General features: G+C 37.9%; 1 long non-coding RNA gene across 2 annotated transcripts; it reads right to left on the bottom strand.

The window, feature by feature from the left end:
- Positions 1-11,757: 11,757 nt before the first annotated feature.
- LOC107498964 lies at positions 11,758-70,688 on the bottom strand. Of its 2 annotated transcripts, none has more exons than XR_001594167.2 (3): positions 70,588-70,688; positions 15,079-15,129; positions 11,758-12,043 (listed from the first exon to the last, which is right to left on the bottom strand). It is a non-coding gene; the product is annotated as an uncharacterized LOC107498964 (long non-coding RNA). The 2 variants fall into 2 exon arrangements; XR_004955408.1 differs by lacking the exon at positions 70,588-70,688 and adding an exon at positions 16,135-16,864.
- Between the last annotated feature and the right edge of the window lie 1,401 nt (positions 70,689-72,089).

The following is a 72,089-nucleotide window of genomic DNA, read 5'->3' as shown; positions in this document are numbered from 1 at the left end:
TAGAGAGGCAAAAAAAGTTAATTAAAAATACAAAGTAAATTTGGCAAAGTAGCTCTTCAAATACCTGCTGTATTGGTGATTAAATAATTATAAACTAGGAATATGTTTACAATAATTTAATAGAACAATAGAACAGTAATAGAATAATGCTACCTCCAGAATATGAATGATTTAACTTTTTTAAAATGATGAATGCATCTAATTCTCAATGGCAGGTGATCTGATTTCTTATGAAGTGTTTACATCAAGACAACCTAAAATGTAAGTTCATTTTTCTGAGTAGGCATCTATATTTTCCATATAGAAATTATATTTTGCTCATTTTTTTTTATTTTTTTAAAAAAATAAAATCAAAGTTCCACAATCATTGGGAACATTTAATCCAGGCTTTGTTCTTTTGAAAATTCAAGTGTGTTATTACAAAATGGTTTTGTGGAATTTATTCACTTCCTTAAAAATTGGTAACACTTTAATTAAGAAAATTCTTCCTTAAAAAAATCAGAAAAGTACTTCAGTGGAATTATTGTATTGTCTTGAAGTGAGACATACTTGGAGTCTATCAACTGCTAATTGCATGGCTTAAGACAAATTACTTCGACTTCCTGAGCATCAGTTTCTTCAATTAAAATAGACAATACCAGTCCTCCTTGTTAACTTTTTGTTTCGTTGTTACGAGTTAGATATAATGAATATCTGATGCACAAAATATGTCAGGTACTCAATCATTTTTATCATCTTAATTTACTACATAAAATAATTAAATGAATTTAGAGGTATGTATGTCTATATGTTTTTAATATAACTAGTTTTCTGCCTTTTTATTACAACCAGAGGTTATGGCTGCCCAAATTATAAGTGAGAATATTGTTGTGTTCCAGATAAGAATGAGTTGAGGCAGAAAAAGAATTAAGTGAAGCTCCTGTATGGCCACCAATTGACAGATTACTCCTGTTTCATGTATTTGAAGGTAACTGCTTCAATGCCTCACCGCTTTATTATTGCAACCACATTTATTCATGGAAGTCATCGACCAAGTAAAGCATAAGCAAGGTCTAGGAACTTTCACTGAGATAAAAAACTGGATGTGCAGGCCATATCATATCACATTTCGGAGTGAATAACTGGATATTCAGGCTGTACAACACCTCACTTCGGGAGCCATGCATCCAGTCCGCCTTGGGGACAGGCAGCACGTCATTCCCGTCGAGTGCGCCGAGTTAGGCCCAGAAGTGAACTGAACATCATCAGTCCCTAGCCAGAATCCTGCAGAACATCCAGATCTTTGTGTTTGCAGGAAAGCAAAATTTGCCACACTGAAATGTACTCTCTGGCATGATGATTTCGTTTTCAAAAAAACAAAAGACTCAGGAAGAATCTGCAACCTTCTGCCTCATCGCCTAAAAGAATTCAGATAGAGGGCCCATCCTAGGAAGGGGGCTATCGCCATATATCAGGACAGCGTAACCTGGACCAGCTGGGCAGGGAAAACTCAGGTGAGTCCCAGAGATCAGAGTCCCTTCTGTGGCCCTGATGTCTTCACATGGCCCAGCAAACACTTGTTTAGCAAACACTTGCTTTTCCATCTTCGTGTGAATTGCCTCCCTCCCCTATGAGTCCCAAACCATTATCCACTTCTCCTTAGTTCAACATGGACATAAGCCTCAACGACCCACCTTGTTTTTGAGCCACTTGTTCTTATGAAATCCATAAATATACATACAAACTGAATTGATTTTCTCCTGTTAAATCTGTCTCATGACAATTCGATCTCTGACCAGCCAGAAGAACCTAGAAGGGCAGAGTTAAAATTCTCCCTCTTCAACATTCTACACTTAATGACTGTCAGCTAAAAATTAATACTATTATGAATCTCACAACTTAATACCCCAAATGGACAGAACATGATAAAAACAAACAAATAAAAACTCATCATACTAAGAATCTGAACAACTTGAATGAGAAAACACAATCAAAGATACCAATATAACTCAGATGGAATTACTTGAGAAGATTGTTACAACAGAAGATAAGAAAGCTAATCAAAGGGAAATCTTAGAACTGAAAATAACTGAATTAAAAAAAAAACCTCACTATATAGGCTCAAATATAGAGATGACAGAGGAAAAAATTAGTGAACTCGATGACAGATAGAAATTACCCAATATGAAAAAACAGAAAACAAAATTAAAAAATGAATTCAGTCATCTGTGGGACAATAAGAAAAAACCTAATCTATGTATTATCAGAGTCTCAGAAAGAATACAAGAGTTAAAATATATATATACACATATATTTGAAGAAATACTGAGTGAAAGTTTGATATTAAACTATAGTTATATAAGATGTCACCACTGGGGTAAAAAATGCATAGGAATTTATGTTTTATTTATGCAAATTTCTTTGAGTACATAATTATCACTAAATAAAAGTCAAGAGAATCACAAGCTCATGGGTAGAACTCAGAATTTCAGATCTCCCTAGAATATGCCATATAACAGACATGATTTCAGTGTGTGAATGTGTGTGTGTGTGTGTAAATTGACAATCTAATTTTAATGTTACTTGTAAGTAAATGGGCTATAAATAAGAGCCAAGATGATTTTAAATAACAAGTGGGGCAGCTGCCCTACCCCATCCCAAGGCTGTTATAAAACCCTGCTGCATAAGACAGTGGAGAAGTTGGTGCAGGAATGAGCTGGAAACTGAACAGAGAACCAAGAGAAAGTTTAGAGCGTGTTTGAAATCTTGAGTGTCCTTCACATGCAACTGGGTAAAGACTGACTACTCAGAAAATGATGTGGAAACAATTAGCTGCATGTTTACATGATTTTTCACACAGAAAAAAAAAATCAAATTGGATCCATTAATTAAATCATATGTAAAAATATACTCTAGGATTAACCACGATTTAAAACTCTGATTACATTACAAATAAGAAATTTTATTCCACAAATGACACCCTAAAAGTGGAAAGAAAAAACAGCCACAAATGGAAAGAATATATATGTAGATGTGTGGATATATACACATGTAAATATTCACATAGCCTACTTGGTTTATTAAGCAAACTATTTTTTTTTTTTATCTAACCCAGGAAGAAAAAGAAGGTAAAATGGGCAATAGATGTGATTAGCCATTTCATAATGGAGCAAGCTAAATAGCTAATAAGCTTCTGAAAGGATATTAAAATGTATTATTAATCAGTCAAATGCAAATTATAGCCATAATAAAATAGCAGGTTACAGCCCCCACATTGGCCTAACTTAAGTGGCTAACAATATCCCTATACACTGCTGGCGGTACGTGAATTTGCACAGCTACTTAGGAAACACGATAATACACCTGATGCCCAGATAAGCTCTGGACAAACTCCTGACCGTGTGTACTGAGAAAGGGTAAGAATGCTCAGAGCAGCACTGGTTATATTAGGTACAACAACGAAAAGCCTAGAAACATGGAAAAATCCCACAAGTCTATCAACACTAGAATGGTGAAAATTGTGATCCATAGGACTATATGAAATATCATATGGTAACAAAAATGAAATAACACACTTCTACACGTTTGCTTTGCTAAGCTCCCTACACATAATCTTGGGGAAATGAGGGAATTTAGAACAATATGCCATGTTTCCACTGACATGAGTTTCGAAAGAGGTAAAATCAAATAATAACAGCATATAAATGCATGTGCTAAAATGACTTAAAAAATAAAATTCAGGAAGTGTTTATTTCCAGGTGGAAAGAGACTGATGAAAATTTCAAAAAGAATATTAAGAGTGATGTACTATTTCTTAGGTTACAGGTAAACAGAGTTGTTTTCCCTCGAGTTATGCGTGTGTAAATACTTTTGTGTGTCTGATACTGCATTAGTTTTCCAGTGTTGGTATAGCCATCAGGATGAAGGAGATGACGGCAGGTGTGAGATGGTTCATACATTCGAACTCTCGGTTTGAACAATGAGGAAGGTAGAAAACTGAATGAGAATAAGAAAAGACACAACAACACAGGAGCCCTGGTTCACTCTGAGGCCAGCAAGGAAGGCTACAAGTTCCCTTCTCCAGGAACACATACTTTAAGCCAGCAAGCTCTTAAGAGTGACCTCTGGGCAATGAGGTCACAGAGGCCACAGGACTGGGAGGCTGCAGCAGGTGTGGAGGTCCTGGGGTGGTTCCGGGACCTTTGTTTTGGTGGTGTTGGGTCACCATGTGTAAAGATTTTTGGTTGGTTTGTGGAGCACTGGATTAGCCTGTAGATTTTAGCTTCAGTATTTTGCATTCTTACATAATTTGGTTAAGAGAGTCTTCTTAGCACTATTTTCCTCCCTGGGATTGAGTCTGGGTTATTCTCAAGAAGCGTCAAACTAGAAGAACTAGTTTGACAAGGTAAAGATATGAAGAAAATGAGAAGATGGTTATTTAGAGTTAAGGAGAGACAGCAGAAATTTTTCAGATTTTGATCAGTTCAGTTAATTAGCAGGTATGGGAAAAAATTTCGGGGGTGCAACCACCTTTGAGCCCCCCTACTAGGGATCCTAAGCAAGCAAAATCCATTGCAGATGGGTGAGGAATTCTGTTGATCCATATAAATTGCTAACTGTATAAGAAAATTCATTAATAAATTACCCTTCTACTTCCTACGACTCAACGTGCTCCTGCAGTGGCATATTATTTTTAAAGCGTTAGCTGAAAAAAGATATTGTAGCACAAGTGTCATTTTTAAATCATTGCTAGAGTGGCTGAAATACTAAAGAGCATTGTTAATGATAAAACACCCACCTTTTGCCAGCTGAGCATTTGCGCATTACCTGGAGGACAAGAGAGCTGGAGGCTGAAGAAACAGCCTTTTAGCTCTGATTGATTATATCTCAGTCTCTTTTAAATGGCAGTTTACAATATTCAGGAGAAAACACAGAGAATGATGTCAAACTCAGCTCAGGTCACTTCATTGATGGAAAGAAATTGACGGCACTCATTTAGAAAACACTATAACTACTGGCTAGATGAGTTCATTACGTCGCCCCACAGGTTTGATATTATCGATATAGATTGAATCAAGCTTACCCAAAACGGAATTTTATTTTAAATGCTTTGCGATTGAAACAATTTGCAGAAAATATGTCTTGTTAAGTCAATATCTAGCAAATGCTACATGCAGACAATTTCTACAGCCATACATATATATAAATATATGTGTATATGTATGTATGTAGACATGCTTAGCAGAAATAATCCATTTATGTATTTCTGTTCTTCTGGGATTAGAAAGTACAAACAGAAATGTCAACTCGACCAGTAGCTTTCTAGCTTTCACGTTTTACTTTTTCCAAATATTCTATCAAACGGCCAAGGTTTCAAATCGTTGTAAACAAAATGAATAATTTTTCAATGACATTTATGTTTACCATCAATCATCACATTAATATTTATAGGAAGTTTGAGACTCTAACTTCAGGCTTTAAAATGGCAAAGATCTATGATTTCCATTTCACGAAAAAAAATTATCAAGTGTAAAAATACAATTTATTCTTGATCCTGCTTGCAAAATGCAGCATGCATTCCTAATTATAGAAGGAAACTAAAAAATAACGTGAAACTTTATTTTCCAAATCTGAAGATTGAAAAAAAAAAAAGTCTCCTGGTCAGTTCGAATATATGTACAGGTATGGATATAGATGTATTAATATAGTTATATAATTGTCTTACATAACATATTACACAAAACATTTTTATTTAAAACTGCAACATTGGTCTTCCTTTTCCAATTTGCAGTAAACAATATTATTCAGGCTCTTGACTTGCAGTATTGGCATCAGTCATCAGAGCCATTTTTTGCACCATCTAACACAGGTTTTTAGGGGACATTCTTTTTCATTTTATCTGCATATATATTTATATAGATAAATAGATTAGATAGATAGATGAATGAAATGTAATCCCAAACCACATGTATCAATTTCAGTAATATTAACATAGATATTCCCTCCCCAACACTTATGTTGGCTCTATATATTTCACATATACACACTGGTATGTAGCTTTTAAAGATGAAATTTTAGAGGCTTGTTTACAACTGCCATTGTAAAGAAAGGAATAACTACCAAATTCATGTTAAACATCTTTGTCTCATTTTATCATGTTTCCATGAGCTGAGTCTCCTAATCAGTGGTGTGTTGTGAGCATTAAAACAGGTACTCTGGCAATGAAGGGAGTGCACATCCTGATCTGCACCATTTTCTGATTTCCATGATGTGAAGACTCCTACTCTGGCCAATTTTAAGCTACCAATGTGGAATGGACTGTGTTGCAAACTTGCTGAAATTTTTACAAGGGGCTCTCCAGAGCCAGTGTGAGCCAGCTCCACACACCAACAAAGACCACATGCATCTTTGTACCAGTTTTTTTCCCACTTTCTACTCCCAAGCTCCTCTGTTTAGTTTCTGTTCCTTCCCTGTCTCCATAGTCATTGGCTCTTTTCCTCCAGTATAGGTTTGCCTAGAGTTATAAAATCTCACTCACTCCCAGCCCAAGCTTATTAAAAAAAAAAAAAAAAAAAGGGTTTTTTTGTTTTTTGTTTTTTTTTATAATAATCACATTGCCAGTATCTAACCTCATGTTAATCCCAACACTCAATGATAGGTTTGTCCTAAATGTTGTTTACATTGCTCTCAGTCCTTGATTAATATGGCTTTGATAATCTAAAGGTTAGTTTTCAGAGTTTATCCCAACTCATTTTATGAGGCCAGTATTATCCTAATACCAAAACCAAAGATGGTAGCCCAAACAACAGCACTATGCAAGGTTGACTTTAACAGTTGGAAATCAAACTTATCCACATCCCAACATGCTAACCAAGAAAAACATTTGAGAAATTTCAACACTCAACCATGATAAAAACGAATAAACTTTCAGAAAGTAAGGAATAGAGAGGAACTACCTTAACCTGATTGAGAACACCTATAAGAAAAGCAACCAAACCAAATAATAATAATAATTAAGGTTCCAGCTACTATAATAGGCAAGAAAAAAAGACAAACAGCATATAGACTGCAAAGAAAAAAATTCAACTCTCTCTTTGCAGGTGTGCATGATGATCTTTGTAGAACACCCCCAAGTAATTGACAAAATCACCAAACAACAAAAAGCAAAAAAAAGCCTTCTAGAAATAATTCAGTGAAGCCACATGATATAAGATGGACATGCAAAAATCAGTTTCATTTCTATGTACTGGCATAAAACAATAGAAAACGATTGTCTTTAGGTTTCAGATACTGCCATATTTACAAGTAAAATAAGTTCTCAGGTTCATTTCAAATTAATTTGGTGAAGATGACGAGGTAGGAGTCTACAGACAGCAAGACTGGTCATGGCTCGAGAATAATAGAAGGTGGGGAATGCACAGTTCTCTAGACTAACCTTTCTTTTCCTGTGGCTCTCAAAATGTGGCTCGCACTCCAGCAGCCCAGCAGCTCTGAGGGTCTTGTTACAAGCAAGGGTGAACGCGTGACTCCAGCCCATATGTATTAAATCGAAAACTTGACACCTGGCGCCCATTAGCCTGTGATTTAACAAGCCCTTCAGGTGATCTGATCCAGGTTGTTTCTGAACCACTACATGTCAATCGTTGTCACCTGAAGGTTGGTAGCCCACACCTGTTTGTATACACATTGCTTTTGTATACGTTTTAAATTATCTACGGTACAATGCGGAAACAAGAAAGTAGCTAGGTCAGACGTTTCACTAGCAAATTAGAATAATGCTTTAAGAAATAAAATCATAATCTTATACGAACACTTCCAGAGAACAGAATGAGGAACTCCGTCCCCCAACTCAGTATACAGGACTATAAAACTGTAGCCCTGGAGTTGAACAAAAATCTATGAGAAAAGAAAATATTAAAGCCACCCTCACTCATGAACACAAGATGCAACGATTTTAAGCACCAGTTACGGACAATGATCCAGCAGCTTACAGAAAATACACCATTACTAACTCGTGTTTATCCCAGGAGGGCGAAGTTGATTTAACATTAGAAAAACTAAATGGAAGGAAATATGAGAAGTGTTTGTGTTCTTAATAGATTCTGTTTCTTGCCCCAGACGTTGCTTACATAGGTTTGCCTGATTATAAAAAAATGTATTAAGATATATGCTTATGATATTTTTACTTCTCTGATTATAAGATAAAGATTTTTAAAATCTTTTAAATTTTTATTTATTCTCAAAATTCTTGTTCATCATAATGAATGATTCATAAAAAATTATAAACATAAGACACTATTACTGAAATATAATACATTGAAGAAAATAAAATAATAATTCGGTAAATTCTCCTCCAGATAACCTTGAGATACTTGCATCGATTTAAATTTAATTTTTTAAAAAATTCACTATTTTCTAAGACTAAGTAAGCAAAAATATAGTGATGATAAAAAAGCAATTTGGCCTTTTAAATATCATAACAAACTGCTCATCTTCTCAGTTAGAACACAAAACATTAACAGTGATTTGATTTTTTTAAATAAAAATGTAATAGCAAATATAAGAGAATAAAATCAGTCTTTGATACAATAAAACATAATCGAATTTTATTTTGCCTTTCAATATATCTTTGGGCTTAAAGTTAAAAATGATACAAAATGTCAAGCAAAAACTGATATTATTATTTTATTATGTAAAGATTTAATTGCATCATTGTTATTAAATGGAAAAATATTGTTTTATATAATTTATATTTTATTTAATTTGTATAGTATTAATAATTTATTTCTACAATTGAATAAATTATATGTAATTTAATAGTAGCCTAAAATTTAATAGTAGCCTAAAATACAAAAATACTCAAAATAATATAGTTATACCATATCTAAGAATAATTAAATTATTTTTAGTATTTTTGGAGGGTTGGTGGATTATATACTACTGTGGATGATGTTGAAATTTTAAAAAAATTGGAAAATCCTCATATAGTCTGTAGAAACATATCAATGCCTCATAAATAAGAATCACTGATATCTTTTATGAAATATAGAATGTTTGTAATTGCTCACATCATTTATAAAAAGCATTTTTATTTAAATATATTCTGATCATTTCTTTGATTACACTCATTATCATCAGTATTTAAAAGGAGGGGAAAATAAAAAAATCTAGGGAGATACTCAATTTATATATTTGACTTTTAGAATAATTTTGTCATCATATACTTGATTCTACTTTGATGTTTGTGTGATAAAATAGTTTTAAGATGTAACAGTCAAATAAATAGAATAATGACTAGGAATAGTAATATACATCCCTTAGTAAGTTATTTTTTCTTAACTAAACAAAATACCATTTTTAAAGGCTTTACACTTAACTATATACATGCAGACTTCATGAGAAAAATAAATACATTATCTAAAACTCCTTAAGTTCAGCCTCTGACTTTTCCTGCAGGGACTAATTACCTGTCTGCTGCTTCACATTTACATGTCCCATTATCTCAACTTTTACTGGGTGACCTCTGAACACTTACGACAATGCCAGAAAACATAATAGTGGATGTTCATTAATTTGTCATCTAAAAATAACCATTTACTTAATTAGAAAACTCAACTTGTATATATGTAAATATGTGTTTGTGTTTTCCCATTGAATTCTTATTTATGTTCACACAAAAGTTACAGAAAGGTGTGTGTGTGTGCGTGTGCGTGTGTGTGTGATAAGTTTATAGCAATTGCCACCGGCAAAATTACCATTTTTTATTTGCTCGTCTCCTTGGCTTCCTCTGAAACATATTTGAAAGAGAGAAGTAATTTGCCTAAAAGTTGGATGATGCATATATATTGGTGAATGCACTTACCAACTTGAAGAGAACTTTTACTATTTCTATTTTCATGTCCACAGGAAATAAACTCTAAATATCCTTTATATATATATATATATATATATATATATATATATATATATATATATATATATATTAAATAAATGGACTACGTGACAATATTTCAGACCCCACTTTTTCTACACTCCTGAAACCTACACAATATCACAAAGAGAGCATCCTTAAAAATGCTTACATCTCTGAAGGGATGAAAATAACTTGGTTGCCTTTTGGAATAGAGACTAGGAAACTAGGAAATTCCCCTTTTCATTCTTGATACTTTGTGAATGTTTCAAAATTAGATGATAAATAAATGGATAGATAGATAATGGATAGATGACAGATCAGTGTCTGTATATATATATAGAGAGAGAGTGTTTTAAAAACAACATTTTTTAAAATGGGTTTTTTCTTATCTTTCTTTGTAATTAAAAAAAAAGATAATTTACATTATAGAGTCAAAGGTATTACAACAAGTCCTCGAGTAACATTATGTCCTTCAACGCTGTTTCATCACTACTACAACGTTGATAAGAGAAAAACATGGACTCCTGGCCGGGCCACTGTCTGTGTGGGGTGCGCACCTTGCCCTCACGTCTGCGTGGGTGGTCTCTGGGGACTCCTTCCTCCCATATCCAAAAGATATGCACATGAAGTCAACTGGCCTCTTTTGTGTTTAAATTTAAGATCGCAGGCACTCAGTCATATTTTTATGAGCTAGAAGATGTAATTAACATAATGTTTACTAAAGCATGACATGGTACTAGGATGTGCATGTAGTAAGGTGCCTGACATGACTGCCACTAAGAACATGCTTTTTAAATAAATTATAAATTAATTGATGACTGTACTAATATTTAAGAAGAGTCAATATCAATAATGTTGCTGGTAAAACCAATTTTCTTTCTTCCTATATGGATTCGAGAAAAGATCCTTTGGGATGGCACTTATCGGCCACCCTTGATCCTTCCATAAAATAATGTCATCATTTCAGAAATGGTTTTATAGCATGTAACCTTAAATACGCAGCATGTCGATATAAGTTCACTCTTGTTATTAGACAGTGTCACATAAATTAAGACTTTTTAAAACTTTATAGGTTGAACTTCCAGAAGAAATTGTTCATGTTGCCACTGTTTAAAATAATCTATCTGATTAGCAGGCTGCCTTCTATTCTGCCATTCTCTACTAGACATTATGTTAAATAGTGATTATTTTCAGAGCCTACTTTAAAATTCAAATGCATGAATTTTAAGAACAATTAAATCATTATAACCATTTTGATTGCTTACCAATATGTGATATATGCGTGTGTATATATAAATAAAATACAATTGTATACTAAATTTAAACATATATATAATTCTCTTTTGTACTAACAACTCAGTAAATACATTAATAAAGAAAATGAAAGACTTCAGAATAAGAAGTGATTAGAAATCAATTTTTCTTCTCTAGACATTAATTTAATATGAGGTCAAGGGTCAGTGATGATGCCAGTTTCTCATGTAGTTCCGCATAATGGAAAATAAAATTTTGTTATCTAACATAGGATCTGTTAATGTGTTTACAAGGTGCTACACTCTTTAACTATTGTAATTACTTAATATTGAAAGAAACATTCATAAAAATATAATTTTCATTCAACCAAATAAAAGTGAATGCTGGCTCGAGGAACAACTTTAAAAATGCAACATTTCTCTAGTGAAAGGCACCATTATGCTTCTGGTGCCCCCGTCAATGACGTGCAAATAGGTCACTGACTTCAAAAATAAGAATGGCGTAATTGTGGCTTGTCATTTAGGCGTCGGTAACAGAACACTTGCCAAAATGTTGGATACTATTTTTTCCTGTGTTAGCCAGGTCCATGCAAGCGTGGACCTGGCTAACACAGGAAAAAATACACATCCACATTAGTTTTACGCAAGTAAACTCATCGTAGCCCTGTTTTTGCTGAGGCTTGTATTAATACACGGCATCTTTGAGCACGTAACAGAACTTAACGTGGACACCGAGTGATCATAAATGGCAAGAGGAAAAGTGAGAAAGGTTTTCAAAATACTCATCCATCTATCCTGAAACAATCCTCAGGAAAAAAAGTTATTAACTGAGCTCACCTGAGAACGGATGGCAGTCACACATGTTCGTTATCGAACGTCTGAGTGTTTCATCTCCAGACTAAAAAGTAAACAGCAACATAACAGCGATTAAAATATAGTGCTTATTTAACAAATTCCTGTGTTAATTACCTTTACAAAGAATCGCTCTGTCAAACTGACATGCATTGTGTATAATTTAATCTAAAGGAAGTATACAAACCTAGCAAGATTTATTTTATTTTTCTCAAAAAAGCATCAATCATAAATCGAGAGTATTAGCCTCAAGACTAACATTATTCTTGGGTTCTATTCAGGAGCCAGGGGACATGGATTCATTTTGATAAAATATTAATTGTCATATTTCATAGACTTTTAGACAAATCAGTCTTCTAGGCATAATTACATCAATAAAATCAATATTTCAAAAAGTAAAATTTAGAGGTTACAAAAGGATATAAACTCTACTTGAATACACATTTACTGTTCATTTCATCATTTTATCTCATCTATTACAGTGCATTTCATTTTTATTATTACCGTTTGAGCATGCAGAAATTAATCTCTAAACAGGAGACATTGTAGCGGAGGCATAACATTTTAGTTTTTAAAATTAATCACCGGTTGCATTAAGTAAGGTGCTGTAACAAACAAACCTCGATTATAATACAGCCCACACACAACAGAACTATGCCTTTCCAGTCATGATATGAATGTTCCCAAGAAGTAGGCTTCTTTCCTCCAAAGAGTGTTTTAGGAATTGCAATTGCCTTCGATCTCATCACTTGCTCATTTAAACATGTAACATTCATTGATTTTCATTTTGAAATGGAGGAACTTCTGAAGCCAGAAAATTTTAATTATTACATAATTGGAGTGCAGGCCCTTTGGCTGGCTTACAAATAAGGCCTTGGCTCTTCTAAGTAGAATAACGAGTGATAAGTAAGTGAAATATTGATCTTGTTGACCAGGCCAAGGCACAGAATTGGAGTGTGCAAAGATTTAAAGCTCTTCAAAGGGAGCCTGTACGTAAGTCAGTCACAAAGCATTCCATGAAGAAACGCACGTGGGACAGATGAGTAAACTATTACTCTGCTTCTCTCTTTGATCACTTTTTTTTTTAGCTCCCTTTTATTTCTGCCTTCTTTTTCAAATGCATGAATATTTAAAAGATAAGCTTGAAACTTCTTCTGGTGCATCAAACACTGTGCTAAGGGAGATAAAAGTGTAAAATTGGCACATCTCCTTCCCTCAGAAATACTATAATCCAGTGGAGGAAGCACGTGTTAAAAAAATATATTGAAATATCTGAGATGCAGTAGTAGAAGAATGCCCACAGCATTATAGAAGCCAAAAGGGATAACGAAATCTGCCCCGGTGAAAGTTAAAGAGATTTCCACTGAAGACTGAGTCTACATCAAAATATAAATAACTTTAATTCAGTAAACATTGATTAAATGTATGCCATAATGTATTTCATAAAACATAAAGTGAAAAAGACTCGGCCCTTAGTCTCAAGAGGCCACTAATCTAGGATGGAAGAGACACAATAAACGGACATGCCGAATGCATTAAGATGACCTGCACCTTAGGTTCTTTGGGACAGGACACAAGGGCAGGGGTGGAGCCGGGTTTGGCGGCCAACACACAAATCCAGGGCCCCGACTCATCAATCAGGACCCCAGGTCATTCGATGGCAGATGAGAGTCACCTTCAATCCCCACAGAAACATGATGAAGGAAACTTGCTGTCCACCCCTGACTCTAGGAGAGAAGCAAAGGAACATGCGTGTCCTCTGAGTACTGCCTCCCGCCAGCTTCCAATGGCTCTGAGTGGGAGCCGGAAATCACCCTGTGCCTGTGACCCATCGACACTGAAAGAGAAAACTTTAGAGAGGTCCCAAGCTACAGTTTCTCAGGCACCTGGCACAGTCAAAGGAAATCCTCAAAGACTTCCCCCGATACTATTTCAGGGACCAAAGGTTTACAATTAAAAATCATTAAAGAAACCACTAAACATGGCGCAGAGTCAGGGAAAATAATTAAAGACATACCTAGAAACTCTGTTCTGAAAACAATGTGATCATCAGATACAACATATATGAAGGCGTGTTAGATATGTTTAAAAATAAAGGGTGTTATTTTTTCAGGTTATTATCAAAACTGACCAGATAGTTTGAAGAAATGAAAATATTATTTAATTAAAATAGCGATGAATGGGATGTTAAACACAAGCAAGGAGAACTTATTTAACTGGAAAAGGATTTGAAAAAATATGTATACACAGGGCAGTATGCAGAAGTATAAGAAAATAAAATGTTTAACTATTTCATATACTTGAAGTCCAGACCATTTCTAATATGATGGATCTCCAGAGGGGAAGAATTGATAGGTGGGAAAATATTCAAAGAAGCAGTGGCTGAAATGTTTCCAAATTGGATAAAAGGCATCAATCTGGGCAGATAGAAAGGTTGAAATCCTTTATGGCGAGAGCTCTAAGGTTGGGATGACCCTTGAGAGTTGTACTGAGTGGAAGAAATGGCACCTGGCTTTGGCCTTCAGTATGGACCATGTATCTCTTATAGCTGCCCTTGGAGAAGGGGTGTGATCTTGGGAGAGGCAGCTTCTTGTGGCCAAAAGCAATGCCACAGAGAGACATAAGCCGCCTAAAGCTATCACCCAGCTACAGCTAACACTGTTGTGGCTGCAGAATGAGTACTTTGGTTCTGAGGGGACATGCAGTAGCATCCACTAAAGCTATGTGCTCCCGAACACGAATACTCAGGGAACAGAGCTGGAAGTCCTGATGTACCTGTTCCATGGCTGGAATCCCTCTGCCCCACGTGGGCTCGGCCGGAGATGCTGCTGCACCACCCAGACTTTTTACGACGCTGGAGAACAAACCATCTGTATTGATTCTCAAACTTAAAAACGGCTAGCTGGTACCATCTATGAAAGTCACTGTGCAGACTCAGTGTTTTCAGCTGTCGAGCTTTGATAAATATATGTGAAAATGTAACGAATGTCGTCCTCATCCCTCTTCCTCCCCCACTCCAGTGGGCCTGATTCCTGGTGCCATGGAGCTTTGGTTGGCGTGGGGACCAAAGGACTGACTTACCCTTTGAGGCTCGGCACTGTCAGTCTCCAGCGAAAGACGATCTCCGTGTTTCTAGAGACAGAATGAAGAAAGCAGAGAGAAATCAGGTGGCAGGAAATGGCGCAGAGCTTCTAACTATTTGGCCATCAAGTCTCGGGTTTCTAGGATCAAAGTGTTTTGAGTTAAAATGAAGAGAAAAGTGACCCGAGAAGTCCATGCTCGGGCAAGCACGGTCCTGTTCTACAGCCGGGTCGTTGGGCTCAGGGGGCCACATCGACCCCTCCTCGGCATCCACAGCACTTCCGAAGATATTTTTCATCCCATGGGCAGCAAATATCTGCGTGCTGAAAAGTAAAATAGTTTTTCATGCTCTAACAATCAAAAACAGAGAGAGAAAGGGCTTGGTTGTCTGAAGGCAGAGCAGGAAAGCGAGGAGAGAAAACAACGTTTTAAAAATTATTAAGACAACACTTGTCATAATCTCCCATTGATCTATTATGTGTAGAATCACTGATTCACGTTAGGTGCTGAAGGGAAGCTAGCTGTTCCGGCTACCTTCTGCTGAGTGATAAGCGATCCAAATTCTGCAGCTTAAAATGTCAGTTTACTGTTTATTGTGATTTCATATTTGGCTGGGATTCTTGTTTGTTTGCTTCACTCGGGCTCTCTCTGTGAGACATCCAGCGGACAGTTGTGCCGGGCTCGAAGTTCCCGATAACCTGGACACGTGTCTAGCAGTTTGTACCGGCCGTTGGGGTCCCTGACTCTCTGCCACGTGGCCTCCCTCTTCCAGCCAACTCGATCACCTTCGTACATGGTCGACCCAACCTGGGCACCTCAAGACCACTTAAGACCTAGCTCTCAGATCAACACACTGCCACCCCCACTTCCCTGTGTCGACCAAACCCAGCCACAAGGGGAGAGGAAGAGAAGGCAGCTCCTGTCAGGAGAAGGGAAGAAGTCACACAGCAAAAGAACACTGGAGTAACTGGAGAAGCTGTCTTGGAAACAATGGACCACAGTGATAAAGCATTAAGAGGAGATAAGACTTAGGAGGGACTTCTCATGGGTCCTCACCGCGAGGCCAGCACAGCCAGCAGGCAGATGAACATGGCTTTACAGTCTGACTCTTGCAAGTTTGACGGCAAAAGAGGAGATAAAAGTCCTTTTGTAGAGTGTATGTATTATCTCCAGCTATTGTCCTCTTCCAGATCTTGCAGTTTCCCAGGTGTGGACGGGCTGTGAAACTTCATCTCCCCTGGCATCTCGCAGGAATGTTCTCGAAGGAGCAGAGTCCTTGCAGCCGGTGTTGTGTGGCTGGGACACTGTAAAGGGGTACGCTCACTAAGCACTAGAATAATGAGGGGGGAACAGAGGTAGAAAAATAAAGATCCCTATGTCACTTTCTGAGCGCACATTTCTTTCTTCCCTGTCAAAACTGTTAGTACGTTGAGGTTCTAAACTTTTAAATGTCGGCATTTCAAAGACTCTGAGTTTTGGATCGAAGCATATCTAGATCTGAATTTCATTCCCGCCACTGAGAGCTACAGTTCTGCTATTTATTTTTTTAAGTTATTTTATACTTTTTTTTTTCCTTTGTAGTTTATAACATAAACTGAGCAATGCATGTTATAAGTTAGCGATGTAGACAATATATATTTCCTGTTCTGAAAGGGCCCCTCGTTCAGAGCAGGTTAACAGACAAGTCCGTAGATAAATACAGTGCATCTCACTATCAAGTGAATAAAAATATGTACCCGGAACGATGAGGCCACAATGTGGTAATAAGCAGTCATTTCCACGTGGAAACACTAATGGATTAAAAAAGGCTTGAGACGATGTGGTTCTTGACTAAATACTGAACTATATGTAAATATGTACTCACTTAGTAGTGGGGCAGAGAGGCTCGGCAGGCCGAAAAAGAGGCTTCCCAGAGGTGCAGGGATGAGAAGCCATCTCGCCTGCTCAGGAGATGGCCAGGGCTTATCACGGGGCTTATCACGGAGCTTACAGAGGAAGGAAATCCAGGAGGAGGAAGGCTTATGTTGCAAAGAATATTCTGAATGTCATTAGAATGAGTTCCAAATTCATTCTCTAGGTTAAGGACCCTATTCAAAGTATTTATCGAGGGAATAAAATGATCAGGTTTCAGTTTTTAGATGATCATTCCGGAGCAATGTGGGGAGTAGATTGTAGGAGTGAAAGACCAGAAGTAGCAGGTGAGGCCAGTTATCAGATAATGACAGGCGGGCATGTGAAAAAGGCTTAGATCTGAACTGTGACGGTAGTATAGAAAACAAAGCTACAGATGAAAAAGCAGTAAAATATTATCCAATTGTGATATCAATTAATGAATAACGTTTCATACCCACGTCCTATATGCCATATATTAATAGCTAATAATTAATTCACTCTTCCAAATAAATAACTGAATTACTGTTTCAAAACAAATGGTTCCTCTTAGTCAATTACTGGTCCTGAAATGCCCGGAGCTTGTTTTATATTCCGCCCCCAGCAAACAACAAATCATCCAGTATTTTGCCACGAAAAAATGCATTCCAAGACTGGTCTCTTTCGCACATTTTTTTTTAAGGCTTCATAGAACTAAAGCATCAAGTGACAGTGTGAGAAATTACTCTACGAAATTCAAAAGCTACAGTGCTACTTGCTGACAAATTTTCACAACTTTCTCACCCGTCTGGAGACATATGTAAATCCAGGCAGTGTGCATCACTGGTAAATGATGGCAATTCCTGCTTACTTTTACAGCCTAAGTATAAATGAATGCTCTCGGCTGAAAGGCCAACATATGACTAACTAAGGCACATCTTTCCCACTTTTTCTTGTCTGAGGCTTTTTTTTTTTTTCCACACAAGAAAATGAAAACTTGATATGGCTAAAGCTTCAGATTGTGTCCTAATGACTCAAGAGAAGAAAAATCCTTAGTCTTCTATCTTTCGACAAATTCTATTCATTAAGTGCAAGTACTATATATTTACATAGTCTCTCTCTCTCGCTCACACACACACACCTGTGAACAATTCAGTATTTTAGTTTACTTAGAGATAAGAGATACGAAAAACCAATTCGACTTACATAGCAATATAGCAGCAGTACGAGAAATATCACAGAAAAATACCCCCCAAAAAGCCACAGATTTTAAAAGACAGAAACATCATGGTAATTCAGAATTATTACAGAAACTCTCAAGAGAAGGTAAAATATGAATTAATTTGTAAAAGCGACACAGGAATTAATTAGGGGAGAAAAGAGAAAGAAATTTCTAGCAGAAGAAATAGTCTCAGAAAATGAACTCAGCTCTGAGGAGCTAGGGCATGTTCTGGAGAGAATTATATGTGTTGCTTCACTTATTTTCAGTTATATCAAAGTTGAGGTCATTTTAATAAACGGCAGTAAAAATAACAAAACATGACCGTTAATTTTAACAAGACGACAGGTAACTGATACAACACAAAGAGCTAACGTGTAAGAGAAGCACAGGTGTCTTGGCCTAAATATGAGGTTACCTTGGCTGCTTCAGTACGTTTGGTGACCACCAGCAAGCAGCACAGTTGGCTTTGGAACAACATGGGGTTGAACTGCGTGGACCCACTTAACAGGCAGCGTCCGAATGCCGTGGGCGCTTCCTATCCAAGGATTCCGCATCCGCAGATTCGACCAACCTCAGATCGAAAATAATATTTCCACATTCACAACTGCGGATTTCCAGCCGCAGATGGAAAATACCGTTGCCGATGCACAGCTCACTGAATCGGCAGATGCGAAAGGCCAGCTAAAGTAGGGTTACGCCACCTGCAGAATTTTGACTGCGTAGGGTCGGCTGTATTTCTATGCAGAGATGCTTCAGAATTTCATAAATCTCTTATGACGGAAGAACTGAAAATAATGTAAATACCATCTAAATTATGGTATTTCTCTTTACATAAGTATGTCTAAAATGTTAAAATGCTATAGATATACTAGCCATAAATTTCCCTTTGTTCACTAATAATAATATATGTATCCCTCTCATCAGATTGCAGAGCCCTTTTCAAGTATATTAATTCGAGTAATTCTCACAGGACCCCTCTGAAACAAGTATGGTTATTTTTCATTCTCGTCATCATCCTCACCATCACTATTTTAACACTGAATAAAAAGTTGCTCAGAAGAGTAAGTAAACAGATTTCTTGAGGTAATATATTTAATAAATGATGGAGGCAGAAATCTGGCCTAAGTTTTCATTGAACAAATTTTATGCATCTAAACAATTTACTAAAATTTAGTATAAAATTTTAATATGTTATTGGTAAAATATAAATGAACATACTGGCTGCTAGGGAGTAATTGTTTTTCCAACTATAATCAAGTTCTATGGATAACTGCAGATGGTAGAAAGGGTGCAAATTCAGAAGACAGAAAGCTAAGTCGATGTTGAAATGAAAGCATTGGGATTTTCTGAACAAAGGGAACTTTAAAAGTTCTTCAGCATCATAGACATATCTATGAAGAAGTCAGAAGATGAATCTAACATTTATTAATGTCTACATGTCATTCATTTTCATTTCACAGTAAGCTTATGTTTTTAGCCATGTTGTAATTTCTACTCAGTGAGGGGTAACTTTGATATTTTATTTAATTGCAATGCCGTAAGGTTAACATAAGGATAATCATGTAGAAAGTGTCAAGTTGGATTAATAAAATTTATATTTTGATAATATTTGATTGATAATATTAAAGATGATCCAAGTCAGATTCAGAAATTTTAAAAGTTTTGCACAAGATCTCACAGTTTGGCTTTAAAATAACTAAAAACTTGGAAGAGATTCAAAGCCAGAGGACTCAGGTAGACCACACCCAGATTCTTGACCCACAGAAACTGTGAGTTAATAAATCTTATTTTAGCTACTAAATTTTTGGGTAATTTGTTACAAAGCAGTATATGACCGATATATGTGACATAATGCAAAATTTGAAAGTTTTCAAATAATTGAAATTATAAGATCAAAATGGAAAAGAGCAGAAATCAATAAAAAGACAGCTAGAAGTCATCAAAAGTTTGAGAAAGAGACCACACATCTCTAAGTAATCCTCGGGTCAGAGTACAAATAACAATGAAAATTCAGAAACATGTTAAAATCATTAACGTGTTTAATGATATCAACACACCAGACTCGATACCAAGCTTTAAGTGCAAATGACTGTGCTGGAATGTGCCTGGCATCACATGCTAATAACACCTGGCAATTTTGTGAAAAATTATATTTAAATTACTGGAAGAGGGGACTTGTTCCAAAGGAAGTAATGATTTAGCACACATCCAAGCTGACCTTATCTGCCCCCTCTTTTGATGCAACCTGAATTTCATTGCGATATACTGAATAATACCTCTTCTCTCTGGCTATTTAAAAGAGAAAGGAAAGGTACATATAACCTTGATCAAGATCTACACAGGTCATAGCTACAGATACACAAAGGCATAAAAGCTATTATTAGGATCCTATGCAAATATAGTGCTGATTAAAAGTGTCCCCACAAAGGAGACACCAGGCACAGATGGCTTTCAGTTAGTTTACATCTATAAAACTTTCACAAAACAGATTGCTCCTACAGTATGTAAACACTCCCAAAACTGAAATATTACCTAACTCACTCTGCTTTACTCAAGATCAAAACTAGTAAAAGACACAATAAGAATCAAAATTAAAGGCCATTCCATTTATCGATATAGATACAAACATTTTTTAATAATTTACAAGCTAGTAAACTAAAACATGCAGGCGTGCATGCATCTATATGACCCGAACCATTATAAAACACATGTGTGGATATGTTATTACAGAACCCCATGTCAACGATGAATGAAAAATAGCAGAATAAACAAAGGATTCAGAATATTTCTCCCGACTTGCTGTTCTTCATTGTACACATTTATTTATTCTATTTCCTTCAGGGCAGTGCTTTTCACCCTTTTCAATTTCTCATCTCTGTGGCATCATGTTCAAAGACCTGTTGGAACCTGCATCTCTGGGACAATTTCTGCCTAAACAGTTTAACCTTTTGTACCCATCTTTCTTAATTTATCTTATCAACTAAGCATGTGCCTCACTGAAACCCTTTTGTAATTGGTCTAGAGACTCTATCAGTTTTCTAAACTCACACCACCTCATCTCATAAAGAATTCTCTCAGCTTTAAATTATAACGCACAGGACAAACTCTATTCTCTTTCCACCTGTGTGGTCATATGGAAGTGTTTCAAGAATTAACTTGCCTGCTAGAGTGCCTTGTTATGTTGATACAATAACTGTATATTTTAGTCAGGCAGCCCTTCCCATTTTTTTTTTTTTTTTGAGTGATGCTAGACTCAGAGGTAACCCTCATAATGATTTCCTTTAGTCATCGAATATTTACTGAATTTTCATGTACACCAAGCATTACTTTAAGCAAGAGATACAGCAGCGAGCAGGACAAATGAGGTTCCTCCCTCATGTTATTTTATATTTTGGTGGACAACTATGTAGTGTGTGTGCATCTGCTCCTGGATGCTCTCTTTTTTTCCATTGATATCTATGTCTGTCTTTACACCAATACGACACTATCTTGATTATTGCACTTTTAAAATGAGTTGAAGTCAGGTGGTAAAAGTTTTCCAAATGTGTTCTTCTTTGAAGAATTGTTTTGGCTATTCTTGTTTTTTGTTCTTTTTTGTTTTTGTTTTTTTGGTTTTTTTTTTTTTTTTTTTGCATTTTCACGCACATTTTAGAATTGGATTGTCAGTTTATAGATTCCTCCCCTCAAAAAAATCATTTTTGGAGGGATTTTTCCTTAAAGTAGGTATTGCAAAGCAAATGAAGGTACTTAATGTTGACTGGCACCAAGCCTGAACTTACAAAAACATAAAGTTTGCCCAGTTTGGAAGAACTTGTTATGTCCAGCAGGGGGCAGGAAGAAATGGTAGGAGAGAATCTCTGTAAGGGTCTGGCCCTTTGGGAAGCACACGCCTTCCAACTCAAGCCACTTCCCTTAGAGACTGGGGGAGGGCGCATCCTTTTCAAATTTGGCATATACATCAAATATAATCTTGAAAATTCAATTTTAAGTAATTGTAGGGTACTGGCGATATCAGTATGACTCTATAAATTGATTTATCTGATATCACTAATGTGTAATCTTATGAGCACTGAGTCCTAAGTATTTATAATTGTATAACAATAGAGTCCTAAATATAATTTTGCTAAGATGAAATTAAGTGTTACTTTACTTATAGAAAAGATTTTGATTATTTCATTATATTCATAAAAACTTTATTGTTATTCTATAAATCTACCTTGCTATTCTTTCAAATATCACTGGCTGAGCGTTGATTGTAATTGAATTCAGAACCTATATATAATTGCCCTATATAGTTCATTTCTATAACTCTCTTATTTTTCTGTTTTGTTTGTTATAAAATATAATTTGATATTGTTTTCTAGTAAGAAATCACAGTAGGACCAGTGAAAGTAGCCTATTAAATACCATCGTTGTTTATTAACGCAAATCACAAATACCATTATGTAGATGATACCACTCCCACAAGAAGCCAATTCTAATCTTTTCTGAACAAAACTATTTGAGTTTATAAAATCAAGCCATATATTTTATAAAACATAGCATTATATAGAGAGATTTGTCCATTATGCATAGCAGATCATTTCAAAATTACCTTACCTACAACCAAAATAGCATTATTCATTTAACATTACTTCCAGTCTTAATAACTTTGCAAAAAAAGAGAAAATAAATATTAGTTAATTAAACTTCTAAAAATAAAATAGCATTTTTCTAGACTTGAATGCAAGTAGCATTTTAGACATAATTTAAGTATATATATACACATACCTAAGTGATTTAGTTAAGAGATACAGCTATATTCTCTGGTTTTTAATTCCTAGGCTATTATTTCTGTTAAATATTGTCATAGCATTTGTTGATGCATTAACTGATTCATTTATTTTTAATCAGATGTTTTCTCAAGTAACGTTTAGTGAGTACCTTCAGTTTTTTTACAGAAACTGTATCGGAAGCTTAATGGATGACCTATTGCTACTGTCAAGTAAGTGGACAAGTACAGTGGCTACAATAAGCACAGGATTTGGAGAAGCCATTAGGAGAGACACTTGATCTGTCACCGATACTGCCCAGGATGATATTTTTACTCTAAAATGAAAAATAAAAACTGCATGTGAGAGGTAAGGCACGGCTTTGTATTTGGGAACAGGGAGCAGGCAGGGAGAAATTGGGAAGCTTAGGGCAGAAAAAAAAATACACAGCAATTTTGGATCACGAGAAGTTTAGTATGGCTGGAATAGAGATGGAATTAGGAATGGATAACCAAAGATATGTCTGACAAAAATAAATAAAGAGTATGTCAGTTGTTTTCAAACCTCTACATTCAAGGTACATCCTAAAATAATTTAGAAAAGCTACGCACATCTTACACATTTTGAGATGGACTTGAATGGAAAATCCAAGAACCTGAGATGTCTGACCACCTAAACGAGACTGTGAGGGGACAAGCCATTGAGAGGTCCATGGAGACGGCCAGCTCGGGCAGCGGCTGTCCGGGCGCAGGAGCCACCTGCGGGCTGCCGACCCCGGGTACCTGCTGGTGGGCCGGGCCGCTGGTGGCCAGTAGAATCAGCAGAGCCAGCAGTGGAGATGCAAAGAAGAGGTAAGAGAAGACAATCTGGGGTTCCAGGGGTCTTCCTGTCACCTTATCTGACTGACAGCCTTTCGATAGCGTTTGCTTTGTTTCATCTTTCAAAATCGTGCACGGGCCCCTCTTTTGGCCACTCCCGCCTTAAAACATTCTGGGAAGGGATTTCTCGAAAAGCTAGTTCCTGACCTTACCCAAGCTGGATCACACAATGAAGGGTATTAATCACTTGTAAGATGCACACCGGATTGTGAAAGAGCCACACGACATCTTTATTTGTCGATCTTCTCCACTATAACATGAAAATTCTTGCAGTCCCTGAAAACAGCCCAATTGCTTTACAATGTATCAATGACAGTAGCATGTGCTTCTTCTAATCTATGTAATAGTGCTTTCCTTTCCAAATAATGCACATCTTAGGGGCATGAAAATATCCCAAATAAGTTGCATATATATGACAGATCGGAGAAAAAGTTTTGTTGTTTTTTTTTTTTTAATTTAATTTTTTGAAGCAAACACTCCTTTTGATTTGCCTCATCAAACTCTCCCCTAAAATCTCTGCCTTTTTTGAAAGTCGATGGATGGAAGATGTGGGATCCTTAAAAGAAAATGACTGTCACTCTCCCTGCCCACACACTCTGCAAGCACGTGCGGGTTCGCAGCATCCAAACAACTGCCCAGACAACCCGTTTCTAAAGTCATGCTTCATGTATAATGGCAATATGGTTAAGACAGGGCGAGGCAGCGAGACCGCTGGGAAAATAAATCTTTCATTTTTAGCTGCCCTAAAGCATTTTGTTCAGCTGAAGAAAGTGCCATAATAAGATTCAGCATGAGTGAATTATATGCGGGTTTTTTTCCCCATAAAGTAAGGAAAGAGAAATTATAATGTGGAAGGTGACAAAGGAAAATTTACATGAAGTTAAGAAAGAACACATACGGAATTTGAAGGTCAGGAAACGAATCCCTTTAAAACCATTAGTGCCGATATACCACTTGGAAATCTCTTAAGTTCTCACAAAGGAGCTTCATTCTACTAGTGAAGTCATTATATCACGTAAAGGTCTTATTTGAAAGCCCATTGAAAAATCTTTGGATTGTATCTTGAGATAATGGGGGTGGGTGGACCTATTAATCAAGAGAATGACAGTCTCACTCCACTATGTGTGCGGAGAGTGGAGTACCCAAACGCACAAGAATGGGGGTGGCTGGATAAAACCCATGTGGTCCACAATGAGAGATAATGGTGAAGGGAACTTGAGAAGTGGCAGAGGAGGAACGGCGCATTAAAAACACGGGAGTGACACAAATCTTAGGATAAGATTCGGTAGTTGATTCGATGAGTGAAGTGAGTGATGCGTCGTAGACAATCCCAACTGTCTGTCTTAAGCAACTGAATAAATAATGCCAGCTACAACTAACTCATATAAAAAACACAGAGAAATGGATGGGATAAAGCTAAGAGAGACCACCAGTCGATGAGAAGTGACATATATGGGTCCCTGCCATCCGGCTGCATGATGTTTGCAAGATTTCAAGAGAAAACATATGTCCCAGGCATAGCAGTATAAAAATATGTTGAACAAAATACTTGCCAAAGAAATGCTGAAGGACAAGCATTGTCAAAAACCCTGAAGGGCTCTTTTTTAAAAAAAAAAAAAAACACAGATTTTTTTGAGTGGCATTCTCTATCTGTTTGTTTTCAGTACAACTGCCATGGAAACCAGGAAGTTCACCAGGGATTTTCTGAGCATGTCCTGGTTTGAAAACTATGGCATCAAGAAACACATGCAAACCAACCAAAGAGTTTCCTGCCGGGTGGAGTTAATGCTTTTTGTTGTGGTGGTGGGTTTTTTCCACCCCCTCAGCCTCTGCTTCTTAAGTGGGAATTCAGGGTGATCGACACCTTAGAAAGCCTCCCAATGAAAGTCACGTCGTCTGGGCACAGAAATTACCAGAGAGACACCAGATTGCTCCCGCCACCCACAGCCACTCAGGGATTACAGTCTGACTCCAGTGTCAATTTTATTTCTGGGTGGTCCTTTCCTGGACAGTGTGAAAAGCAATCAACTCAATCATTTTTTTTTCATTAGATAAAAGTAGATTAATTAAAACCAAGAAAATTATAAATAGCATTTTCAGTATGCCTGGTAGAAATCGAGGCAGGGTTTTTTTGTCTTTTTGTTTTTTTGTTTTTTTTTTTTTCCAGTTCAATGTGTAGTTCTCTCTCTCTTCAGATGGTCCATACTGGAATTCGAAGCATAATCGGATCAGGTCAAGTTCTTTCTCTTTTTTTGGAAAGTATTTCATTAAAAAAGTTTCCAAGGCTCTATCAGGTCATCTCCACATTAGGACTTCAAATTCGATAACTCGATACAAGCGTCATTGTAAATGGCATGGATATACTTAATGGGACATGTTCAGGACGGCTGCTGCTGCTTCCTGTGAACGGCTGCATCTCTTCTCCTACTGGTGAGTGGAGACACCAGTGAATTATCCTAGGACTTCAGATAGTTTAAAAACTAGAGCGAGAATAAGTGGATATCAAAAGCTAATATATAAAGCCTGCTTGTGCTTAAATGAAGCTGTATCCCCGTTATTTCTAGGCCTTCCATGAAGAAAACTCCATAGAAAAGTGGTTATATGGATCGAGTGCTCAAAGAAAAAAAAAAAAAAAGGTAGCATTTAGCTATAAATATGATGTCATGAAATATGAAATCCTGGAATTGCAAGAGGGCACTGGTACAGACTAAATGTCTGTGTTCCCCCAAAATTCATATGTTGAAATCCTAATCCCCAAGGTGATGCCATGACAAGGCGGAGTTTCGGGGTGCTGACTAAGGCCTGAGGGTGAGGCTTTCATGAATGGGCGGAGGGCCCTTATCAAAGAGGCCCCGGGGGAAGAGATGACCATCTAGGAAGCAGGTCTGCTTGCTGGCACCATGATCCCAGGCTTCCCAGTCTCCAGAATTATGAGGAATAGATGTTTGCTGTTCGTAAACCACGCAGCTTATGGTACTTTTCTTATAGCAGCTCGGATAAAACTAAGACAAGCACCAAAGGGAGTGAAGCAGAAGAGGAAGAGAGTTGGGAGGAAACTCTAAAGAAGGTAGGTTCTGAAGGAATGGGCCAGAGGAGGCGAACGCCCGATACTCAGACGACTTGGAGGAACAAGAACATGATATGGGAGGCAAAGAAGGGAGAGTTTAAATAAGATTGCCTGATTCAAAAAGCAGCGGATCATCAGCATATGATTAGATGTAGCAACTGAATGTGATCGATTATCTTGATTGGAGCCTGCTCAGCGAAATAAGCAGGGCATATGCCAAACTTCAGGGTTTTTTTTTAAGAAGTAAAAACAGAAGCGGTCAGTGTGGAAAGCTCTGCCAAAATATTTGGGTCTTTAAATTGAGAAAACATATAATAGCTAAACATACGAGCCATGGACAATTTGTCATTGTTGCTCTGTTGTTGTTGTTTTCTGATATAAATGCTCGAGTTCCTTCGATGTGTTCTGATGCAGAAGAGCCAGTGAGGATAAAAAATACTGCATGCTCAGAAGAGGACGTGAAATTAATGGGGTAGATTTCTGAGGAGGCAGAGCAGGCATTGGTAGCCTGTGTTTAGAGCACCAGCAAAACAGATGTAATAAAACAGTTTTGAGAGATTTTCATAGTTTATATTTTGCCTATGACAGAATTATCAGATGAGTTACAAATCTCTTATTCACTCTTCTCTCACGGGTATTTCATTGGCTACTTTCCCCTTCTCCGGCCTAAAGCAGATTTAAACACTCAAAAGCCACAGGCCAGAAAGCTTTGAATGCATGCTGACAATGCTCGTTTTTTTTTGCACATTTTGTTTTGTTTTATTGTTTGCTCTTGTTTTTGTGGGTTTATTTTGCTCACAAACAATAGATAAAGTTGAGGCTGGAGGAAAGGAGAGGTATCCTGGGCTTCGGAGGACGGTATATGGAGACCGGGAGCTACTGAAATGACATGTCCTAGCACAGGAAGGCAAGGGACTCAGTGACTCGCAAGTGGAACCCACACAGAAGGTGCTAGTTCGCGGCCTGTGGACTGCCCTCCGCCCGACATTCCGGAAGGGGCCATCTTCTGCGGGGACGCGCGGGTAAGGCACAAGGTGAAACTATACAACACGATCGGTTGGGAATTTTCCTGTGAGTTGTGGCGGGGGTGAGCACCCCCATTCTCATGCGCAAGGAGGATGAGGTCTGGCGGTGACTGGGGACTGTGCCGGGACACAGAAAAGGCAGACTAAGAAGCCCCTGGCGCCCCGGTAGAGCAGGGGCAGCAATGTTTCTGACAGAGTTTGGTATTTCAAATAAGGAAATGAAAGAGTCCAGAACAGCATCGAAGGCCTAGTTGGGATTCACAACCATGAACTTGTGGGACACCAACAATGCGCGCGGTTATATCATGGCTGGTCCCAAAAAATCGAGAGTAAAAATACTATTGTGCAAAATACTATTGTAAAAATCAACTCTGTGTACAGTTTAGGCGCTCAGTGTTTTTAGAGAACATTATCGTGAATTGATTAGCGATTCCTCCCAACCGCCGTGGATGATTCGGTCAGTGGTTTATCGAAAGTGGCTCAGCAGATCTGTGGAGTAATTTCCCATTCCAGACAAGAACCGAGAGCAGAACCGCCCTGCCTCGCTCGCTGGCTCCGGATCACCTCGGGGTTAACGGCGTCCGGCAGTCAGCCTGCAACTGCTCCTGCAACTAGCTCGGGCGGAAGGCAAAGAGGTGCTGAGATAACTTTTATAATTTACTGTTTTTCTCGAAGCTGAACACTCCCAGGAATCAGCCCTGGGCATAGTTCTCAGGAGCCTAATGTCCCTGTTGACTATTTCCATGGCATTCTGATTATTGGAAAAACAGTTCACTCTGCTAACATCTTGACATGGGTTTAAATAGGTATGTGAGGTATTATTTCAACTCTGAAGAAACGACAAAGAATTCTGTTAATTGCAGAGGAATCTTACTTAACATATTTTCAGCATTGAGCTCTCTTAATACTTTCAGTGTTTTAAGTTTTAAAAAATCCAAAAGATTTGTTAATATTGAATAAAAGTAGATTAAATAATTCTATTCTTAGATTATGCCCTCAACAAGCTATTTCTTTTTAGTTCTTCTCTAATATTTTTATATTTCTTTTATGACATCTTTAATCCTTAGCTACTTTAAATGGATTCAACTAATATAAATAAATCCAAATTCTAAAAACTATTGTAAAGTACTTCTAGTTAATATTTTTTTCACCAATAAGCATATAAATACAAATTGTAAACATTTAAAAAAATAAATCCAGCATAAAATTAAACAAATTATTTACTTTCAACTACAAAAAATGAGATAGACATGATTAATTCTGAGAAGAACTGAGTTAAACACATCAATTCAGTGCTTCAGAAATATAACTACATGGAAACATCTAAAAAAAAATAAGTGTATGAGTTGACCTCTAGAGTCTAGACTTGTTATTAGAAAAAAATGATGGCAGAATTTATTATTAATATGAGTCCACATTTTATATTTTAAAGCAAATTGGACCTAAATTACCCACTAGAAATTTATTTCCTAATTTTTCTAAAGAAAATTGGGTTATGGTAAGATTTTTCACTAAATAAATAGTGTGATGGTTTGATTATTTCTCTGTATCTACTGATTGTTAAAATATCTAGAGCCAGCTTAGTTACCTGTGTGTAGTATTGTGATCGGTCCTGTGCCTAAATCTCACATACCTTTTGTGATTTTACATGGGTTTTTATATGTCTGGTAGGATATTATTATATATAGTATACTTTTTACTATGTATTTTTCTGTAAACAATTTAATTTCTCTTCGAGAACAGGAGACTATAGGCCATAAAGTGTAGCTCTAATTGAGTTTTCATTTATATTTTTAATAAGAAGCATCATGACTTTCTGAAAATTATAATTTTAGAACAATTATTATATCCATTTTACTCTTTTATAAGTACACATGATGGCCCAATGTCTAAGATGAAGATGGCGGTCAACAAATGCTTATTGAACAAATCCAAGGAAAATAATCTACTCTTTTTGATTCAATAAATGTTCCCATCAGGGGAACTGGTTTTTGAATGGCAATGATATTAGACATAGAATGTGTTCTGAATTCATATGAACCTTAGTAGAACCTTAAGTCTGCCAACTGTGACCTATGTCACTTTAGGCAAATCACATCAGCTCTGTGAATTCGGTTCCATCACTTATAAAAATGAAGACGTATAACCAACTCGCTAATGGCAATTCACATATAGCACTCAACACCTGTCTGACAGCAAAGCTTGTCTGAATTTTCCCCAATAATCTTATTCATTAAACGATAGCAATTATATGTATTGCATATTCTTTTTACTTTCTAAGTTTCTACGAGTATAGGCTTCTATACTATTCGGGCTTGATAAATGACAGGTAAATTTTCATAACAGATAGAGTCAATTTTTTAGTTCCGTGTACTTTTCCTTTTGACAGTTTACACCGCCTGCTTTTCCCTGCCAGTTATCAACTCCCTGGTGATGGCTTCTGGCTGGCAGTGTGGCTCCTCTAACATGCATGGGGCTTCCAGCCGCCCTGCCAGAAATTGTCCAGTGTGGTCCATATTGACTTTTCCCCTCCTCTCTCCTCTGAGTCCAAATTCAAGAGATATATGCATTTACAAGACATCATGGGGGAGTAAAACATCTCACTTTTTGTTTCATTTTTCCATTGACACATCTAAGTTCTTGAGACTCAAAGCTAATAAAAGCATTCCCTTTTTATGGCTTTCTGTAGGTGTGACAAACTTTGCCACGAGAATGGCCACCCAAGAGCTCTGCTGAGGTGGAAGTATATGAAGTATGTATGTGGGGGGGAAATTTGGGGGGAAAAAAGTGAACAGTTCAAATATATTAAACTGTCTTCTATAAAAGGACAAGGAATGTTTCGACAGTAACGAAGACTCTGATGTTATTAGCTTTAGCGGAATTTTAGAGGGAAAAGAATCTCCTGCTGGTGGAGGAAATAAAATCAGATTTAGACACATGAAAGTCACCTCAGTAAGGAAGTCAGCAGTTTGTAGGTTTCTGCTATGGCGTTGCTGCCTGCTAGACAAGGGCAAGAATCAGGTCGTAAATAATACTGCGACCCGGCAGCATCTGGTACAAGGTGAAGGAGAGGCTTTCTCTTTAGTTCTACAGCCAGAATGAATAAGGAGAGAAAGAATGAAAGAAGAAAATTTCTTCCTGGTGTCTTCCTGGAAAAAAAAAAAAAACATTACCTGGAAGATGAATAATTTTTACTTCCTGGATTGCCCCCCTATTATTTGTAGCTTGGTGAAGATACACTGGCTGATGAGTAAAAATTATAGAATTATTCTCTCTGGGGCTTATATTATTCTCCAAATTATGCTTTCATTTTCTTTATAAAACTCCAAGATAAATTAATTTTAGAATCTCAGAAGACACTCAGAGGCAGAAAATAAGAGCAGAGTTAAAATAAACCCTTTAACAAACCAACTATAAACAGTAAAATTAGAGTAGAATACTTATTTTTAGTCCAGTTCTAACCAAAAATAAGTGACAATTTGTTACTGATTGTCCTGCTGTAACATAGAATGTGGAGCACCAGAAAGTTTAGGAAGCTAGGGGGGAAAATGCAGAACAAAGAAGGGGTATGGAGAAGAAGGTTTACGATGGAAATTGTCACAGCAAAGCTTGTCTGAATTTTCCCCAATAATCTTATAAGGATTGTGTCAGTCAGAGTTCTAGCAGAGATCCAGAATGCTGATGTTGATGCTGGTATTATCGGGGTTAGACCAGACACCATCAGGAACACATAGACCTATATATGCTTATTTCCCAACAGCCAAATCAGCAGTTGGGGAAAAAAGTAGAAGCTAGGACTTGCAGGCACAAATGGGAACCATGAAGGGTGGCTACTGGGACTCACAGAAACCAAGTGGACCCTGTGTCCCTACAACAGTGAGGCCATGATGGCTGCAGGAGAAGGAAACACCCTTTGCCATATTGTTGCACTGCACTTAGTCCAAAACTTGAAGAAGCTGTAAGAGCTGTGATGGGAGATGAAGAAACAGAGGGTCCTGTGCCGCCCCCTCTATGAACGTGAGCTAGTAGATCAGCAACAAGGTAAACGAATTCTGCAGTGCCTGGTGACCTGTACCAATCTTCAGAGCGTAAGATCCACCTTCCAGATCTTGCACAAAATAGCTTGTGCCCAATGCCTACAGGGAAGGGAATTCTGGGAAATGTAGTTTCAGTTAGTTAAAACTAAGCACTTACTTTAATTATGAACGAGTATGACTTAAAATTTGTCCTCAGTGATTTCAACTTACGCATGCGGACTACTTAATAAGTAGTTGGTTGGTTATTTCACAGTATATGATCGCAAAGCATATACCTAGAACACGAGCAAAGTGAAGAGACCAAAATTCCTTACTTTGAACAAATTTTAAATAATTTTATACTTCCAAATATGACGAAATAAACCTTTTGAGCATCTTTATTATTATTTTGTAGTTTAGTGTTTTATGTTTAATTTCATATTATTGGCTAGACAATAGGTAAACTTCACAAGTCACTTTCGGGGTAGCTAGTCTGGGATACCTGGTTAGCACTTTTACAGTGAAGGCTCAGTAAGTGTGCTAAATTGTGTATATCTAATAGAACCAGGGATTTACTTTATACTATCTGTCAAGACCTTATACATATCAGGACGAACCTTCATAGGGAACTATGGAAAATGTAAACTCTATTGATATCTTTCAATTTGTGAATAAATAAAAACCTAGCAGTAAAATGCTCTCTCTCACAATTTCATTCAGGTCCCAAAATTGATGTGTGAGAATCTAAACAGATTTCAAATTCCTTCTATATTTTCCCCCTCTCCTTACATACTGTGTATCCTCACAGAAACAGATGGTAATTCTGCATAAATAAAGTGAAGGAGCTCCTGGACTAAGGTTGCTAGATAAAAAATAGGACCTCCAGTTCAATTTAAATTTCAGATAAATAACACATTTTCGGTATGTGTTGCATGGGACATAGAATATTGCATGGGGCATATTTATACTTTTAAAAACAGTATATCTGTTATCTAACATTCAAATTGAACTTGCTGTCCTATATTTTTATTTGATATATCTGGCAACTCTGCCCTGACCATATGGCAGACAATTCATATAAAAAAAATACTTACCTAAATTATATGATTACTCCCTACACGGGAATATCAGAACAGGGTATCTGGCAGCTAGAAGAGAATCTCTGTAAATATCCTTCGCCAATTTTCACAATGGGAAGGAAGACTCCCCCCTCCTTACCCATCTCCACTCCACCCGGGCCCTTGGTACGGTCTAGCCATTTTCACCTGAGGGGCCTCCTGAGTCAGCAAAAATGAAGAAGACTGGCCGTGTGCCTCCCCCATTCCCCATGTGAGTGTTTATCATTGTTATCTTTCCCTTTTCTCTCAACGTTTCTTGGTAATAGTCTCAGCTGCTAATGTCAAAAAGGAAGGAAAAAAAAAAGATCCTTTTGCCATGAGAGTGCCTCTAACATTTTTTTTATTGTACACCGCGGTGATATAACTGGCTGAAAAATAATCTTTCAAACCATCGTGAGAGGAAGGAAGGGCTGCTGAAACCCCAAAAAGACCAAAATAGAGAGGATGGTAAAACTGCAACCGATCCCATTCTAATGCTGTCAGAGTTTCGAGAGCTTAACATTTAAAGATGAAATGGGGAGAGGAGTGGACCCGGAATTACAAATATAACCTAAATTTATCAAACGGATGAATAAAAAGCAAAACAACAGACAAATCAAAATCAGTCAAATCAGGGGGTTGGTTTTAAACACTATCCCTTCTCCAAGCCCTCTGTAAATAAACAATTATAAAATATATAAATAAAAGTTATCTGTATTATTGTAAAGGTTTATCGTCAATGTTTTTTAGTGATTTTTTTCCGACTAATTTGTGTTGACACCAATAGTTATAATGATAGCAAGATGATACCAGGAGATTTTAGGATAAAGTATAGTGTGGCTCTTGGGAGAACAGCCTTTGTAATCAAATAGCTTAGAATAAAATATAGCCTTTGCTTATTAACTGTAGGATCTGGTCAGATAAGCTACTTAAACTTTGAAGCTCTGCTTTGCTTTGTCACTTTGAAAATTGTTATTATTCCCGGTACCTCTTTTATGGGACTGCATCATGATTACGTGGGATAATGTTTGTAAAGTTCTTGGAATGGAGCCCACCAAACGATTTACTTTAAAGTAATTATTACCTATGGTACTGCTCATTTTTCCTAATGATTTTACTTCACAAGCTGTCACCTAGAAACCTGTGAAGTTTTGTTTTGAGTCTGGTAAGGACAATTGAGGGAACCTTGAACTGAGGAAGCACACAGAAAGAAGGAAAAGATGGGTTTGTTCATTTGTTTGTTCAGCAAATTCACACTGACTACCTGCTGGGTGCCAAGCACTATGGGAGTATGAGGTTGCAAAGCTGAAGGCCCTGGTCCTTGTCCCCTAAGACCCCACAGTCGGGTGAGACAGACTGGCAAAGTGTGTGCCACTCTTTTACAGTGTGTTGAGTGCAGTGATGGCAATTTCCACAGGGTGAAAAGCGTTTACTAACATCTGGGGTGGACTGAACATCCTTGTTCAGTCTTGAAAGGTGTGCTTGAATTATTCCGATACTACGGAGAGAAGGCTGATTTAAAGGTGGACTGTTACAACATGGCGACAGCTTAGAGTTTCACTGAAACGTAGTGTATGACCTACGAGAGCTACAGGGTGCTACAAGGTGAAGTTTAATATAGGATATTAATCTGCAGTGGAAGCCACAGCCAGATAGTGGAAGGTTGTGTATTGGTGAATTAGATTTTTAGAGTTTTTTTTTTTTTTTTTTTACTTTTATGATGAAATTTTAATGAAACTTTATGAGGAAAATGCAATGACTTTTCTTTGTTCTTTTATGATGCCTGCATGACAAAATATACTTGATGTACTTTGTTAGTAAACAAATATTGAAGTTAGGCAATAAATAGGCAATTTAGAAATGAAATAGATTATTCATAATTATGTTTATAAAGCCATAAATTAAAGTGTTTTGCAATTATTGAACAAAGAAGCTAAAATGTTTTGTACAACAAAATTATGAACTATTCAAGTTTTCAAAATATTTGTCAAGTATTTTATTTTGATGATGGAAGTGTACAAAAAAGATGCAAAAGTAATGGTGAGCTAGTACTCGCTAGAGGTATACTTGAAATCGGGATCAATATAAGTTCCAGAGTCATAAATGACAACAGGGAGGAGTTACATTCAAAGGAAACTGAGATGTTTAGATTTTATCAGGAAGGCAGCAAGGGACTATGGGAGGACTTTAATCAAGAGAGAGAGAGAGATCATCGGACTTTTTCCTATTTAAAAAATTACTCTGGATACATGAAAACATTGGACTGGAGAGAAGAGTGTCCAAAGGTAAGAAGACCATCTCTTCTTGGGATCCCCATGGTGAGATTCTGCTTACGAAAGCAGCAGTAGAGGTAGAGAGGAAGGGGAGGGATCAAGAAGCATTTAGGAACAGAAATAGGAGGGTTGGAGTGTGAGGGCTGAGGGAAAGCCATGACCAGGGATGATGACCAAGCACCTGCTTCAGAACAAGGGTTAGAGCCTGGGGGCTGGGAGCATAGTGGACAGCCAGCTTCAGTTCATTAGGGAACCAGCAGCATTAGCCAGAGAACCGAATCACCAGGCACTTGATTAGTATTAGGAAAACACTATTTTAACATGTCCTCGCCCATTAGACCTTTAATATTTCCAAAAATATAAAAGGAGTACATTCTGGTTTTAAAGTTCATTGCATATATTCAATCAGCCCTCTTCCATTTTTAAGGGAGGAGTTCCAGGTAAACGCATGCTCCCTCCACTAGTGAAAAGAAGAAAAGGAGAAGAAAGCAGTCAGGTGTACAACATGCATTCATCTTCCTGTAGTGGACAATGAGGGATACGCCATAAATCCACACAGGAAGTTACTCGAAAGAGAAATACCTAGATGTTTCTAGGGCAGTTTTATACGCAGTTCACTCATAAAACTATGAGTACTAGTAAAACTAGACTTAAATTTGGAAATAGGATCAAAATATGCATGGAAAGAAAAAAGCTGCATAGGAGAAAAAAAATAATTATTTTAAAAGACCCAAAACCTATAAATGGAATATCTAATGGGTGTTCGAATGACTTTCTTGGGGAAGCCTACCACTTACCCTGCCATGTAAGTTTTATCATGACATCAACATTACTTATTAGGAGAAGAATTTTTATGAGACATCAGTAGAGTATATTGAAATGGCAAATTAATGTGAAGTCCCAATTTTCAGTAGTTTATAACTTTGGCAGAACATTTAATTTCAAGTAGAACTTGGCATGAGTTCGTTCTCTGTCAGACTTCAGTCCTTGCCAAGTTTGACAAACATCCAGTTCAGCTGTTTTGGGCTAATGTGAATGCCAACACAAAGACTTCTCTTTTTTTTCACATTCAATTTAACAACATTTTTTCATAATAAAAAGCAAAAATGAGTAAATGACTGTTTATTGTCAGGCTCCTTAATTAATATAAAACAGTCCTCAAACAGAGCAGAAATGTAAAGTGATTCAGTGAGCAAAGTAATGGACTAGGGACTCTAGAGAAGTAATTCCCATTTTGCTACCAATTCATTATGGAAACCTGGGAAAGTAACTTAGCCTCTTTGTCTCAGCTTATCCAATAGCAAAATTAGTAGATTAATATGAACCTGCATAACGGAAATGACAATCAAGCAGTTTTAAAGTTTAAACATATGACTTCTCTTTAATATTATTGCATTATAGGGATTTTTAAATGAAGATCAATAAATGCGGGCATGCAATGACAACCTTTTTAAAATTGTGTAAAAAATTAGTCTATTAATACATAAACTATACCCCGGAAATTAGTTAGGATCTCTGGAAAACTATGTTTATTCTACTGAGTCATTGAATATCATTTAGTAAATTAATGATTTGGTTCACCATTTTGTAAATTACTGCTTCATTACATAAACAGCACACTGGTGGCTTGAAAGGTTATTGCAGTCTAACTCCAACAATCACCTAATTTTCTATGCACTAAACAACAACAACAACAACAACAACAACGACAAACCTACTAGCTTAATAGGCTCTCTCCATATGCAGTGAGTGAAACTGTTAGGCTCTTGATCACATTAAGGATCAGTAAACTCTTTTAAATGCTATAGTCGATTGAATGGCAATTTTAATTGCCTCTTAAGACATTTCAGAGTACCAGAGTATAACAAAAGGTCATATCCACAAATTGTGCATTCACTAATGCCTAGACCATATAGGGCTATGCACGAAAGGTAAAAAGAAAACATGAAATGTCATTTAATTATACAATTGCACTACAATAGTCCAGGTACTCGCTATTGCATAAGAATAAACACAGAGAGTGATGTCACCAAGATGGCGAAGAGGGAGGCCCCGCCTCCGTTCCCCTACAAATGTCAATGACTAGACAGCTATTCACAAACAAAAACAGCCCTGAGAGAACTCCGGAGTCCACTTAAGAACCGTCAGCAATTCAGCGGAACAAAACACTTGAGAACGACCACCCAAAAAAGGAAGGATAAGCAGCTTCATTTCCCCTACATCATCCCATCTTGCGTGGCTACTGGAGACAAGTTCAATAATTTCTAAAATGTGACTAGTTCACTAGACACTATTATGATCAGATTTGCAGGTCATATTGTCACTGAATTCTGGCCAATGATTTTAAAACGACAGGTAACAGATGGCTAGGAGACGAGGAGCTCACCTAATATTGGTATTGGGGACTGATGAGTTATTGTCATTTGTAGTCTATGGAACACTTCAATCAGATCGCTTTCACGTTTTCTCATTCTAGATATTGTATTTCCATGGAAGATTTTATCTGGCAAAGTGGCTTATTGGTTAATATTTTTAAAGGCTACTTGAATTTAACAAATCTAGTACATGATTTAACTTGATTAGTAACAGTAAACATTTAAAGAGCCACATATTTAATTATATTATATAGAAACATCTTGGCTATCAGAGATTCACGTGATTAAGTTAACCATTGATAAGGATAGATTTGTGTTTAAACTCTCTTTCCAAATTAACTTGAGGTGATAGGCAAGAATCCTGCTTTGAAGGAAATGGGGTGACATTGGCACGTATCTTCTTTCCAGCCACTCAATAAACCCAGCTTCGGCAGGTGTTTACAATGCAAAAAACAATCATACGTCAGCCAGCGCATGCTGAAGCACCAGTTACGTCATCCTAAGCTAAGCACATCCCTCGATACTACGTTTCTTAATCACAGTTCAAACACACACGTGTATCCTTACATCCTGAACTTATCTTCTTTTTATATTTCCTCAAAACATAGTTAGCAATCCAGCCCCTTATTCGCCATATAGTATTCACATGATGTGCTTCTGTTTCAATCTTATTCCATTTATTCAATCATTCACTCACGTATAATTCCTATCAATATCCTAATAGCAATAACCTATACATAATCCATTATTTAATATCCATGTTCGTGAAGGTGCCTTGATGGTATTATTATGGATATTATTTTCTCTGAAAGTAGTATTAAACACTACAACATAAAAGTGTTTTGGTAAGTCTGGTGTTTTGCGCAATGATGTAAGCATAAAAGAGTTGACTATTTTGTTTTTCAGCACAATATTATCAGTATGGAATGTAAAACTAGCTCTCATTTTTTAACTGAACCATTTGCCTTCCTTGATGTTTAAGAACATATACCATAAAAAGTATCAAGAATGCCTTACTATTAAGGCATTTCATATACCTCCTGAAAGTAAATTGATTTAGGACTCAGTACAAGATGTCCCACTAGTACATTTTGCTTGTCGCCCTGGGATAGAGGACATGAGACAAGTAATTGGTAAGACTAATTATGAAGTATAGTCACATAAAGAATCAACTTTGCAGTCTTTTCTTTCTCCAGGAAAGCTGACATTTTTTATAGTTTGGCCTACTATACTTTTTCTTGGTTTGAAAAATGTATCCCATGTTTTAAGGAAAAGTTCTATAATAATCTACTTGGAAAAAAATCTAGTTCCTCTTCCAGTAAAAACTACACCCTTCTAGGTCAGTCCGCATCGATCACTCCCTTCCCTGACCACATCCTTCAAGCTCTGATGGCTCTGAGCCTGAATCTCTTGACAAACATCCTTTAGAGTGGAAATTAGACACACGCTTTATATGTTCTCCTCCCTGCTCTTGGACGAACTTGCTCTGCAGTCCCAGAATGCCAGTCAAGCCTAACTTAAGAAAGGCAAACTGACCTCGCCCATTCCCATCACCACCCTCAGTGACTTCTGCTTTACATTTTCTTTCACATCTTTCTCCTTCTTTTTGTGACTTTCTTCCCACGTTGTATATTGGTACTTCAGTACTATGAGACATCTACTTTTAATGTTTTTCTCCCTAGTAGATAGTTTCTTGATAATATCATCATTCTGCAAACACACATTTACATCCCTAATAAACCGCACATAAATATCTGTGAGAAAAAGATTGGGAGGTGACATTGGAGTTATTTATACTCTTTAGGGATTGAAAACACCTGGCTTTTATTTCACTTGTAACCTCCTGGCATGAGAGTAGAGGACGTCTCAATTGTATCCATAGATGATCCATTTGCACTAACCAAACTCACAATTGGAAAATTTATAAACAATACTATACAAAGAGAAATGACCTTCTTAGAAAGAGAGAGAGAGAAAGAGAGAACATCTTCACAAATACTGAGCACCTCTCTCTTATTTAATAATTATACAATCAGGAGATCAAATCAGAAAATGTCTTAGCCATAGAATCAGAATAAATGGAATTTATGTTGTACGATATGAGTATAAAGGAATATTAATTTGATGAATTAGTCTTCCCTATTTCTAAGGTATTTCTACATTGTGGAATGATGATTAGTAAAAACAGTTACACCCCTACACCCCTCTTAAAGAACAAAAGAGGTAGTTTCTCATTCTTTTTCTTTTTTCTTTTACTTCTTCTTTTTTCTTTTTTTTTTTTTTAGATTCTAACATAACTCCAAACACATCAATATGATTTTGACATTTTGCAATCACCAGTTAACTCCCATCAGCTACATTTTGGCTCATTTTTAAGAACTGGTAAACACTTTCTCTGTAAAAGCATAACATTTATCAAGTTGCTTTTCACTGTTGTTATTTTTATCTTATTCGTTTCATGTTGGTTTTTTTTTATTTTTTTATCAATTTCCATTATAGGGAATGACTTTTACTGAGTCAGTCACAAAATATGGAATTATATCTTGTTTAGAGCCAATATTTCTCTTTTCATAGACTATGGTGATAAGTTGACTTTTTGTACCTCTAAAATGCTTCACTCTGCTTGCCCTTGGAAATCTTACCTCAAAAAGTTTGCCTAAGGTAGGTAATTTTGGAATAATAGAATAGTAACAGCAACAGGATGAGTGATAAAATACCAACGATAGAAGATTGTCTGTGAAATCCTAATATATGTCTGAAACATAAAAACATTTGTTTTTCTTTTATAAATGGCTTTCCTAAAAGGGAAAAGTGATGTATAGGAGAGCAAACTATTAGCTTTAAAAACAGAAATTTAAAAATAAACAAATCTAATGAACTTGATATTCATTGTTTCAACTTTAAATATTAGCCAGAGAGAAAGTACTGGTCTTGAGGATAAATATAAAACACAGATACAATTTTTCATGTGTGATAGTGGTTGTAAATCGCCCAATATAAAACGTATTGAATTTAGGAATATTTGCATTATCAAAATGAGGCAGGAAACCAAATCAGCATAGAATAACTTAAAACTTAAAATACAACCACATTAAGGAAAAAATAAGCTAAATGCCTAGAGTTGGTAATCTAACAACAAAGTATGTTTGCATATTTTCATACTTCTATTCCAAGAACAGAGTCAGCATGCTGAAACAATTCAAAAAGCCCTTAAACGAATCTTTTAGATTCTGAGCACTTAAATTTTGGACTCGACGTATTGCTACAAGGCTTTGCTGTTTATCTCTTAATCCTTTATTGTTTAATAATCTTTCTTCGCAGATGGTGACATGCAAATTATATTTCCCCAATATAAATAGTGCTGAAATGCAGATTTCAAACTGAATAAATCAGATTTATCTGGGGCGGCAATGACGATGAATAGAAGGACACATGGAGATGCCAAACAAACTTCTTGTTTCCTTCCACTCCTTACGGCCTTTTGATTCCTCAGCAGGTGGGAAACCATCCAAACAGATTGCATCTCAGTATTAACTCAATCTTATCAACTGTTTACATTGAATTAAGAGTGAGGACTTGTCAGTTCCCATAAGTACTTTAAGATGTCTGTGCCTGCATTGCTGTGAGTGAAGGCAAAATGGTCTGAGTTTTGGCAGAGTCATAGTCTGTATCCAACAAAACTCCTCTTAACGAACCGTCAGCTCCTTTCCACTTTTAGGTGACAGAGGGACTCCCTTCCCACCACGATCCCAAATTCCTCCTCCAGAGTTACAGTGCCACCAAAGAAAGCTATTCTCATTTAATTCAGTAGTCACATCCGAACTATGCACATAATGGAAGGCCAGGATGCTAAAAACCTCTTCTAAAAATCAAAAGGTAAGAGGAAAGTGGTTAAGTGTTGGTTCAAAACTTTTAGAACCAACACTATTAAAATAAATAAATAAGAGACAGCTCCTAAACACAGTTACTGTGTAAATATCCTAAACAGTATTAAAAAAGAATGCACTTGGCACTTTCACACACATTTCCGCTCAACCAACTCTTTCAAATATAGTTTTGGCTTAATGAGCATTGGCAGGTGATTTGAAAGCTGATTTGGATGCATGTTATGAGTTAGAAGCAGAAAACTATTTCTCCCCTAATTTCCCAAACATACTTTTAGAATAATGGCTGTGGTACTTTTCCTCCACATTATTTTTGGTGTTCGAGGAGCATAGAGTAAATAGAACCAGAGAGAGGTCCAGATAAATTATTTAATGATGATTTCCCAGACAGCATTACATTCAAAGAGCTTGTTTTCCATAGAATCAGCAGGTATCAAACTAGAAAAATACCAGCAATAGAGCCACAATGATTCCAATTAGCTAGAGGAAGGTAGGATAAAACCGGCAGGTATAAAGACTCAATAATTAGTCATGGAGAAATAGGTTAGAATTGCTAAGGTCTGCGGGAGCTATAACCTAAGTTAATAATTATCACAATTATCACCAAACACACAGAAGTTGAGAGAGAGAGAGAGAGAGAGAGAGAGAGAGAGAGAGAGAGAGAGAAATTCATATGCAAAGAATAGAGGAAAAAGGGATTTGATATTAGATCAATATTCAAAGCCATGATGCTGAAATCTGTCAGTTTAATCCATTTTTCAGGAAAGGGTGGTCTTTCTAAAGACACTAGTTCTCAGACTTCACCACTGTAGATTTGGGTTAATCGTTCAGTGGCAGTCTTGGATGTTGGTATTTTTATAAGCTCCCTGGGTGATTTTAAATTGCAGCCAGAGTCAAGAAGCACTTGTCTAAAAGAAGATACATAATAGGTAAACCTGAGCCAAAATTGTTTGCAGATTGGTTATGGCTTTTTACATAAAAATACACTGACAGATTCTTTCTGAGAAATTTAAGATCTTTCTTGGCAATCCAACTTGCCGGAGTCTGAGATATCATGATTTATAGCAATAAATATGTACTTGGTCTTTATCCCAGTTCCTGACAGAGGGCTCCTAAAATCCTTGGAATTTCCCTAGTCATAAGAGAGATGAAAGTATCTTTTGTTTTTCATAATAAGCTCCTTTCAATCATACCTGAGTTTATTTTGGAAAGTCCCTAAAGATGAAGGCTGGTTGCCAAGGGAACAAACCCTACAATTTGAGGGGTGGAAGTTTCAGCCCTGTTCCACCCCTGCCTGATCTGGAAAGGGGAGAGGAGTTGGGGCCTGAATGAGTCATCAGTGGCCAACGGTTTAATCAGTCATCCTACGTAATGAAACCTCCATAGAAACCCAAAGGGCCGGGGTTCGGAGAGCCTTGCGGTTAGTGATGTGAAAGTAACCAAATTATGTCCAAGATGGAGCTGCTCGTGCTAAGCTCCACGTTACCATGCTGACACTTAACCACCTGTCTATGCTCAGCTCTCCCAGAAGAGGAGCACCTGGGTCAAGATTCGAGCTTGCCTGCTGGGCACAAGGAAGCTGGCCCGGCTCCAAGACTGCCCTTTCTCCATGACCTGCTCTACCCAGTCGGCAAGTGCCCAGTACCACGCCCTTGTTCCTCCTCATTTTTGTCTATAAATGACTTCTCACTTGCATAGCTCTTTGGAGTTCCTTTCTCTTTGGTAGAGTGAATGCTGCCTGATTTGTGAATGCAGCCTGATTCATGAATGCTGAATAAAAGTCCACAAAACCAGTAAATTTCTGTGAGAAAGTAAAAGGTTCTAGCAGGGAAGACATGAACTGCTGAGAGGTTCGTGTGGCTGGAGAGGGCATGGCGGCTCCGAGGCCTTTCCCCACACCTCACCCTGTGTGTCTTCCATCTGGCTGTCCCAGATTTACATCCTTGTATAATAAACACTTACCCTCTCTCCCTTTAAATGCATGCCAATCCACTTGTGGAATTCAATCACTTTACTCTGGGATACACGTCTATGACAAGTTTAGTGGAGGCTGGCAATATGTGATGCCTCCCATCAAGATAACGAAACCCTCCCCAACAACAGACACTTTTGTTCTGGAAGGTCTCGTACCCCTGCCCAAACTGGGAATCCCTCAGAGCTCACAATTCTCCGCAAAAGCCAGTCTCCCATTTTGTCGCTTGGCCTTTGTTTCCCCTTTCCGCCTTTTCTGACAAATCTCCCACTCTAATTCTCTCCTTCTCTCTCCCCTACTCGCTAACTTCTCATTATTTTCTATTGTCAGATTAAGTCATCCTTTTATTCCATTGTCCTGTTCGAACCCATGCCTTTAAGGGTCACAGATGCCAACCCCAAGGAGCGTACAAAGCTATCTCACACTGCTTTAGAAGCCACCTTCAGAAAAAATCTTCTATCAGCTACTAAAATTAATATGTGTGTTTCCATACAATATATAAGTGCATATGTGTATACATAAGTATTCAATGAAATGCATCAGCAGCTTATTCAAATTTGACACATAAAAAAAAACTAAGGATTCTAGGAGTAAAATGATCCGTCTAAAATTATCACACAGCAAGTGGCAAAGCCACAATCTGATCGTGAAATGTCCTACGCTCTCTCTAGCACGGCGATGGCACCGTGACTGGGAACCGCCCCACCCACCACCCAGCACTCTCACCCACGGGCCCAGCTACGCGATTCGCAAGGCTCAGGACCCAATGGGATGAGGGACCCCTTGTTCCAAAATGAAGAATTTCAAACCGGGAACAGGACAGGGACCTGCCGAGCATGAGGCCCTGCGTGACCGCAGCCGGCCCCGCCCTCCCGCCGTCCATCCTACTACGCGGCATCGAGCGTCCATGCATCTTTCAACGACTTCCTCAGAGATGCCCCACGCCCCCACGTTAGTTTCTGACATTTAGTCACTGCCTACACGCTTCCTCTTTTTGCAAACAACAATATATACCCGAAGGCCCTCATCACAGAACTTCAGCAAAATAAATTGATCAGCTTTGCTGTATTTTATATAAAAAGAACTAGATTTGTCCAACTGAGGCGCTTTCACATGAGCCTGGCTCCCTGCACATGGATCCATATAAAACTATGCAAATAGTGGTTTATCCCAAACTGCCACTTATTCTGCGGCACATGGCTCTCAGCTACTTCTCTATAAATTAATAATAGCTTTTTTTGGAGGAAAACACCTTTTTTTATTTTTTGTGATCAACAATTGCATACTTTTTTATCATATGATTATATACTATTTTTCCCTTTTATCATCACAATGAAGGTTTAAACCTAAGACGTTTTAACATTGGAGAACCTAAACATTCAGATAAAGCAGTATGGAGCTCAGTGGTTTTGCAATGCGCAATTTACAAAAGCAGCTTTTCATGACGTATATGCATGATATTGAAAAGTTTTAGCTGCTGCAGAATTGACTATATAATTTTGAGGTATTAAAAATAAAAACCGGATTTTACCTGTGTTTCCTACTTGGAGAAATTTATAATTCCATGTTTTTCTTCTTTAATTAAATTACATTGTTGAAATCTTTAGGGAACCCCTCAATAAATAACATCCCTTTTCTCTGCCTGAGCTCTGACACAATTGAGCAAAAAGAAAATATATATATGTTTTTAAATGGGACACAGAATAACTTTTTATAATGAAAACGCCTAGATTAGCGTATATGACATAATTCTGAGGACGTGACTTTTCTCAGATTTGTGCAGATTGGTCGACATATCTCTAGGACAGGCCCTGACATGGGGCTTGCCAGTTATCGAATGCGATGTAAGAACATTACCCCCAAACTTTGCAAAAAAATAATAATAATAATTTACTAGAATGGTCACAGATAACGGGAGTTAGATTTGGGTTCTCCTAACCCACCGGACCTTCCCGTCCAGAGCTGCGGTCTACACTCCCCTGGGAGAAGAAGACAAACAGTCCCCCTGTGAAGACCTGCACCAATATTACAACGAGCTCCTCCAAGGCCGCCCACGTTTTCTTTGGGGTTTCTTCTGGAACTACTGAGGGGCAGATCAGATTTTCTACTAGAAGCCTACGAAATGAGTCAGAATAAAATTTTTTTAATAAGTAATGGCAAAACTCCAAAGTACTCTATTTTATTATTTACCTCAAATTTTAATAATCCATGTAGTCCAATATAATGTTGCCTAAATTCTGTAGTGAGATCAATAGCAAGATTAGACTATTACAATAATAAAATATCACCTTTATAGTGATCGTCAAAATTTACATGTTAGCTTACCCTCACCCTCAGATTCCATGTTCTCTAATACTCACAGCCTCTCTCAGGCCTTTACTCTGTCCTGGTGGTAGAAAAAAGAAAATGCACAAGTCAAAACTCTTCATAAGTTGGAGTCTGTAATAATTAGCTAAATCAAACTCTCTTTCCCACATGAGCTAAATGTCCAGACGAATGAAAGCCAGAATTATCCTCTTAAATTTCATACTTTGTTCAGCCTCAGCCAGAAGGCTCTCAATGTTCATGTGAACTTATTAGGCTCTCTTACTAGAATGAGATTCATTTTGAAATTTTTACGGCCCCACAACTTGAATGAATTTTATGTAAAATCTCTAATGTACCTCACTTTTAAAGAGCATTTAAAGATGATAACATATGCAAATTTCATTTAGGATCAGTCCCACACTCTCCAAATAAGAAATAAATCAACTCTTATCCCAAAAGCAGTTCCTCAGGCAAAATTACGTTCCTATAATTTGGTACCTCGTGTTGCCAAAGACCATGGCAGAAATTCGGTCATTTCTGGGAGAAAGAAGCGTGGGGGAATGAAATATCAAATCAGTCCTCTCCAGGATGTTTTCAGACTATGATACATATGAATATAAATCCCACTGGGAGAAATTTCCGAGCAGAATTTTAATTGTGCCAATGTGCAATAAGCATTTCTGGGAGAAAATGTAATTTTGCACAATATCTTCTCTCTAAGTGATTGGACTTTGCTGACTACTGGCAAAGTTTTAAAATACAGAATAATGGCAGTCCTTGTCATCAGGTCTTGGATAGATTCCTTATAAGCAGAACTTGAGATGTGAAATCTTGCTCCAGGAATGGATGGGGAGCACGTTCTCTGGTACAGGAATGAGGAAAGCAGACTCAGACAGGAGAGGTAGCCAGACAAAGTTGTGGGTGTGGTTCATGTTTCGATTTTGCTTGACCCAGAGGGGCGCTCTGGAGCGTAATGGCACAGAGAGTGCAACTAGGAGCTGTTGCAGCAGATGCTCAGAGCAAGGAAATCTGATAAAGGATATCTGGATGGGGCACCAAAAGCATCAATTACAAAGAGTAAATGCAAATTAGGAGCTCGAAAGAACAGAGTTTCTGTTGATCAATAAAGCCAAATTCCTTGAAAAACAATTATCCATGAGCCAAGTGACCATTTTGATTTTGCAAATATGTGAAAAGCTATCACAGAACATCTTAAAAATCCGATAGCGTATTTTGAATTGAATTTTCTACCAAAGGAACGTACACGAACAGAAAATTAATGGATCCAGAATCTATCTCTTTCACTAGAAGATCATTTAAATATCACGATAACTTCACGGGATGCATTGTCGAACTGGCTACCGGTCAAGGATTGAAGACGAATTTTGAAAGGATGGCATCGCTCACTTCTTCTTGAATAAAATTTAGAATGAATACCCGAGCTTGCTGAAATTGCTTTAAAATCTTTTCTTCCATTCCTATTAACATACTTGAGACTTACGGTTTCTGCACTAAGGAGCTGAAAGCAAAAAGGAAAAGGGAAGACAGAGCCTAGCGTAGAACGGGCTTAGTCATCCAGATCTCAGGTCAGTAGCGATCACTCGACCTGTATTAGATGCGCGCACGGGCAACAGGAAGAAGTTTACCTGTCACTATAAAATCATTAAACAGTGAGATGCAGAGATTAGCATATCAATGTGACTTGAGGTGTTTAATAGAGGGAATCCCTATTTCCCATGTAAGTTTCAGTGGTTCACAAATCAGAAACAACAAAGCTATGGCGACAGGAATGACTCTCTATATTAATCGCGTTTACAAATATTTTCAATGAATGATGCCTTCGGATGTGTGATTCCTGTTCACTCTTTTATGGTTGTCCTAATTAGATTTGTTGGAGTATTTTGTATCTGTTGAATAGAATGATTAAAGAGCGAGTCTTTTATTTTGTATGAATTTTCATTCTATTTTACATAATCAGTTTGTATTATATTTTACAAAAGTTATTCAGTCTAAGATGGATTTGTGGTTTAAAACGACCAAAAAAAAAAAAAAAAAAAAAAAAAGCTCTTTCACCAAAACCAGTCTGAGAAACATTTCTCTTCAGGGTTTGTGAGAATCAGCTGCCTTGAACTTGAAAAGCAGCACTCTGCTTTAACTTTGCCTATAAAGTTCAAGATCGCGCTACAGCAGGTTGTGCTCTGAAGTTAGCCAAACCTGACAAAAAATTATGCCTTTGCTCAGGCCAGTGCCCAGAGCTAAGCACCCCAGGCCCCCAGGGGTGAGCAGCCAACTAAGGTCCACCCACTGCACCAGGCGGGCACTTTCGTGACATTCCATTGACCTTGTGCTTCTGCTGAAGACAAAATATCCTGGGGTCAGTACCAAAATCAGAGTACTCTTCTTAGAGGAACATACAGTTTCCTTTTCCTTTCATATCAAATGCCCGTTCTTCACCCTACATTTCTTTTTCTTAGGAAAAAAAATTGAAGGACTCAGGAAAGAACGTCTTTATCTTCCCACAACGAATCCGCCAAGCTAACTTTTCTCTCTTAAAAAATGATGGACTCTTTCTAAGGCCAACTCTCCTTGAGTGGACAGAAATTCCACCCCCTCTCTCCTCGACCTCATTTTGTTCTGGAATTATTCCTTTTCCTCTCATCTCTTCCATTTCCTCTCTACTGGATCATTTGCAAACTCGCTGCCATTCTGCCCTCCTTAATTTAGCGCATTTCTTCCTGGTCGCAGCTAATGCCCCACGTCTCTGTTCTATTTGCTCTAAAAATGAATTAGAGCCAGATTTTCTCTCTCTCCCTCACCCCATTCCAAAGTCACTCCTCCTGCCGGGGTGACCAATGGCCTTCATTTAACCAAATTCAGTGGTTTACTAGTGGCCCTCAACTTATCTGACCTAGAAGAGCACTAGACATTTATCACCAACACTGACATCACCCCTAAAATCCATACTTCTATGTCTAAAGATCTAACTAACATCTCCACTGGGATGTCTTTTAAGGATCACACAATTCACACATGCAACTTGGACACCTGGATCCTTCCTCTCCAAACACACTGATCTCAGCCAGTGCTTCCCACTTCATTAAATGGTGCCTCAGTTCACCGACCTGCAGTCCGAAGATATTGGAGTTATGTTTGACTGCTCTCTTCCTCTCATAAGCCACGAAACATTAGTAGAAGCCATGAATATCAACTACGGGCCTGGAGCACTAAAAATCAAAAGCAGGGTTTTTCACTCTCTCTTCCTCTCTTTCCTATTGGCCAAGCGAGAGGCAATCGACGCATGCTGAAGCTTTAGAGAGTGACAAAGACAGCTTCGAAGCCACCGAGATTAATTCACCAACTTGGAGAAAAACCTTCCCAGTAAAACGAATGTTAGGCTCTTGTGTTAAAGAGAAATAAACATTTGTTGGTTTACACTATTGACATTTAAAGGCGGTTCTTTGCAGTGATAGCCTGTCCTAACACAGAAGCCCCTGCTCAGCAAAATGGCATTATTTTCAAACAAAAACAAAATCTGTCATGTGTTATCAGTTTAATGGTTAGGCAGCAAGAGGCAAAGGAACTGATTTAAAAAAAAAAAAAAAAAAGCAAGCTTGAAGGCCAGTGAGCCATATTATTTTGTGGCAAACATTTGGTAAAAATTTACCTACAATAACTTGAAATGAAGACCACGTATTTACTGAGCTTCTAAGGTAACATCTGAAAGTAGTGAGACCACAGACTTTTAAGAGCTCTTTTTTTATAAGTCTTTGCAAGAAAGAGCTAACCATGAAAGAAGTAGCTGATTTTCAGGAAGAAATCAAACGGAACAGGAAAAGTCCACTAATTGAGGGCATTATAGGTTTGGAAAAGCTAAACTATAAATAGTAAGAGATAAGATGGTGGGTGGGGAGTGGAAAAAAAAAAAAAGGAAAAGAAAAACCTTGAGCAACAAAAGTCCAAGAAGCTTTTAAATTAAACTAAGTGACTCATTTTTGCAGGAAAAAAAAAATCAGATTAAGACTATTACTCAAGATCCTGAGTCTCTGAAGCCTCAAGGTGGCTGTCATTGATCAGAGAGGAAGTAGGCAGAGATAATAAAAGAAAAAGTCAAGCTTAGGAAATAATCTTTGGTACAAATTGGTGTTTATTGCCACCTGGAACTGTCTGGAAGCAAACAGATAAAAAGCTTCCTCAGTTTTTGAGGAAATTGTATTGCCAAAGAAACAGCAAGCCTAAAAATAGTCTTTGACTGTTGGCTGAGTCTTCGACCCTCTAAGGAAATAGCCCAAGGGTGTTTGATGAGCCTCTGACAAGAAGCAGGTGCCACAAACAATTCAGTTTCCCCAAAGAGGACACAGGCCTAATCATCCCCATTAACTTTAGCCATGGAGAATAATCGACAAAAAAGTACTTTCTAAAAAAGCAGAGAAAGGAAAATATTGCTTTAGGGAGTATTCTTAGAGAACAAAATTTGAGTCTGAAGGTTCCTTTCCTCACCCCAGGTTAGGGAGCTTCCATAACTCATGCCTATCAGATTCTAGCAACTTCCATGAAGCAGTGACTGCTCTGGGTCTTCCATTCTGTCCTTCCTGGGCAAATTTTATTGTCATTATCATGTCCTCATTTTATCATGGTATATTGGGTGTGGAGATGCATATAATATTTAAGCCCATGAAATTTTTCAGTTCATATTACAAGGTCATCTACATCGGACAGAAACAACTTCTCACATCCTGGAGAGTGTGGACTAGTAGTTGAATGGCATGATGGGTTGGGACTCCAGGGTTGCCTCGCTCAGGAAGAAGGTGATATGTTCCACATATGGAGGAGGAGTGAAACGTATGTTTGGTGACCAAACTGGCCTATAGTGGCAGAGACTAGCTGGATATTAAATGTCTTACTATTTTCCCCAGACTATAGTTCAAAGTTTTGCTTGTTGGAGTGATGAGATTGTGTTCTTAGCAATGCAATAAAGATGGAAGCAATAGGCTTCCTTCCGGGCTGAATAACCACTGTCCTCACCCCCACACCTACCCCCCCCCCAAAAAAAAAAAAAAGAGAGAGAAAGCGATCTTTCAATTCTTTCTTTCCCTGTCAAGGGCTGAAAGCAAAAGGCTCCAAGGTTCTTTGACACGTCAAAGATGGAAGGTACCTAATGCGCTGCTTGACAAAGATAAACTTGAGGGAGAAAAGGCCACTTGTCCAGGCAGCTTGTCTAACTAGGAACTGTACTACTACGGGAATGATAAATAAAATTCAATTATGTTATATGCCATAAAAGCGCTGTGTTTATGTTATAGCAATGACCCTAGTCTGCTAATAAGATAGCTGTTATATTTTCTATTATTATCATCTTATACTCCTTTAATTATATTTACAACCATCACTTGACTAGGAGTTAACTGAAGGTAAGACAGAGGTTTAGTTCTTACACTGATCACTCATTAAACTATCTTCCCAAATACATTCACTAGGACATAAGGCATTAAAGTAATAACACCTTCTACAACCCATCACACTGGAGGAGAAGGTTCAGAGCCGTTAGGTTAAAATCGGACATAAGAATATTTATACCTGTGCATTATGGACTTTAGAAAGGTGCTAAAGTCAGCCCTGCCTGTCCAATACTTGAGCAGGAATTGCTAGCTTTTGGTGTGATAACAGCTGGGAGGGAAAATACCAAGATCAAGATAGTATCAGGTCAAGTGAAACAGAAATAAAGCTACTATGGAATGTATTTAATTGAAATAATTAGCATAATTCTTACTTCACTAAGAAACAAACAAACAAACAAAAAACATTAAATCCTACTGATATATTCTTAATTTAGCTGTTGTGACTAAAAATGAAGTTAAATTTTCCATTGACATATCTGCTGCGACAATCTTTATTCTTTTTAGTGCTGCTACATCTGTGACGAATTCCTATGCAATATGCCACTGAATACCCACTGGTTAAATTATCTGATCCCTATAGGAGAAGACAAATTGTAATTTACCTCTGTTTAAAGGGCTATCCTGTATTTTCTCAAACCTATATGCTCATTAAGATTGTGATTTTTTAAAAAATTTCACAATGGGTTTATTAATTACTATAATTAATAAAGTACATAAATGATTTCAAAATATCTTCAATTTTAATAATATGAAGTGATAATATGTTGTGATTTTTCTTAGTAAAATTTTGAATATTTTTTTTTAATACCTTGTCCTCTACAGAAATGGGTTCGTTGGGGGTTCTCCGCGGACTTGGTCAGCAGAGAACGCACTGATGCCAAATGACGGAGGAGGAAGCTAGGCCGGGATTTGGTCTGGTGACCAGGCATGCGAGTGGTGGCAGCAGGAAGGCATCTGAGAAGGCCCTGGACCCGAAACAGTGCCTAGAGCTGAACACGGCGCTCGGCCTGAGTGTAGAAAGTAAGAAGCCGAGGGAAGATTAGCTGGCCATAATCAGAAATGACAAATGACGCTAGCCGAATATCAGCGCTTTGAGGGCAGGGCGCAACCTTGACTTTATAAATTGAAACTACGCCTGGGAATGAATTATGGAAAAAGACAGTGTCACCGGGGAAAGATGTACAGAGGGGGCATCTGTGACAGGGATTTCCCTGGCAAGCTCACTCTGGTGAGGGGACCATTTTAATCCTCAAAAGAGCTCTCCGGATAGCAGAATTTTGGGTTCGATAGGGTGGAATCTACATTTCATTCTCAGAAACTCAGTATTTCCTTACCATGGGAAAATAAATTTATCAAGAGTCAGAAAGGACCTTTATTCATCTTTCAAGAAGAATAAGATTATGCCAAGTGGGTCCTTAAATAAAGATGAGGCCTGGGTAGTAATTACAGGGGATCGTCAGGAGGAACAGAGAGAGCAAAGTCTCCACAACCACCAGGTCTCGGTCTCTCCCCCTCTTTTTTGAGCTTGTATCTGTCTATGAACGTTTGGTTTTTGTTTCTACTCAAAACGTCTACAAAGGGTGTGGTGAGAAGATAGTGCAAACCCTATTAACTCAAGTAAAAATAAAATGGTGTGTCTGTTCAAGAGAACAAGTTTGGATTATTGTCTGGAGGTTAATTTTCTTAAGAGAATCTACAAATAAATTATGCTAACATTTGAGATCAGTAAAAGCATTTTTTTTTTTTTTGCTAGAATCCTTGAAGGATATATCAGGTAGAGGATAAGATAAATAATTTAAAAATCTTACAAAAGTCACAAACAATGCTTATATTAGTAGCAGTGAAAGATGCATAAACATTTCTAAATTCAGAGCTAACAAAATTAAATTGCAAAGATTAACTTACTATTGCCTAATCCTTGCCTATTTATCTAGACAAATAGAATTCTCATCTTTTATTTGGAAATGGACTCTTGCGGTCTGTATAAATGTAGACAAAACATCTGGATAAAGAGTAAAAAATAGTATGGCCAGCCATCCATTTATCCCAGTTATCACATAAATCATAATATATGCTGAAGTTCAGATACTTAAAAAAAAAAAAAAAAAGAAAAAAAGAAAAACTTTCTAGGTGTTTTATTTATACAAGCTGAATCAAACATTTCATTTTAGATACCTAGATTTGTGACTTTCCAGATGGAATTCTCACTTTCATCAAATATTTAGCATTTAGTCAAATCTTGTTAGTTCTAAAAAACAGATAGGTAATCTACGAAGTCAGAAATTTTTTTCCTAATTGTTAGTAAGAACTGCACCTGTAATCCGTTATCTCTCTCTTTCAAAAACTACTCTGAATTTTTAATTTGTTTTTCATTTATTAAACTCCCTTGGCTTCCACGACATCACACTCAAGAACCACTATACTTCGGATTACAGTTTTCTTATAGCAGAAAAGGACACAAATAAGGACCAGCCAAAGAAGAGAAGCGTAGGGTGAGGTCTGAGGGGGTCTTAAAATCTAAGACCCCCATCAAGTCAGCCAACGTCACTCCCCTGCCACACTGATGTGTAACAATCTGCAGAGTACTGTTTACCAGGGAAGTTCACCCGATCTTACCAGTTTAGAGTTTGTGTTCGGATGTCATCGCTCAAGCACTGAACCAGTGTCCTGGCCATTGAATTCAATCTCCTGGCCCCCTAAATCAGGCCACTATCTCACTCACCTGGACCATTACAATAGCATCTTACATGTTCTCACCTATCAGTCAAAGGTGTAGTATCAAAAAATACTTAGAATCAGATATTTAATAAATGTTTCAAGCAAATAAATCTGGATGGGAAAATTCTAAGTAAATATAACTTAAGTGCCACAGGTTTGGCTAGAGTAAGATTTGGGCAAAATGATAAACTGATGTCACACCATTCCTCATTTTGTGAAATTGAAGCCATGGAAATTGAATATTATCTCTTAGAAACTTTGATCCATATAGGTTGCCTAGAGTAGATATTCAATAGATGGTGGTAAATGCACACCAACATCGCACTTTCCAGAGTGAGAAATCATTCACAGATCTCAAAAAGTGTAACTGTGCTGAAGATTTAGTTGGCTCTAGAACTTTGATGTAATCTCTAATTTTTACAATTTTTAATAATGTGGAACACATGCTATTATAGAAATAGAGTCATTATTCTAGTCTTGATGAGAGGAAGATGAGAATTATAATACATTTAAATTTTAAAAGATTAAACATCGTGTATCTACCATGCATACATATTTATAAAATGTTATTAAGAGGTGAACAGTAAAGTTATAGATTTTTTAAATCAGAGGAGTGAAGTTGCTGGATTGTGGTACATTCTCACACAGAAACAATCCATCAAATTAAGATTGTATCAAAAGGACAAAAATACTTTGAATCACATGCTAACAACGAATGAGGCAGGTGATTTGGTTCCTTGTTTAGTGTTTCCTTCTCAGTTTAATCTATTTTCCATTCAAATCTAGTAGTAAAAATTATTCTACTTAGGGGTTTTCCCAATGAAAATGTGCAATAAATAAAAAGAATTTCTTAAATATGGAACAATGGAAATTTTACTTCCATTTTGTTTCATGCCAGAGACTGACTTTTCTGAAAGCAGTGTGTTTCCTCTTCTTACGTTATTATATTATCTCTTGATTAATCAGATTATCCCAATAAAGTCATCTTAGTCCTATTTCTAAGTCAATTGCTTATTACTGAAAAACAAAATTTTGGCCCCCACTGCTTCCATTTGCTACTATAAAATTAACATTTCACCACCAACTTAATGGCTAAAACAGCATTGATTTATTACCTTACAATTCTGTGGCTCAGAAGTTGGAAATGGTCTCACTGGGCTACAAAGCAGGTGTCAGCATGGCTGCAGTCCTTCTAGAAACGATAGGAGGCGGTGTGCTTCCTTGCCATTTCCAGCTCCGAGGACACCTGCTTTTCTTGGCTCCTGGTCTCCTTCCTCCAAATTCAAAGTCAGCTCCGTCTGGCCAAGTGCCCCTCATGCTGCCACCCCCTCCCCAATTCTATTGTGTCTCCCTTTCCACTGTTAAGGGCTCTTATGATTATACTCAGCCTGTCTTAGTCTGTTCGGGTTGCTGTAACGAAACACCACAGATTGGTCGGGGGCTCTTCGCCGTAATGTCGCGTGGTGAATGGGGCGAGGGAGCTCCACCAATCCGTATCAGAGCCCTCATCACCTCATCACTTCCCCAAGACCCCACCTTCAACAGAATCACTTTGGGCGTTAGGATTCGACATATGAATTTGGAGCAGACACAAACATTTCAGTCTATACCAAGGCCCAACAGGATAATCCAAGATAATGTCCTCAACTGAAGGTCCTCTGAGTATCAATTTCAATTCTATCTGATGCTTTAATTCCCCTTTTAATTCCCCCTTTGCCATATTCAGAGAGTCCTGGAATTGTCACTTGGACATCTCTCGGGTTCTATTATTCTACCTTACACATTCACCAACTGGTGTACTACCCAACTGAGTTACAGGAGATGGAAAGATATATCTTAGAACTTAGCCTTAAAAAGTATAAATGACATATTGAAAATTAATTTTCCCACTCCTATATTAAGTATGTTCTTATCCATCCAACAAAGCATTTACTAGGTACCTACTCTATCCACATACTGAGGATTCCTTAGAAAACAACCCTCCCCCAACTTCGATAAAGTTTATAATGCATTGGAGTAAAAGCTGTACTGTAATTGGGGTAAAATTACAAAGAGATATGCCCCCTTCAATTATGGGATTCATTAGGAGATCCCCAAATAGGGAACGGTGATGAGTTCGCCAAAAGATGTGAAAAATTATTTCAGCTTTGGTAAAAGATTAGACATTGAGGCAGATGGAGAGGATGATCTGGAGCCTTCTAGTACAGTTAAAATCACTTCATGCGAGAGCCTGGTCTGGTTTTAGTACTTTTGAGGTAAAACTCAGTTTCTTGAAAGATAACTGGAATGTTTGTCTTAACCATGTCAGGTGAGCGCTCAGACTGTTACACTAGCAGTCAGATTGTCATAAGACACACCGAAGCCATGAAGAGAAGAGTGATGGTATTTTTCACTACAAGAACATAGCAGTATAGCTCACAGGCAGTCTAGAGAGAACATTAAGCTCTGTGGGAGCATTGCTAGAGTACGGAGCCATTTTCTTTGTTACTATAGAAACAGCAAAATGTCAACTATTTTTAGAGCTTTGTTCCAAGATGCAGACAGCCATGCTAGTTATCAGTATGCTTAAAGATGCCAAAAACATATGCCAAGTAACATAGCTAGAAATCCGCAATTATAGGGTAATTTATTTTCTCTAGAACATCTTAATAACATGCATGCCCCCACATTTAATGTTACTTATGCAAGTATATAGCCACACATTATAAGAAATTATATAAACAGTATTATTTTATATACACTTAGTTAATAAATTACTTCCACATCTGGTTTTTCAAGGACGAGTATAGCATTATAGTGTTCATTACTATAAACGCTGTAATGAACTCGGTACATAGACAATTACTTGGCCTCTGTTTTCACTTAGCTAATTTCTTTCACCTTCAGTAAACACCCATAGAAAGCCAGACAGCCCACAAAGTTATGGAAATATAAGGATGACAGAACTACTATGTTTTTGCCCAAGCACATAATTTCTAAACATGAGCTTGACCTTAGGATGCATTGTGTTATAAAACTTGACAAGAATTTTAGAACGAATTGTTAGTTAAGGAGACTTTCTCTAAAAATAAAATGTCGGTTCTTGTTTTTTTTTGCCAAGAAGCGAAACTGAAGAATGGATTCGTCGCCGTGCCATTTCCTTTGTGTTCGATGCTTAATGAAGCTTCTCTGGCAAAGAAGAATCCAAACTCCATCTGTGCAGTATACTTTACATATTTGAGGATAATGGAAAATTAGTAACTTTTATGTTTTTTTTAATGGGAGAGATATGAACAATGCAATTAGGAAAAAAGATGCAGTTCTAGAAATTTTGAATTACCAAAAGTAGAGTTCACTCATTACCACGTATGTAAAAGATGTTTATAGCTCATGACTTTTGTCTTCTTTTTTTTTTTTCCTGTTTTAACTTAAAGTATATATTTTGGGGTTTTACAGACAAATGTGATTATTAAAAGCAATCTGAAAAGAAAGTGATCTGGCAAATTCTTCTCAGACTGAGATTTCCTTTCTTAGGTTACCATGAGGCCTCCTGAGAGCCGGAGACAGAGACAACTAATCGAAAGTAACGCAGCCAGGAGACCTTGGCAGGAAAATCGTCCTCTCGTTTGGAGTGACTTACAGACCACTGTTACACAGTCCTGACTAGCAGGTTAAAAATCAAGTTGTTAGGCAAATTTATCTACTGTAAGTGGGTTAGAAATCGGTATTAGAATAACAGATTGCTGTATCGATTACTTCATTAAAACCTCTGTCCATTGGTTAAGAAGTTATAGGTAAGCCTTGATGGCAAAAGAAAGGGGGTGGACTGTAATAAGCTAAAATAGTTGTCTCTCTGAATTAAGGAATAACAGTTAAATGATTATTGTACTGAGCTACCATATTCATCAAGAACAGGCATATTAAGTCCACTAACACTTATGTATTACCTTCCATGGTTGAGAGTGGGGCAGTTAGTGCATGAGAAAGAACCTATTTGGAGCTTCTTTCTTTTCTCTGCTCCTTCCTTTACGCCCTCTCTCTCCTTTCCTTCCCGAATAAACATTAATGATGATCTATCTACTATGGGCCAAGCACTGTGTGGATGTTGCAAATGTTACTGTGCCCTCAAATTTCTCATTGTCTATTTGAAACAAGAAACAAGAAAAAAAAAAGGCGGGGGGTGTGCGTGGTAGATGTTTAACTCACGCTGGAGCGGTCGGCGCGGGCTTCCCAGGGTGGAAGTTCCAAATGACAAGCTCAGAGCTCCGAGGGTGATTGGGAAGGCGCAGTTGGGGTCGGGAGTGGAGGCCTGGGGAGGAGGGAGCCTGGCGCAGGCCGAGGGAGGACTGCGGGATCGTGCAGAGGAGCACCTCACGTGTGATGGGAACTCGGCCCATTTCGATTTTGTGGGGGGTCATTTATTATGAGTAGAAGAAACCCGCTTAGGTCCAACCAAGACGTGGGGGATGTGTGAGAAGTATGCAGAGGTGTCTAAAGAATCCAAGATGGGCCGGCGCCCGCCACGGAGGGCCTGCACGAGCTGATGGGGGGCACAGGGTGCTTCATCTCTGCTCCATTCGGCACCTGTGTTTCGGCCTTCTCTGCGGTTTCTATCTCGCCCTAATTTTTTTTAACACATAGTGGGAACATCAGACCTACCTCTGCATCACTATTCACACCGGCGTTTCAACAGAATCTGTCAATGGGCCATTGTCCCCTCCAAGTCCACGTTACTGTAAGCAGAAATTCCCACGGAATCACATGCCTGTCGTCCATCCTATCTGAATGGATTAGAAAGACTTCGGAAAACTGCGGTTTGCACATCAGGGTCACAGCTGAGAGCGTGCTTTCTGCAGGAGGCGATTACCATGGGGTGGGGGCAGCCCTCTGTGACCAGGGCAGAGACGGTGTGGTCGGGGTGCGGGGAGGGGTTGAGCGGAGGAGGGATAAGACCCCCGCCATCTCGCAGGTTATAGTAAGAACTCTGGGCTTCACGTGAGGGAGACGGAAACCTGAGACTTGTAATCCACATGACGAGATTTTCTCTTTTAGAAAGCACATCCTGTGCTTCCAGTGCAAAATATTAAAACGGGTCAACAGTCAGTGTAGAAAAACCTGCGTCACCCAGGTGAAATACAATTCACTACTGGCGGAAGAGAAACAGTTCGCAAAGACTGGAAATAAAACCAGGTCACAATAAAAACCATGAGGAGCACTGTCCCCAGTGTTACTGTGAAGGTTTCTATTGCGATTGGATCCAGGATTTGGGGATCCAAAGCATGGGGTGATTTGGGGATCTTCTTTAATAAAAAAAAAAAAAAAACAATATTATCAAAAATAAAATTAAGAATAAATGCAAATATTTGTGTAGATCGGAAAAAAGGTAACAGTGAACTTAAATGTCTCCCCAAATCGACTTCCCCTCAGGCAGACCCCACAGAGACATGAGATGCTCCAGTATTACCCAGCACGAGGGGTAGCATGGCAGAGAAGCCGGAGTGCGAATACACAGTGATGCCGACCGAAAGCAACAAAAATGCCTTTCTTCTGAAAAATTTAACACACATAGGACCGTGCAAGCACCTCTCGGGTCCCGCCTAAAGGCACTGACGGGTGAAGGCTGTTGACGCTTAAGCTTCATTAAGTTTCACTGTAAATCCACCTCCAGTTACTACTGTGACAAACTGAACTCTCCCAGGAAAGCAGGAAACTCCAGTGTCCCCACAAACCTACAGGTGTATGTGTTATTTATTCCACGGGAGCTTAGATGTAGCATTAGAATTCATTTAAGCCTATTGATTTACTGTTGTCTTCCATGTACAGCTAATAGAATACTATTTTAAATACCTGTGTATATTCATTGGCTGATGCCCAGGAATTGAGAAATATATCGTCTCTCAGAAATGCCTGTTTGAAAAATTCAAGGGTTCCAAGTTACTTAGAATAATCTATTTAATTCTAAGGTATTTTCGAGTTTTAAATGTTTACTATCCTGAGTACGTATGAAGAAGTATTTCTTTTCTTGCCTGTAGGTGACTGGAAATGAGTGACAGTGGGTGTCACTATTTACAGGTTCTATCTATGCCTTTCTAAAAGGGACTGTCCAGGTTTAAGAAACATTTTTCTAATGCATCTGTTGTCCCTTGAAAGTGCTTTCTAAATAGACACACCAGAAATCTTTGTATTACAAGAATACTCAAAATAGATAACTTTTGAACATGAGTTCAAAATTTATTTTCACTGAGTAGATGGGAAGGTCTTTGGGGTAAAATGAGGGGAGAAAAAGAGCCAAATTTCACAGACTTTACAATATTAGGCTCTAGTGAATGTTTTAAAGAAATCTTGAAACTTAGAAATGGATAGGTTTTGTACTATCTATAACTTTTTATCTACCTAGTTACCAGAAAGTTTCCTCGCTACTTATTTCTGAGCAAGATAATAGCATCACTTGGTATTTATAAAATATCCTTACATAGAGTACATCTTTTTACTTTTTCGTAATCTGTGTTTGATGCTTATGGGAAGTGTCAGTCTGACATCCCTAGATACCAAAGTCCTCAATTTGTGCCTTGGCTCAGCCTTGGGGCAGCGCGGCCTTCTCAATGGTCTCAGCCAACACCGTTAGAGCACAGCGGTTTTAGCGATAGCGGGATGGCTCAGGGCTTGGCCTCCTTTCTGCATCTGTCAGCCAATGCACCAATTAACTCAGCTACGATTTTTATGATGTGTACCAATTTCATTGGGAAGCGAATCCACGGCAATAGGTTTCACAGTCGCCTCAAGAAACAAAGAGCCTAAACTAATTGCAAAAGCTGTCAGTATTGTCATGGAGCCACTGGGTTGAAAAGTTTGCTAAACCACCTCCCGCAGTTTGCTTTGTACCTAAAATAAATGATGGTTTTACCTAAAATATACTATTCTTTTTAGATCTGAACATAAAACAAGGAGAAATTAATTTAAAATATATATATATATATAAAAATGCAGAACTTAAGTGTTTTATTTATATGGTTATAAATATCATTGAATAAATTGAACAATCCCATTCTTCTCAGTTATAATGCTTAATAAATCCATTGCTAAGACTCCTTATCAGGCAATGTTTGGTCTTCATGAAAATGCAGTTTTCAAAGTTTATAAACATATTCTGTGTAAGATGTGTTTCTACGGCTTGCCCGAAAAGAGTACTAATTCCTGAAAAGAGTAAATGTATGGCTACCTTCCCTCTTTCGGTTGTGAAAATCAGATCGTCTCGTGGACATGTGAAACTAATGTGAAAATGGGAGAACCGTAGGGAGACAGAAAAGCTATGACCTGAGGTGAATGCGAGGGGGGAAGGGAGAGGGTCAGTGGAGTCAGGAACGGAGGAGAGTGTGGGTTCTTGTGCGGAGTTTAGGCTGTGGGGAACCATGTTCGCCATTTCCTCACTTCCAGATTGCCCTTGGGTGGGTCACTGTCCACAAAATGGCTACTGGAGTGAGAACAGATCTGTCTGGGATCAGAGACCAAGCTGTCTAGAATAAGAACTAATAAAATATTCTGGAAAGATTAGACAAAAAACTTTTCCCACCCCATCACCTGACCAGCTGAGCTAAAAGATTATAATTTGAGAAGTACAAGCTTCTGGAAAAGAGCGATGCGCAAGCATGAAGCCTGGAGAATGTCTTGAAGGTCAAGGTCGCCTATAAGGTGAGGCAGTTATGTTCAATTGGTGGTAGAGGTCTCTTTTCCCTGAAGCATATTTTCCTTAAATTCCAAGAATAGGCGCTATTTTGTTTCCCTCCTCTCTGCAACTATCTATGAGAGCCAAAATGGAGTACGCGTGTGAAAAAAATGTAAAAATCTGTGTAACGAAAATGTGTAAAAAAGACTACAAATACTACACAAAACAGAATTAATATTCCTTAGAGAAGAAAATTATAATAAATAGGTCTAAAACACTCTAGAAGCATTAAAGGCAAATAATGGCTATCGTAAGCAGAAACAAATAGAAACATCTATGGAATCGATGATGTTTGAATTTTAAAAAGTTAGTAGCTTAGAGGTAGAGCAGAATGTATGTAACAGAAAGGCATCTTAAGAGATTCCTCAAAATAAAATAAAATGGATAAAAGTAACTAGCAATGCAAAAGAAAAATTAACATATGAGGAGCATAGTAGCAGGTTTATCAATTTCAGGCTTATCAAATTCAGCTATATCCTTATAGTCGAATTTCTGGATACAGAAAAGTAGAGAGGGAGAAAAAGTATTGAAAAACTAATGACTAAGAAAAAAAGCCCCCAAATAGCATTATCTCAAGATCACTTTAAAATACAAATTTTATATAATTAAGTATAAAACGAAAATTCTTAAAAGATTCCTAAGAAAAAAATTATAGATTCTACAAACAACCAGAATTAAATTGTCACCAAACAGTCCAATACTAGGTGGAAAAATACTCTCTTTAAAGTCTCAAAGTGTTAGTATTCATACTTAAGCAAATTATTTAAATTGAAAGGTGAAAGAGCATGTTCTCTAGGGATTCAGTCTCTAGAACTTTTTCTCAATAATCATATGTGGATATTGACTATGTCATCTTGAAAATAGAAGTTCTAGAGACTTCCATTCCACAAAAGACTATCTGCAAATTTATTCTCAGGTAAACAACTCCAGCAAGAAAATGGATAACTCAAGGCGAATTCTATGAGATATAGTACAAATGTTAGTAAATAGTTTAATGTAGTTTATTTTCATGTAGATTGTTTATAAAGTAAAGCAAAAAACCAACAAAATGTTTATTTATTATAATTAGAATTAGATTGTAAATAATGGCAACAGAGCTGGGTGAAGAAAGAAGAGAATAAAATATAAGAAGATGTGAGCATTGTATTCAGGGAAAAGTCCTGATATTTTTGAGCTTAACAAATTGAAAAAGAAAAGAAAGGCATGCTGCCCCATTCCTACATCATTAAAAACAGTCATTAAGATCTTTAAAACTGACTCAGTTTAATGTTGTTTCTCAACAATGTAATATCTAAAAGGAAATCTCAACAAATTTGGTAAAATCAACAACTTAGAAGATACGTTTGCTGATGACAATAGGAAAAAAATTGAAATCATTAAATGAGTCTATATTCAAATTATATATAAAGTGTGTAAAGCTAAAATAGAAACATATTTCTATGCATATGTGTGTAGACTGCTAGTAATTGTATGTCATTTGTTGTATGAATACAATTATAAAGATTAATTAAAAATACTTAGAACCAAATGGAAATGAAAACACTACATCTCAAAAATATAGGGAACAGCTAAAAAAGTACTGCTGAAAAATAAAGACGTTTACGTACATTTAGACAGAAACGAGACACGTTCTGAAAAAAATATCAAAATATCTAATTTTAAAAGTTGGCGAAAGATCAAGAGAGCAAACCCAAGGGACACGAGTGGAGGAAAATAATAACTGTAAGAGCAGAGGTCAGTAACACAAACAATAGCAACCAGAGAAAAATCGATAGATAAGATTAACACAACTAAACAAACAACGGTGTTTTAGGAAAGAACAATAATTTAGCCAAATCTCTGCAAAGAGGATAAACTAAATGAGAACATGCAGATAAATTCTGAATGTAAAACAGAAATAATTCCAAACACAACACAAGATTAATAGCATAATAAAAGAACAGAATGAACAAACATACACTAATAAATTTGGGACTTAAGAGAAAACAGCCTTTTATAGTCTTATTTTTTTTATCTTTTCATTTACTGCAAATAACTTTTTGTTTATTTCATGATGCATAATTACGAGATTTGCTTCAAAGTCTTTTCTTTATCTGATAATTTCAATGTCTAGAATTTCTTGCAGCTGACATCTTTTTATTGCCTTTTTTGAGAATAAATCACACTTCCCTGGTTCCTTTAATACGGAGTAATTTTGATTTTCCCTTTGTGCAAGTGTAATATTGTGTATACTCTAGGTTCTGCCATAAATCTCTGCAAAATATTGAGGTTTTTGTTTCAGGAGGCAGTCAATCCTGTGAGTCTTACACTGTGAGTTTTGTGTTGCCTTTTGCCTGGGTTACTTTCATTCTCGGGTTTCTTCTTTAAGCCTTTCTACACTGGCTTGAGTCTGATGCAAGCATGTGCAGCTCAGAGGTTAGTCTGGAACTTGTGAGGGTTCACACACAGAGTTAGGGGGCCTCCATAACTGGTTCTCTCCCTCTACCATCCTCTCCTCACTTGCCAACCTAGAGGGGCTACATTTCCTGTTTCCTTGAGCCCGAAGGACAGAATAATTTATGTCAGTGTGTTTCATCTGGCAGGGCGTGCCTTCCTGACTGAGACCTACTTTTGGAAAATGATGTTGAGAAAAAGAAAAAAAATTTCTTTTTAAATTTTCCCTCTAAAATTCACCTGCTCTTGTTAATGTTTTCAAGCCCTCAGTTAACTGTTTTTATGCTCTGCGGAGTTGAGAGGTATAATCAGTGGGAGAAATGAGCTGAAGCCCATGTTACTGTAGACTTTTTATAAGTAGGTTTTAGACTCAGATTTCTGGATACTAATTAACTTGTCCCTTCCTCCTTTAGGATCTTGGCAGTATCCATGGTATTTTCATGTAAAACATTGTATTTTTATTGAGCAATCACCATATGTTAATAAGACAGGGATGAAAGGTGCAATCCTTGGTCTCTGAAAACTTTGAAAGCCAAGAATGAAGCAGTTTAGTCAATAAACAAATGCAGCTGTGATAAGGACAACAGTGGAGACATTCATGGGGTTCTGTGAAAATTCAGAGAAAGCGCTTAAACACGACCTGTTAAGTCTTCCTAGAAGAGGCTGTTTCTAAGCTGAACCTTGAAGGATGTGTAGAAATCACTTTGGTGATGAAGCGAGAGATGGGTAAGAAGTCTTAGGCACAGAACAAACAAACAAAAAACATGCTGAGTGGTGTAGAGAGACTGATAAAATCACATAAATCGGTATGCTGTGGCCTGGGAGGTAAGCCGGGTGTTGACTGAGAGAGTGATAAGGACTGGATAGATGTGAGGGAGAGACTTGCTCTTTGGGACGTTGTGGGGACAGGTGGAAAGGCATGGAAGAGGAAAAGCTGGGTGCACCCGGCAGGCCACGGCGCTAAACATGGGAGCTGGAGAGGGCAGTAGTCCCTGAATTGGGGTAGAAAAAGTGAGAGGGCAAAGTGAATGGAATAGATGTGGGGGAGATTTTGGGACTGATTTGAGAAGGTCTGGTAATGAACTTGATGTCCCAAGTAAGGGAGATGAAGTCACAGGAAATTCCCTATTCTTGCGTATTGTATAAGGCGAGAAGTTCTATCAAAGTTCAATTCAGGAACCATAGGTTGGAAAGAGGTTCAGTGTAATTCAGATCATGCTCCAACTTGAGATGCCTATGTGGTTCTCAGGTCAACGCACCAAGTGGGCTCTTGGATCAATGCAACTGGACTACGGGACAGAGGTTAGGGCGAGGTGTCCTTTAGGAGGTCATAGCCTTATAAATGTCAGAGGGAGAAGGTACATTGGACATCATTTACTTGATCTATATTGTTTTTCAGAGAAGCCTCTCCAAATAGAGAGTTAAAGTGACTTGTTCGGCTGGTCGTCTCAGGCGAGCTGGGAATCCCTTGCAGATATATACTGTGCTTCATCCAGGGACATTAGCCCCGTGCTGGCCACCCTGCCCAACCCCTCCCGCCATGCGGAGTCACCCTGACCTGGAAACTCGAAATCACATGCTCAGGTGCCAGACATGCGAGTGACTTGGTTGATTTCATTTTGTGAAATGGCATTCTTGCTCACAGTTTATCTCTAAATTCCCAATGATAAAAGCAAGGGACAGAGAAGAATGAGACAGCTAGTAGAAAGGATGAAGGAAAGTGACTAAACCTGACTCATTTGAAAAATAAGTGCCTGGACTAGCTAGCAATCATTTAAAGTAGGCAATCGATATAAAAAGAGCCTGGCAGAAAATCCGGCACAATAATAAGCTCCCAGTCAAGCAACTGTGGCTTTATTAGTTTAAAAACACAGCCACAGAGCTTATTCCTCCGGTATTCACTGGAATGCGAAAGACTGTCTAGAACTAATGTCTAGAAGAGCAAAAACTCTGAGCTTTCCAAGGGAGACACGTTACCCAGGTATGTAGTTATCAACTGAGGGTAACTGCCTTGTTCAACAAGTTTATTCTTAAAAATGAAACAAAATATTGCCACCAATGAATTCACCTTTTTTTTCCAAAAGTGTGCATGTAATGCTTGAAATCTTTAGAATTTCACCCCCAAACACTAGGGAACCAGCATATGGATCAAAACCAGAGATTTTTTTTGCTAAAATCACCCACATGTAATGTAGAAAATTTGAAGAAGAGAAGAGATTCCTTTCTCCCTTGCCGATGCAAATAAATCTCTCTGTCCTGCAAACTTCAACTATCATAAATGTGGTGACCACTTAAGGCAATCTTGATTCAGTTTATTATGTCACTGTGACATGAAGAGGAAAGGTCAACTCCAACTCTCTTTTACTGTGATTCCACTGAAAGTGCATGACACTTAACAGTGATCAATACCTCAGATACGTGAAATGCAGCAATGACACACAGAAGCACAGCTTAGCTATTGAAGTCGCTGCCCCAGGCTCAGATGCCTGCCCAGTGAAGCACTGTCCCCTCCCCCCCAGGCTTCGCTAAGTGACAGACCAGCCTAGCGTAGTTCCGCAATTGTGTTATATTGAGGAAAGTCTGTGCTGATTTTAAACAAAACAAAAGGAGAAAGAAAGACAGTATGGGCCTCAACGCTGCAATTACGAGCCTACAATTTGGGCCTGAAACTATTTTAAGCTCCATGGATCAAGTAGGAGTTTGGATTAAGTGGCCTCTCATGAGTCGCTTCCACTCTAAAAGTCTACAATGCTACTACTTGTTAAGTGATATGTGGACTTTCCTCTCTGTCTCTTCAGAAAACCTCCATCCCCCAAATTCCATTAAAATCCCTTGATGTGTTTAAGCAGAAAGTTTTTCTCTCCAGATCTTATACATTGTGGACAAAAAATTAGTTTCCTTATACTGACTGAGAATAAAGAAACTCGGACTGACAAATTCTCCTTGAGGAAATCTTTGGATGCAGTTAATTTTTTATGATCATGACTCTTCCTTTGTTCTTCTTCAGTAGCTAACACAGTGTTTGGCATCTATTATCAATATTGTCACATATTGGCACAGATTAATCTAGGTACCGCATTACAAGCAACAAACACAAGCCCTGGCTGATATAAGCAAGAAAAAATATATATTTATTGGATTTTAAGTAGTTTACAGGATTTCTGGGAGAGCTGGGAATTTAGGGCCCCAAGAAAGGGAAACTATGCAGCCAGAATCAGTCAAAATCCTTGGTTGGCACCACTACCTGCTGCCATCACTGCACACGGGCACCTGTCACTGGCACTGTTGGCACTGGCCCTAGAATGCTTCCCCTGTCACTGCTGACTCCGCCACGCATGGAAACGGACATCGCTCTCTCCCCCGTCATTTCCAGAAGCGATTCTTCACTCTATACATTCAAATCCATTTCTTCAGATTCAAAAATTCAGAAGACACTTCCAGTCACCTAAGCTAGAGACTTCCTCAGAAGTAGCAGCCTCAAAACGATGAATTTCAAATGTCAAAACACACTTGAAACTTTCATTACCCGATGCATGATGTATCCTTCAGCATATGCAACGTCTGACCCCCTCCCAAATACTCCAAGTCATGGTGAACGCATCCTGCGATAGACTCAGCTTGAACAGGATTTCTTTGCATGCCTTGAGGGCAAGTACACGCACTTTCTTCATGTTTCCTTAACATCTATTCCACTACTGACAGGACGAAATATTAACCTCGCAGTTCAGTTGTCTACAGAGCCCGTGGATTGTGAGCCCCTCGAGAGGAAATGGTCTTAATTTTATGGTTCAACAACCAGGACGGTGATTGTAAGTTTGATTGACTACACTCGTTAAAAAAGTGAATGCCACTAGAATGTCCTCACGCACTTGTTACTTTCAATGGTAACATAAGTGGGGTAAGGATGAGAAACAGAGAAACTGTCACATCAGCTCACTGAACTTGAAGGACTTTCTCTGAATGAATTCCCCAAACTGTAAATTATCACTGACATAGGTAAAAAGGTATATTACTTTATCACTAGTGTTTCTTTGAGATATGAAGTAGTAATACCCTAAATTCCAGCACACCTCCCTCTTATAAAGAACTGTGTCCTAGGTTTCTCTTTCTCCATCTGTGTACATTACTGGAAATAAGATAAGCTCCCTCTCCCCGCTCCCCCTCAAAAAACAAAACATCTAGTTGTTATATATAGTAGAGAATGATGATGGGTTGGCACATTTATTTTATAAATGGGTTTTTACAAATGATTCCATTTCAACAAAGGTTTCCAAAACTAAACTGAGATGAAATAAAGATTTTTTTTAAAATACTGGAATAGACATATATAAATAATAGGTAGAATAAAGGGATGATAAAATCTGGAATGCTAGTGAGGTCCGAATGAGTTTGGGGAGGAAGCTAATATAACCAGAATAAAGAATCATTCCTCAAAACCCAGTATAAAGAAATATTATTTTCCTTTTGATAGTAAATGTTCTATAAATTAATTCAATGATAAACTGCTAAAACTGAAGATGTTAATTAATGCTGGTCTCGGTCAGGCTGCTGCCGCCTCCTTGCACATATTGAGAAAACACAGGTGCGCGATGCCCACTCTGCTTCTAAGAACCTACCTGCCCAAAAAGTTCATCACTCTAGTTGTCCCGAAATAGCGGACGGAGGTGTGTTTCCTTTGCAACAGACAGAAAGGTCAAAGGAACGAGAACACAGAGACACTTCGCGGAGGTAACCGCTAGAGTAACCAACTCGGATGCTTGCAAGGAACATAACGGCATTGTACAGAAGTCTCATTTGGTGCGAATGCACACCTACACCTAACAGTGACAGCCTTTCGGCATCCCCAAATAAAGGCTGACCAATGATGCCAGGCTTCCTGAAATCAGTTTCCAAGAGAAGCGATACAGACGTTTTGAATCTACAATCTTTAGCATGTGAATATCGACGCGCGCTTTTACACCATGCTGCGGACGAAACCAGTCTGCGCTCCTGACTGCAGGCGGCCGGCCAGTTCGCCTCCTCTGGTTCAGAAACGGTCTTGACACTCTCCTCAACGAGAGAAACATCTGCTGTTGCATTTTTTATATAGGGATTGTAATTCATTAAATAGTTCAGCATGTCGCATTGTGCTGTTCTGTGATGTTTGGGGGGGGTACCTCATGAGGGGGTGCCTCCTTCAAGTACCTCCTTGTTGGCAGGACAGTGTCATGAGGGCCAGGAGCAGCCCAGTTAGGCTGTCTCTCCTATGCCCTTTGAACACGTCACATGACTGGCAAAGATAATGCAGAAAATACATGCATGACGTATTCTACCCTTCTATACTTAAATCAAAAGCAAAGCCAGTGTACAAATACTTCTCTAGCTCCACTTCTTTGTTTCATATTAAAAAGTCTGGATTCTGTTAAACACAGGTTTAAGCTTTCAATTAAATTCAAGTTCATTTCTTCATTCAACAACTATTTACTGAATTCCTATTAAGTATCAGATGGTCTTCCAGCTGCTGCACATGAAGCAGTTAATAAAGCAAAGGTCCTGCCTTTTTAGCTAATAAATTTTTGCAAGGGGTTTTGAAAATAATATGCTTATAACCGAATCTGTGTGTGTGTGTTTTTTTAGTCCAGTCATCTATTTATTATAATCTTAAAATATACCCAATGTTAAAGATCTAATTTTTTGATTAATGGTCTATTCTTAAACGAACACAAGAAGTCATCTTACAAACTTTTAAATAATTACACTCAATAATTAAACGATCAAGAAAAATCCATTCTATTTTGTTTAAATGATTCAAAGGGAATTGGAAATAATGGTTTATCTGGCAGAGTTATGTATAATTATTTTCCATTAATATGTGCAATCGACCAGAACTTAGGCTTGGAAATATGCAGTGTTTCGGGGAATTTTGCAGAAGAGGCGACAAACTAAGTAGGCCTGTACACTGTTGTACTGAGTAGCATTTTGTTCTTGTTATATAAGAAAATAGCACATCGCTATTGCCACGAGCGCGGGCAGCGTGCAGATTCAGACCCTCGAGGACAAACTACGATGGGGTGACGCTGACTGGTGGTAGGTTTTGCTCTCAGTGACACGCCCTTGCAAACGGCCCAGCACATATTTGCTAGGACCTTGAGGAAACATCAGTTTCCTAAAGATAAACTGACCAATGCGGATAAAAGGCATGTAATTCCGATCTCGCGAAACCTAAAGCGGCTTAAATAGCTGGCATTCAGGAAATGAGCAAAATAAAGAGAAGTGCAGAATCACGTCCTTACCGTGGATGCCTTTCACGAAAGTTGCAGATGTCGGAAGGATGTCTACCGCTTGCACGAGTACTTCGGTATTCTTTGCTTAAGCCATTCAGAGTCTACAATCTTCCAGGCAGGCACAAAGTTTGGCTCCCACCCCTTCTGACCCTACCCCTCCATGTCTGTTTCTGGGTGAATGTGGCAAAGAAGGAGCCCGTGAGGTCTACGCTAGAGCCAGGCTTCTTGGCAAAGCCTAACACAGGAGCCAGTGAGACTCACCTGCAGGGCAAGCGTCGAGCAGCAGCAGGTGCGTTCTTCCTCTGGTCCGGTCAGCGCCTGCTTCTCCCAACCGCATTTCGGCCGCTGTCACGGGCCTCTCGCTTCTTAAAGAGTCTTCTTCATTCCAGATCATGAGACGCCAGCTCTGCAAACAGAGCGGGGGTTACCCAGACGTAATGAAACAACTTCCCATTGCATTTTTCTCACTACCGATAAATTCACACAAAGAAGTGGATGTTCTTATTTCCATAAAGAGAGAGATAGTTCTTGAGGAAGAAAGTGCATGGTATGGGCAATAAATGTTTGATAGGACTTTTTAATCTCTGAAATTACAATGAAGAATAATGCATATGTTTAGAAATTTGGTGATTACTTCTTGTCTCTGGCAATTAACAATCATCTCAAGGAACAATTTCCTCCTCAGGCTCAGAGAACAGATTTTGAGTTTAGCGCAATATCATGGGAGGAGACTGCAAAACAGAGACCGATCAAATTAAGTTCTTTTTCTAAGCGTTCTGTGCATAGAACAGTCAAAATACTCCAGAGAAATCATATTCGGAAAACCCCAGAACCATCTATATAAACTTCCTGATATTTCTGAGCAAGGCTCTGTTAGCCTTTCTGTGAAAACCAATCATGAGAGACTCGGTATTGTATCACTGCTCATAACTGTTTCGTGGCCCGTTTCATTCATCAGAAGGTTCTGTGCAAAATGAGCCTCTTTGCGAATCCACCCATTGATCAGAGTTCCACCGTTTAGAGTCACGAGGAGAAGCAGGTTGCGTCTCCATGTGTAAATAGACCAGCATACACTCCACAGAGGGGATCCTTAGCAAAACAGAGTGTGCAAAGTGACTGGGAAGCTATTACCCAAGGACCTTAAGTTTCGAAGTGCCGTGGGAGACATTTCAGTCCCGCAGTAAATATTCATTAAGCTGTGCACTATGCTGGGCACTAGAAAGGTTTTTTTTTTTTTTAAATAAACAGTGTGAAAACTATAACTTCTAACACATATAAATGGCTGAAATACATAAAATTCTTTTTTAAATGACCCAGTTTTTTTGCAAGCAGTATCTGCCATTTGTACTTCTTTGTGCGTAACAAACAATCGGATGATTCGGGTCATTACCCACCCCCACCCTCACCCTTTGCCGCCTAAGTCACACCTCCAGGCCCGTCTCCAGCCGCACCATGCGAGGCTGTTCGCTCCAGGTGACCTGAGCTACTCATGTTTTTTCAAAACACCATTTTACATTTATTCATCTATGGTTTTGATTCCTTTCTTCAACTAGTTCCTTCCAGCCCTTGCCGAGAACTGCGAGATTCCATTTATACACTCCTCATGAAGTTTTTCCCTTTCTATAGTCAGAGAAGAAATTCCACAGCCAACTGCTCCATTCATAAGAACCATTCTACTATTTTTTTTAATAGACACATTTATGTTTGAGTGATTTTCTGCAGTGCATCATAAATTTGACCATAACAAATGCCATTTCTAATCA

This window comes from Rousettus aegyptiacus, unplaced genomic scaffold, assembly GCF_014176215.1.
Source record: "Rousettus aegyptiacus isolate mRouAeg1 unplaced genomic scaffold, mRouAeg1.p scaffold_m13_p_18, whole genome shotgun sequence".
NCBI classification, from domain to species: Eukaryota; Metazoa; Chordata; class Mammalia; order Chiroptera; family Pteropodidae; genus Rousettus; species Rousettus aegyptiacus.
Note: the sequence above shows the minus strand (reverse complement) of the source record. Positions and strands in the feature narration are given on the sequence as shown.